The 72089-nt window shown below is 32.2% G+C and overlaps 1 protein-coding gene and 1 long non-coding RNA gene across 3 annotated transcripts in view; both read left to right on the top strand.

Annotated features, from left to right (window-relative positions):
- Positions 1–6887, top strand: part of LOC143062488 (uncharacterized) — an 8565-nt gene extending 1678 nt beyond the window's left edge. Inside the window, exon 3 of the long non-coding RNA XR_012974784.1 lies at positions 6755–6887. This is a non-coding gene — a long non-coding RNA (uncharacterized LOC143062488). The remainder of the gene's footprint in view (positions 1–6754) is intronic.
- A 24137-nt stretch (positions 6888–31024) lies between these two features.
- Positions 31025–59623, top strand: LOC143065248 (solute carrier family 28 member 3-like). Of its 2 annotated transcripts, none has more exons than XM_076238700.1 (13): positions 31025–31123; positions 34330–34451; positions 34904–35037; positions 36358–36596; positions 37737–37878; positions 39765–39956; positions 41329–41490; positions 52916–53041; positions 53722–53852; positions 54818–54986; positions 57957–58133; positions 58339–58519; positions 59213–59623. In XM_076238700.1, the coding sequence occupies exons 2-13, from the start codon at positions 34343–34345 to the stop codon at positions 59377–59379; spliced, it is 1929 nt and encodes a 642-aa protein (XP_076094815.1). In that variant the 5' UTR covers positions 31025–31123; positions 34330–34342; the 3' UTR covers positions 59380–59623. The 2 variants fall into 2 exon arrangements, with proteins under 2 accessions (XP_076094815.1, XP_076094816.1); XM_076238701.1 differs by having other exon boundaries at positions 31114–31139.
- Positions 59624–72089: the final 12466 nt, after the last annotated feature.

Genomic DNA, 72089 nt, shown 5'->3' on the forward strand with positions numbered 1-72089 from the left:
TTCACATTACCTCTTTTCTCAACATTGAAGCATGGTAACAGAAGACTTCACTTGTACCAGTATATATAATATACCAAAACTTTATGTGTGAACCTGTCATATGTACAACAATCTGTTGACTGCAGGATAAATTCGAAATTCTTCTCGGAGTTTGGTATTTCAAAGTCAGACACTCATAAAACAGTTATGAGCACTGTCTAACCTTTGATAGAACCACCATCCCGTCAATAAAATCTTTTTTTTTCAATTTAATTTCCGGTATAAGCTAGCAAAGTACAATGTATGTAATTGTAGCATACATTTTGTATGAAAACCACCTTCAATCTGAAACTTAAAATAAAATTCTTTGAAAATCAAAGTCAATGAACTAAGTCCTCAATATCATTCAATCTGTACTATCAAAAAACGCTGCAGTTTCAATAATGAGCTATCTGAACATGTAAGGTTGAAAATTGTGTTTTAATTAAATCGTTTAAATATATATATATATATATATATATATATATATATATATATATATATATATATATATATATATATATATATATATATCAGTCTAAAAATTTTAATGTACATCATCCAAACGGCATCAATAAGAAATACTAACAGTTTTGTTTTTCACTCATTTTTATTGTCAATATACACAGTCACGTATATTGAATTATAGTGTTTTGTTTATATTATGATATTCAGGATTTTGGATTTTGGATTAAAATCAATAGACCAAAACTTACCTGTATTATTACTGATCTATTTTAACACCTTATACATTATGTATCAGTATTGTTAAAACTTGTGACACGGAGGAAGGCCATTTGTTGAGCCGAAATATTTGTCAACACGATTTAATAACAACATTTTCGTATAATAACATCTTATATCAGTACCGTTGTGCAAATTTTTAGACTGATATAATTTTTTCCTTATCTGCATAGTATCGCCTATTCTAGACGATCCGGTACATAGTAAATTTGCTGGTTGGTCCTTTTTATAGACTTTTATATACAAAAATTTGTCAGTATAAAATCTAACTCTAACACTGTTTGGTGTAATTTTCAGACTAAATAAAATTAAATTTCAAAATGCTCTTAAAGTCCTTTTATTCTCTACATTGTTCTCCAACCGGTTTCACATCTTTGTGATAATCATGGATGAATGTAACTAACGGTAACGTAACGTCACGATAATAAGTCTGTAACAATGCATTTAAGGACGTAACCCTTACAAAAGTAACGTCTTATCTGTTTAGGCTTGGTTTGTACTTTTGTATAAACATATTTTCTTTATTAATCCTCATTTCTTCGGTGAATTGGTCGTCACATTGGTAAAATGGGAAAACATTGTATTTGGGTGATTTGGTACTAGCGCATGAATATATATATAAAGGATAATTTAAATAGTACAAATATATGTTTTTAAAAATTCAAATGCCTGATGCTCATTTGAAGACATGATTTCAAACTAGAAACGTGCTGGTCTTCCTTTTTGCACCATGTTTTGATTAAACCAGTCCTTGAAAATTGAATTTAAACATTCTAAAATAATTCTTCCCCATTTCCATTCTCAATTTTATAAAATAATTCTAACTGTTTATTTGATGTAACAAGTAATAACTATGACTTTTGTTTCGGGGGAAACTATTTAAGTTTAAATCAAATCACATCGACATACCAAAATATGGACTTATGAGTTTCTGTTTTTCTTTTTTTTTTTTTGTTTCTTTTTTGTCAAAATTGGTTTGTTACCCTAAAGCTGTTTGTATGGCGTCAATATTATTAGATACTTGTTTGGATGTAACTATGCAAGTGTAGTATGCATGTTTTATATAGAGTACAATATTTAACGCATTTATAAAAACAATTAATGTATTTCAAATAGCATCCAGATCATGTCAGATTTTGGTTTAATTCGAATGTGATATAATACAACTTTGTTTTAATGGTTTTAAATTTCCCAGGATAATGATCATTCTCATGAATCGAGTTTAGTGATTTTTATACAGTCTTTGCTAAAGATAATTTATCATGAGAATCGGATTATTGTGATATAATTGAGGTATATCTGAATTGATATCTTCGAGTGACTTGGTGTATCTAACAAATCTCACTACGAGACATATAGATTGTAGTTTTCGCCGAGAATCAGACGAGAATTTCCGACAATGATATTTAAATGCATGGTAACTCAAAGTAGGAAAATTGGCCCTTTATATATAATGTTGTCTTGTTTTTGTACATTAAAAGGGCTTGACATGGCGAGATAATCTGCGTAACCCTAATTGTCGGGTCTTGAATGATTTTACTAAACTAGAATCTACAGCAAATCTCAAAATGCAGCTTAAAACTGTTTTTTTTTAAATAAAAAAAATTACGCGAGTTATGCCGTTATAGCTTGAAGCGTGGTTTTTATGGTTAGCTTATTAGTATTTCATTATTCAAACTATGAAGAACACCAAGTTGTATCGAGCACCTATTGTATATTTTTATTGTTTATATTCACCCCACATATACCAAGCTTTAGAATAGTTTTATTTACACACAAGAAATTTCTTGGTATTCCTAAACGGACGATTATATAGACAGAACAAGAAGTATACTTAACAACAAAATTATTTCATTTACCTGTGTATTATATGACATTTTTTTTTTTTTTTTCAAATTTGATGTTTTTCTAAAACTGTTTAACATTTCACAGCAGTTTTATACTTTTACTTTCAAATTAATAATTCATCCCTTATTTTCATTTATGTATTTATTTATTTACATTGTATCACAGATCAAATTTATTCGTTCATTGTGTATTTATCTGTGTCACTTTGTTTTTTGTGGAGTTCATTCCAATAGATATTTTATAGTTTGTCTTTCTATGTTATACTACTGTTTTTTATATAGATTAGACCGTCGGTTTTCCCGTTTGAATGGTTTTACACTTGTAATTTTGGGGCCCTTTATAGCTTGCTGTTCTGTAAGAGCCAAGGCTCCATGTTGAAGGCCGTACCTTGAACTATAATGTTTTACTTTTATAAATTGTGACTTTAATGGTCAGTTGTCTCATTCTCACTCATACCACATCTACCTATATCTATATATATCGTTTCAACTGTTTTATAATAGAAAATTTTCATTCAAATTGCATCCTTTATAAACCCGAAACCAAAAGTGCTTTGAAATATACTTGCTTGTCTGTAAAATATTAATCATGACCTCCACTTTTAACTATAATAACGTGATATAAAAATTATACTCTTAACGAAAAGATTAAAACTATAAGGTCTTTGTTACAAATAGGAATTAAACGATCAATAGGATAAAAAACACGTTTGCTACATTTATTTGCCAACACAGAAACGATGCTAAACACACCCTTTTCCTCTATGACAAATCATAAATATTCACAAGCAATATTTTTTACATATATTTTTTGATGCGACTGTCATACATGTGAGAGGTTTAGCTAGCTATTAAACCAGGTTCTAACAGGTTTCTACATCAGAAAATGTCTGTACCAAGTCATGAATATGACAGTTGTTATCCATTTATTTGATGTGTTTGAGCTTTTGATTTTGTCATTTGATAAGTGACTTTCCGATATGAATTTTCCTCGGAGCTCAGTACTTTTGTGATTTCAAATCGCAAATCACATAATATAATCTGTTTAATAAGGGAATGCGATGTTTTCAGTTCAACTGAAGGCCCTCATATACTTCAACAACACTAACTATAGAGAAAACCCTGTACAATCATATGTTACTATTATATTAAATTCCTCTACCATATACCCAAATTATGGAGGTATTCTTACCAATTACGTAATGTTGTTGTGATCGCACAGTGCTAACGGAACATTTTTCCAATTTAGCAACTGCGAATATAAATAAAGTCAACATTAATATACCACTATTCATCAATAGATTAAGCAAAATCCAATTCGGGTTCAGAACTAAAACCGAGGGAAACATGTCAACTATAAGAGGAAAACAATGGAACAACAGAAAAAAACGAACAACATCAAAAACATACACCAACATACATAGAAACGGACTATTTGATAACAAACAAATAAGATATGATACTAACATTTCAAAGGTATGTGTTAAAGTACGAACGACCTAAGTTCCTATAACCGAAAACATCATCCACCAAGTAGCATACATTGTATGAAACAAAACGATCTGATGAATGACATTGTCTTCGACATATGAGTTTGAATATCCCTTTAGAATCTTCCTTCTCTCTGTTACGACGACTCGGTCAATGTCAATGCCTTTGGATTATTTTATTCCAATACATTCCACAAAAAATAAAAAAAGGTATAAACTGATTATCACAGAACATCAATTCTTTCATTTTAAAAAGAAGGATGGCAATTACACTAATTATTGCTTTAGAGTGCACTATTGGTAACTCTTCTGTCTTAGAACTTTCTTCTGTCATTTTGCCTAATTCTTAGTTTTGTCGCTGTCAAGAAGAAAACACACAAGAGACAATTTCATTTAATTATCTTTTATCTAATACTATTAAATAACTTAGTGTTAGATATACAAGGCGTACAATTTATCTTCCGAAAAACCTACAGGATAATTTTACATTTCGTTTTTTTTTTTTAATTGATGGATAAGTGATGCCTTGCCTCAAACTTATTTGTGTTCTATGTTTAGAGTATAAATAAACTCATCATAGATACCAGGACTAAATTTAATATATACGCCGGACGCGCGTTTCGTCTACAAAAGACTCATCGGTGACGCTCGAATCCAAAAAAGTTAAAAAGGCCAAATAAAGTACGAAGTTGAAGAGCATTGAGAACCAAAATTCCTAAAAGTTTTGCCAAATACAGCTAAGGTAATCTATGCCTGAGGTAGAAAAGCTTTAGTATTTCAAAAAATTCAAAAATTTGTAAACAGTAAAATTATAAATATAACCATATCAATGACAATTCATGTCAGCACAAAAAGTGCTGACTACTGGGCTTGTGATACTCTCGGGGAAATAAATCGCCACCAGCAGTGGCATAAGGTTGATAAATATGTTCGGATTTCAAATTTTCCGGAAAATATCGTGATAGTGCATTTTGATAACGATATTGTCGTGCAATGATTGACAGTTTTTATAGGTTCTTTGTCAGTTTTTCGTATAATAGTGGATTGATAACTTCTAAATTTAGCAGGTATCGATAAATATTAAATAAAAAAGCATTTCAGTAGCACAACCAAAGTTGAATGTTAAAGGTTAAATGATATTCGGTCTTTTTCACTTTAGCATTTAAATAATAATGATAAAAAAATAAACTTGAAAGCCAGCAAGATCCTCGTTTGCATGTTTGAAAAGCAGGACACAGAAACAAATGAAAAAATAAGCTGCCAGATAAGTTATACATACAAAATTAATTCTTGATAATATATAACACACAAATGTTCAATTTCGTTAAAAACCTTGCCATATGAATTTCGAAGATGTCGGGTGATAAATACTACAATTCACCAAGAATCAATTTAGCATATCTAAATTATATTTATATCAATTTTCGTTGACTTATTGGAATAAAAAGATGATTAATAGAAATAAAAAATACGCATGTTTCACAGAGCTGATGTGTCCCAGTCCTACTCATAATTTTGGAGATTTTGCAATTTTAAAACGTGTTTTCCAATGATGTATTTAATCGATTTAAACACTATGCAAACACTATGCATAACATTGAACAAATCTTACCAAACACCATAGACTTGAGGAAAGACTGCAGATAAAAAGATAACTGAAGGGCTACCTCTTTTTATTCTTCTGGCATATTGGTTATTTTATTTGCCTTCTTGTATAGGTCAAATTAAAAAGTTAAGATTTGCATTTAGATAAAATGCAAGATTTGTCAGGGGTACAAAATTAAACCTCGTACAGAACAGAAGACCCGGTCAGCACAGAAAAATATCTCCTCTTACATACGTTTTTTTCTCGAATTTGCGGACGATTTCGAAAAACATTGATCTACCAAAAAAGATTTTGAAATATATTACAATAAAAGTAGAACGTGAATCATCGGTACCCTTTATATATATAATAGTATTCGATTATAAAAGTTTGTTTTAATCACCTGATAAATCTACCAGCTATTTATCAACGGTATCGATATTGTTATATACTTGCATATGTTGATGGGTGTATAATGAACTTAATGTCAGAAGATTAGCCGGAACAGTCATCTCTAGTTTATGCGCAACCTTGTCTCTGATATGTGTTACATCTATTGATTCATTTAAAACAATGTTGATCATGTTCAGTACAGAATTGACGATGAATATTTCTACAGTGTTTCAGTTCAGAAATCGACGTTATATATTTACCACAACCAAATGTTATGTTAAATGTCATACTAGATAGGTACAGCTACTTTTATTTTTTTTATAACTCAATTAGCAAATTAGGTTTTTCTATTCTCTTGTTTTAACATCCAATTGCGATAAACGTTATTATGCAAATGCTCAAAACTTGTATGCTGGACAGCATTGAAATGATGTGTACCTATAAAAAGCATGCAGAAAAATCAACTGAAAACAAGGACATAATCGGAACAAAATTTCGTTTTATGGCACCGATGACAAAAATTTGGTGACATGTGACTGTGCTCTTTAACCCCAAATGTTCACGGATGAATTAGCATTTTTGTTCTTGATTTACCTAACCGAACATATTTGACTGTTATTTGCTTTATAGGACTAAGTTATTAATAAAACAAATAAACAAATATTTTACTTTTGCAGATGGTTGCCTTGGCTCATATTATGCGGTTAGCGATGGCTTTACCAGACAATGGGATGTTTTTGGATAAACGGAATGCTGGTACTGTAGATACGTTATATAATCTTCCAGATTTGTTTACAGCAGGTCGATGAGGTAATATTTCTTTCTAAAATAAATTGAATTGTTAGTAAGGACACTGATTGTACATAAATATTTGAGGCATAATACAAATAATTTTTGTTGATGCCAACAAAGCAGTACGGCAAATAGGAAAAAATAGCATGTGTCCGCAAGCAAAAGATAAGCATTGCCTTGCAAAAGTACATAGTTTTATAATAATAGTTTTTCTAAAATTTGTCTAAAAATGTAATAAAAAATAATCATATCATTTTAAGTTAGATGTTGTCTCTCGCATAAGTGTGTTTTGGGATATTCGTCTGGTCATTGTATTGCCTTTCTGATGAATGATTTCTTTTGGTATAGTTTTGGATGGAGAAAAAGACATTTCGATATTCCTTTGGGTGTGGTACTTTCTCTGTCATTTTAGTGGGGTTTTTTTTTTTCATTTCTTAAACAGGTAATATGAGATTCGTTTCTGATTAAGGACAAAACATTTCTTTTTGTAATGGTGTTGCTTCTTGGAATGACGTGCTCACAATCCCTCTGTAAATGGTGTTGCTTCTTGGAATGACGTGCTCATCAGACAATCCCTCTGTAAATGGTGTTGTTTCTTGGAATGACGTGCTCACAATCCCTCTGTAAATGGTGTTGCTTCTTGGAATGACGTGCTCATAGGACAATCCCTCTGTAAATGGTGCTTCTTGGAATGACGTGCTCATAAGACAATCCCTCTGTAAATGGTGTTGTTTCTTGGAATGACGTGCTCACAATCCCTCTGTAAATGGTGTTGTTTCTTGGAATGACGTGCTCATCAGACAATCCCTCTGTAAATGGTGTTGTTTCTTGGAATGACGTGCTCACAATCCCTCTGTAAATGGTGTTGCTTCTTGGAATGACGTGCTCATAGGACAATCCCTCTGTAAATGGTGCTTCTTGGAATGACGTGCTCATCAGACAATCCCTCTGTAAATGGTGTTGTTTCTTGGAATGACGTGCTCATCAGACAATCCCTCTGTAAATGGTGTTGTTTCTTGGAATGACGTGCTCATCAGACAATCCCTCTGTAAATGGTGTTGTTTCTTGGAATGACGTGCTCACAATCCCTCTGTAAATGGTGTTGCTTCTTGGAATGACGTGCTCATAGGACAATCCCTCTGTAAATGGTGTTGTTTCTTGGAATGACGTGCTCATAGGACAATCCCTCTGTAAATGATGTTGTTTCTTGGAATGACGTGCTCATCAGACAATCCCTCTGTAAATGGTGTTGCTTCTTGGAATGACGTGCTCACAATCCCTCTGTAAATGGTGTTGTTTCTTGGAATGACGTGCTCATCAGACAATCCCTCTGTAAATGGTGTTGTTTCTTGGAATGACGTGCTTATCAGACAATCCCTCTGTAAATGGTGTTGTTTCTTGGAATGACGTGCTCATAAGACAATCCCTCTGTAAATGATGTAGTTTTTTGGAATGACGTGCTCATAGGACAATCCCTCTGTAAATTGTGTTGTTTCTTGAAATGACGTGCTCATAGGACAATCCTTTTGTAAATGGTGTTGTTTCTTAGAATGACGTGCTCATAAGACAATCCCTCTGTAAATAGTGTTGTTTCTTGGAATGATGTGTTCATAAGACAATCCCTCTGTAAATGGTGTTTCTTGGAATGAGTTGCTCATCAGACAATCCCTCTGTAAATGGTGTTGTTTCTTGGAATGACGTGCTCATAAGACAATCCCTCTGTAAATGGTGTTGTTTCTTGGAATGACGTGCTCATAAGACAATCCCTCTGTAAATGGTGTTGTTTCTTGGAATGACGTGCTCATAAGACAATCCCTCTGTAAATGGTGTTGTTTCTCTGATTAGAAGGGTGTTATGAGGATAATTATTTTGTAAATGACGTTTTCTCTCTTTTTAATTTTTTAAATGAGTCTTTTGTAGGCCAAACACGCGTACACAATGTTAATCAACTAGTGCTTTGGATATTTTATTGGTCACCGTTCTGTTTTTCTGATTAACAGGATCTAATGGTTTTTGTTTCATTTTTATCATAGCATTGCCTCTTTGGTTTACGGGTTCTTTTTGGTATTCTCTTGTATATGGCTTTGCGTATCATGATAAAGAGCTTTTATGACTTCAGTTGCACATGGTATTGTTTCTCTGATAAATTAATATTTCAGATGTTTTTTCGACAATGGAATTGTCTTACTTTTTCTCTATCATGGAATTGCTTCTCTGTTTCGCGATCTGTTAGAGTTTGGTTTTGATTTTGGTATCACCTCTATGTTTAAAGGGCTCCTTCAGTTTTCCTTTGGTCAAATTATTGCCTTATAGTTTTTATCTCTTATCATTTTCTTTTTGGGTTCTTAAATTTTTCTTTTGTTCAGTAATTGGCTCTCTAATAAAAGAATTCTTCAGAGTTTCCTTATGATCAAAGTATTACAATTCTGGTGTACAAATAATAAATTAGAAATAATATGAAATGTTTTACACTTTTGGCAGGCAAAATCCTCATATTTTAATAAACGTTATCACGTGGCTTATAAAACTGACATTCTATTGTAATGTTCATGATAAGTTTTGATCAGCAGGATTCATCTGATTGTTTTCTTTCATTTGTACGTAATAACATAAAATTATTTTGGGTTCTCTTGCAACCATGTGAGCTTTCCATCGCTTTATATGTGATTTTCTAACGGACAATCATTTGTCATTTTGCATCACAATACAATATCTTATCCATTTGTTCTTTGAAAATAATTTATATTATGATCTTAGTTTTATAATACTGTAACGCGCTATAAGCAATACCTATTGGAAATGGTATTTACAATAGATAGTATAGTCAACATGATGTGTGTATGATCAATGGATTGTTAGCTTAAATTGGAATTAACGTTTATCCGATCTTAATCAGCAGGTTATTGCTTTTCTCGGAGAATTCAACCTTTTCAACAGTACAAATAACAGTGCAGACAATTGAAAATTTACCGAGACAAATTCAGTTTTATGTCGAACGTGTTTATGTTTTGACAAATTATCTGTTATTTTATTTTGAAAGGAAAATTACTTTTGAAATATTGAACATCTATCTAAAGAATAGTGAGAAGTCATTACAGAATATTGTTTTGAATGACAAGGATACTAGTTTTCTATTATACTTTTCCGGTTTTATTTCATATTTCATCTATTAAGGAAGTGCAATTACAATTCACTCAAGGTTTTTTTTTGTACTTCAAATTATATCAAATAAATAGAATACTGATTATTGGTTTGTTCATTGGTAACGTTATTGACGTAATGAGAGAGGAACATAGTATGTTGTATTAACTACGTCTATTGATAGGGAACATGCTTGAATAAATAAAGGCAACAGTAGTATACCGCTGTTCAAAACTCATAAATCCATGGACAAAAAACAAAATCGGGGTAACAAACTAAAACTGAGGGAAATGCATTAAATATTAGAGGAGAACAACGACACAACATTAATTGAATAGTGTTATGGGCATATACCGTTACAAACGTACAGCATTTAACCTTTAACAGCAAAACAGCCGTTAATTTGTTTTCAAACGACAATCACTCGATGGCTAAATAAAAAGTACAAACAATAGTGTCCCTTTTCATATTGTTGTTTCTATAAAAAAGAAGATGTGGTATGATTGCCAATGAGACAACTAGCCACAAAAGACCAAAATGACACAGACATTAACAACTATAGGTCACCGTCTGGTTGTTTCATTTGTATTTCTGGAGGGTTTATGTACAACCATGAGCTGAAAATAATGGATAATATCAAAACAAAGGGAGTTAATTTCATACTTCAAATTAAACAGTTCAATCGATTTTATCCTTCGACTTGAATAGATATAGGAAGATGTAGTATGAGTGCCAATGAGACAACTCTCCATCCAAGTAACAATTTAACAAAGTAAACCATTATAGATCAAGGTACAGCCTTCAACATGGAGCATTGGCTCACACCGTACAACAAGCTATAAAGGGCCCCAGAAATTACAAGTGTAAAACCATTCAAACGGGAAAACCAACGATCTAATCTATATAGAAAACGAGAAACAAGGAACACGTATGAACTTGAATGAATAAATTATTATATGCTGTTGTCATATTAACCTAACGTTTAACACAAAATGAGATACAATATAACCCCAAAAAAGGAACAAAGAATCTATTTTTGTTTGATCGTTTTAAATATGTATTGCAATGCTTTCCAAGCTTTTACTATTTAAAATAATATGATCTGAGTGGATGTTGCCATACAATCGAAAATAATATATATCTGACACTTTTCAACTATTCGACATCATTTAAGTGTAACTGCTGAATTTCAGTATTACATCTTGCTGGAATAATTTTCCCCTGCCCTCAATAAAAAAAACTGTGAAGTATAATTGTTTTTTTGTTCACACATCCTTATCAATATAATGGAATTTGATGCAACTGTCATACAAATGAGAGGTTTGGCTAGCTTTAAAAGCTGGTTTAATCCAACATGCTCTACATACGAAAATGCCTGTACCAAGTCAGGATTATGATGGTTGTTATCCATTCGTCTGATGTGTTTTGAATTTGAATTTGACATTTGATTACGGACTTTTCATTTTGAATTTCCTCGTAGTATTATAGGTATTATTGTTATATTACTTTGTAAATCCTTTCAAAGTGAGACATTGACCAAATAACAACATTTTCATGAATTACTTCTTTTTTTAATGTTCGTATATAAAACATGAGTATCACAATTTCAGAAAATAAAGAAATATTCTTGTGTAGATCAATGGCCATGTTATGCCCTAGATTTAACGTTAGACGCATGTCATGAAGGAGTACTTGATATTTTTGTCGAGCTCATATGACTAAAATCTTTAGTTGAGAGATATTTTACTTATTTCGAAATCTTATCCACCTTTTCTTTTTTTAGAAATTTTGTTCAGTTTTGTCTATTGGTATGTGTTTACTAAACAGGGTTTCTAACAGAACAGAGGTTAATAACTATACATAACACCCCGAATAAGTTGTTATTTGTTATCTGAATTGAAACATTTTACATGATTTATTTATTAATGGAATGTAAAATCACCTGTACCATACAAATGTGTTTATGTCATTTTTTTTTTTATTTGCAGATTATGATGATGGCAGTTCAATAAAGAGCAAAGATTCATTGTTTTCTCTTTTTATAAGATGTTTACTACAAATGTTGGCTTTAGTTGCAGCTAATTTAATTTTCATATGTTTTAACAACAAAACTTTGGTTATCAAAACTAATTACGCAATAATCTTAAAAGACAGTATCCTGTTTATTATCAATATAAGCTTGTGTAGAAATATGGTAATATGATTTTGCTTTCGATAGAAGCCCAATCAAAAGTTACAATGTATTATGGAAATGCCATTATTTAAACGAAATAGATCAGTCAATACAATCCTTACAACGGGCTATATACAAATCCCTTCTTAAAGAACAACGTCTGATTTCTTTTATGAGTATAGATGTGGCATGATTGTTAATGTGATAAGCATTTACCAAAGATCAAAAACCTAAAGTGATAACAACAACACATTCCGACCTCAAGAGAAAAGATTCAAAACAGACAGCTATCTTGAGTATAAAAACATCAAACAATAAATAATTGAACAAAGCAGAACCAAGACAACAACTACCTTATTTGACTACAGGCTTTTCATTTGATACGAACACATTATGACATACTTAGGTTTTCATGAATATGTCAACAGTTGTTATCCTATTCGTTTGATGTGTTTAGGATTTTTATTTTTCCATTTGATTACGGACTTCAGAGTTCGGTATTTTTTGTTATTTTACTCTATTTTCAACCTTGGTCCATGGTGTGAAAAAAACCGTGACAAAAGTTAACTGTTTAACTTAATTTTAAAAAAAAGACTTTTTTTCTGCAGATTGATACTAATGTGAAAAGTAAAATCTCAAAAATATTAAACTCCGATGAAAATTCAAAACGGAAAGTTCCTAATCAAATGGCAAAATTAAATCTCAAACACTCCTAAAAAATGGACAACAACTGACATATTCCTGACTTGGTACAGGCATTTTAGAAATGTAGAAAATGGTGGATTAAACCTGGTTTTAAAGCTAGCTAACCCTCTCACTTGTATGTCAGTCGCATAAAATATCATTATATTGACAACGATGTGTGAACAAAACAAACAGACATATTATGTTAAAATGTGAAACATAAGGGTACAGCAGTCAACATTGTGTTATTATCTTAATCACTTTAAAAACAAACAAATATGTAAACAAACATATACCATGGCACAATAACGGGATGTTTAAGTACAGAACTACGTCATATGTTACAACGAAACACATAAAGTCAAATAGACAAATACACAAAGCATATTAGCAAAATATAAAGATAACAATACAAAAATTATCATAGGAAATTAACCCAATGACGAGATGAATAAGTGCAGAGCCACGTCATATTTAACAAGGAAACACTAAAAGGCATATTTATAAAACATATTAGCAAAACTGAAAGACAAGAATACAAAAATTTTCATAGAACAATAAGACAATGACGGGATGGATAAGTACAGAGCCACGTCAAATGGATTCCACCAAAAACAGACTAAAACAGTAAAAGTAATATTTAAAAAGACAATAAAAAGAATAATATAACAAGTTATTAAGATGATAAACATTACAAAGTGAATGAGTGATATGATTTTAATATCCACTTTCGTAAAGTATTTTTTATCATGAAGATCATGGTTTGATTAATAAAGTTTCTTTGTTGTATACATTTTATCATTATGATGTCATATTTTATTAGAGAAGCACGCTCCTCTGAGGAAACAGCACATGCATTGACTTCTATATCTTCCGATCAGAGACAATGTCGTAAGGACCCATTGCGTATTATCAATATACATTTGTTTACTCTAAATAAGACCCTTATTTAAAAAAAAAATCTTTTTACGGCCTCGTGGCCTTCAAATATCATCAAACAGCATAGGATGTGGTCGTTTACGCCAGATCCAACTTAGAAACATAATGCCAGGTCTAAACCTCAAACATGAAAATAAAACGCCCATATAAATATGTAGGACTCTAAAGTGCGATGGTACTCTAAAGTGCGATGGTCACGCTAAAGTGCGATGGTCTACGCTAAAGTACGATGGTGTATCACGCTAAAGTGCGATGGCTGTTCGTTCGCTAAAGTACGATGGTTTATCACGGTAAAGTGCGGTGGACTATAAGGGTAATGTTAAAGGGCTTAAAGTATTAAAGAACACGGATTTAAAAAATAGTCTTCTTGCGAAAGCTAGTACAAGGTTTTATGACACATTTGATAGGCTTTATAATTACCGGTAGTCTTAAGTGATCATTGTTTTAAATTAAGAAGAACGACCACGTAATAATTGCTAAAATGGTAATTTAGGTGTGACAAAAATCTATATATTCTGTATATGTTTTTTTTTTTTAAATTTAGGCCGGTATCACATATTTGGATAATTGGTGTAGCTTGCCGTTCACACCGTCTATCGCTAATGTGAACATCTCCTCTCAAAGTCGTCATTGTAAATTACAAATACAAAATTCGTTCTAATTTTTTAGCAGACAATTTATGATTTACTCATGGAAACATGACGTACCTTTATTTTACCGACTTTTACTTTTCAATAATTTAATTTTGGATGTAACACGTCTTCTGATTGGCTGACGTTATTTTGTTATGGGCCCATAGACATAATTTAGTCATGTGACCGTAACGTCATCAACGTTTTTTCATGGTTTTCTACGGTTTAAAACGGAATTTAGAATCAAATTATAAGAAATGACTGTAATATTTTTTCTGTCTATTCGAAATAACATAAAAAAATGTGGTGCACACTGTTAAATAACCCGCTACGCGCGTTATTCAGTGTGCACCAAATTTTTTATGTTATTACTTCATAGACAGAAAATATATTACAGTCATTCCTTAATTAAAATCAATATTTGAACGGGGACGGCAAAGTAAACTGCAACATAAACAATGATTTCAATGTATCCGTTAGCTTCAAATAGAAACAGGATAAAGGATATTTATGCGTATACTTTTGTATCTGTATAGTAAGATGGTCGACTGCAGAACAAAAGTTCCTCTTCTAGCACCGAAAAAAAAAACACATTTGCTTCAGCCGACTAAACACAGTTATCATGTTTAAATTGAGTAAGTCATGGACATTTGCTTTAAAGTTGTTAATCAAAAATTCTACATTTATCTTTCGGCATGTTCATTTTTTGTTTGTATAAAAGACTGTTCACGTCATAATCCATAGTACGTTTATTACGTCTATGCTTTCGCGGACCATCGCACTTTAGCGTGTGTAGGCATTGTACTTTAGCGTAGACCATCGTACTTCAGCGTGACCATCGTACTTTAGCGTCCCCATCGCACTTTAGAGTCCTACATCAATCAAAGCCCTACACATGTATATAGTACACGTGCACTTGTATAAGCTCGATTTCTATCCGACGCAGCTCAATTGTTTAAATACATCTAAACAGTACTATGAGCACGTAAGTATGATGTACTTGGATGGTAGTTGCATGCAAATTAGTCACTAATTGGTTATAAGTTAACAAAGTTCATATAATATGAACGTGTGAGTCAGATGCCAATTTTGAACATTAAGATAAAATATTCTTGTTACAAACGGCAGACATCTCGTCGGTTTTTATCATTTTTCATTTTCTTAAATTTCTTAAACATTGTTTGCCTCATATCCTCAAAATAATACCAGCAAGTAGATGCAAAACAAAGAAATCGACCTTATGCCAATGAATATCGATAAATCTATTAGCCTATTTATAATGAAAAAAAAAATAAGTGACTATTGAAAATTGGATTGATATAGAAATTCTATATAAAAAAATAATCTCCTTTTAAAGTATATAGTTGAGTGTTCATCAATCAATCAAAGCCCTACACATGTATATAGTACACGTGCACTTGTATAAGCTCGATTTCTATCCGACGCAGCTCAATTGTTTAAATACATCTAAACAGTACTATGAGCACGTAAGTATGATGTACTTGGATGGTAGTTGCATGCAAATTAGTCACTAATTGGTTATAAGTTAACAAAGTATGATTAGTGTATTAAGCTGTCGTAGTATTATCTATGTACAATTTGTCTTACAAAGCAAGTTTAAGACGAATCCCATTCTATAATAGTTTGTCCAAAATATAAGGAACATAGAGAGAAATACGTAAAAACCTATTTTCGGTGTAGACTGGGTGTTTAAAGAATTTAATGAACTTTTGAATATCAATAAGTGAACTTATTTAGGAAAATGTGTTTTTTCTGCATTTAAAATCAGAGACAATGTTATCGCATTATCATTATCCGTCTGTTTTCGTGATTACTTTGAAATGTTATGTTCATACTGATAAAATGTACAGTGCAAGATAAGGCAGCATTTGAAATAGTTGATTGCATATTTGCACCAACTTCGCTTCTACGATATAAGTTTGTTGACGTAAAGAAATACCATTGATTGAAATATTTTTCATAGTTTTTAGGACTACGATTAGAAAATCAAAACCGTAAACGTTTTCACAATTATATTTACGTGTTGGCTGTTTTTACAAATTACTATGAAATTGGTATAATGCTTTATTTATTCGTTAAAGCTTCAAAAACAAGGATATGATAATAAAAAGTAAAATCACAAAAATACTGATCTCAGAGGAAAATCAATTCGGAAAGTCTATAATCACATGGCAAAATCAAATAACAAAACGCATCAAAAACGAATGGACAAGAACTGTCATATTCCTGACTTGGTACAGGCATTTTCAAATGTAGAAAATGGTGGATTGAACCTGGCTTTTTAGCTAGCTAAACCTCTCACTTGTATGACAGTCGCATCAAATTCCCTTTCGTTCATACTGCAGTATCACCTGCCCAGTAGTCGGCACTTCTGTGTTGACATGAGTTATCATTGATATGGTCATAATTATAAATTTATCTGTTTACAAACTTAAAATTTTTCAAATACTAAGACTTTTCTACCTCAGGTATAGATTACTGTAAGCTTTAGCAAAACGTTTAGGAATGTTTAGTTCTAAATGCTCTTCAACTTCGTACTTAATTTGGCTTCTTAAGCTTTTTGGGATTCGAACATCACTAGTGGGTCTTTTGTAGACGTTCATACTGCATCTTGCTATTAATGATGTTCCTTTCATTCTTACTGTAGCTTGCTATTAATGATTAATGATTGTGGCTTCTACAATAGGGTACAGAAAACCTACAGGGATGTTTTTATAAAACAAATATTTGTTCTTTAATTCAAATCATATTTTGTATTGATTTTCGTTATCATAAAAAAATTGACTAAATGTGCCGGATCTCAATATTGACGACTCTTGATTGCACCTGTGCTGGTTAACCGTTCTTATTTAATCCGGCTGGCAAAGTTATTACTGATAATCTAAACCTATAAAAAAAAAGATGTGGTATGATTGCCAATGAGACAACTCTCTACTAGGGACCAAATGACACAGTAATTAACAACTAAAGGTCACCGTACGGCCGTCAACAATGAGCAAAGCACATACCGCATTGTCAGATATAAAAGGCCTCGAAATGACAAATGTAAAACAATTCAAACGAGAAAACTAATCATTTATCTACAAAAAATGAAAACCAAATATGTAACACATCAGCAAACGACAACTACTGAATTACAGAATTCTGACTTGGAACAGGCACATATATACAGAATGTGGCGGGGTTAAATCCCAACCCTCACCCTAACCTAGGACAGTGGTGTGACAGTACAACATAACAACGAAATATGAAAATCAGCTGAAAAAGACTTAAGGATGTACTAAGGTGAGGTTTTGGAATTTGTGTCAAATGTTCTGACTCCTTGGTGTTTTTCCATACAACCTGTAAAATATTTTGCCCCATAACACCCATTTATTTTTTCATATAAGACTAAATAGCTCATGAAAAGTCATTTACCAAAATTTTAGAAGATTCTTGATTTTTTTTCTTTTGTTTTGAGACTCAAATAATACCAATGCAAATATAAGGTAAAAGTCCGAGTAAGCCTTTTCCCGCCATATTTTAAATCTCAAATATCTCGAAAAAGAGGTCCATGACCTATCAATATTTTTAGCTTATTTTCTATCCTTAACGAATGCTTTACCAGCTAATACTATCAATTTTAAATTCTTAATTTTATAATTTTTACCTAACCTCACCTAAGTACATCCTTAACTCATCAGATGGATACAAACATAAATACATCTAACAAAAACACAGAGTGGATAATAACACTTGGCAGCGAAATGTGTTTTGACGGGCACGAGATATCGTGATCCTTAAGCCATCAATTGGAAAAACAAGTTCAAAATACAGATGTTTTCCGTAGAGTATTATGCCAGGCAATTGGTTAAACGCGAAAAAGAAGACGAAGATATTGAGTTAAGCCGTTCCAATTGACATTTTATAGTGTGTCTTTTGATGTTGTGATGTTACTTATTCAGATAGGAGAGAAGGTTTGGTACCATTAAAACGTTTAAGCCCGCTGCAATTGTTTCCACTTGTCTTATGTCAAAAATCTGATGTTCAGTAGTTGTAGTTTGTTTATAAGTTTTTCTCGGTTTCTCATGTTTTGTATAGATTAGACCGTTGGTTTTCCCGTTTGAATTGTATTACACTGGTAATTTTTGGGGCCCTTTATAGCTTGCTGTTTGGTGTGAGCCAAGGATCCGTACGTTGACCTATAATGGTTTACTTTTATAGATAAATTGTATCTTGGATTGAGAGTTGTCTCATTGGCACTCATACCTTATACCTTCTCATATCTATGTTATGTGTTTAATACAAATCAGAATTATTGAATTCCTTAATTCGGTCTGTTAATAACATATTGCATCAATATTTAAAGACCAAAAATAGTCCACACCTGTCCTACCACCATGACAAATATGACGTTGTCCTCGCAGATAAAGCCCAAAGCAATATCGGTTTTACGTGATAGATATTTAAAGGCAACAGTAACATACCGCTGTTCAGGAGTTGAATTGATTAAGAGGAAATAAATCCGGGTTACAAATTAAAACCGATGGGAACACATCAACTAAAACAGAAAAAAACAACGGAACAACAAAAACACAAAACTGCAAAGAAAACAAACGCCACCATACATATATCAAAGAGCTGAAGAGCTCTGAGGGAAAAGACGGCCATTGTTTCAATTTTTAGGGGGGGGCTATATCTTTTGATAGTCTACATACAAAGAATGAGCAAAAGAACAGCTAGAACATATAGAAAGGCTGACAATAATGAAACTAATTGTTGTTTATTGTTATTTCATTTCCTTAGGCAAGAATTCATCATAGAGACAATTTGGACCAATGAGATCTGCACCTTCTAAATCAAAACATTTGATTAAAGTTGGGAGTTAATTCAATTGAATTTAACAACTACTACAATATATTTTAGAATTTTAATTATGTACAACTGAACGGCAGGCTAAGACCATTCTCAATTTTTTGTGACAGTATTCTCAAGAAAGTGAGGACTGAAAAATCTATTCAGTTTTAATTTTCCATTGATAATGTTCCCAGTTACAACTCTCATCACAGGGATACATGTACTTATAAAATCAAATATGATTGATATAAGCTGTGTGAAGTTTGTTTCCAGATCCCACATTTTGATATATCTGTAAAATTCATGAATAAATAGCTTTAAACTACAAAAAGCAATATTTAAAAAAAAAATTAAAAAAAATGACCACTACAATAATTATGTTGGTACGCAAAATTATTTTTTAATTGATGACTACTTATCATATATATACTTAATGTGACATTTTTAGTGTTCAGATACATTAACTTTCATTTTAGTGGGTAATTCTCATCAATTGAGGTGCTCCTTAATTGGAGAAAATTCTAAAAACATAACTTTAAAGAAAGAATGAAAACTGCAGTTGCTCTGTCCAATCTCAATAGGTATAAACTACAAAAAGCAACATTTTATTTTTTTTTATTTTATTTAACCATTTCAATAATTATGTTGGTACACAGAACTTTTTTTATATAGAAGACTACTTATCATATACTAAATGTCACATTTTAAGTGTTCAGAAACATTTACTTTGATTTTAGTGTATATAATTACTCATCAATTGAGGTGCTCCTGAATTGGAGGAAGATTCTAAAAACAGAACTTTACAGAAACAATGAAAACTGTCGTTTCTCTCCCCAATCTCATGTATCCCCATTGACATTGTTTACCGCGAAAGTTGACCTACAAATTATCTGATTATAGCCTCAGATTAAAGCATTGCATGTTGGTGTGTAAATCATCTACACTACAGCAAACATTATTAGGTTTACATTTAACAAATACGGATTTTGAATTAGAATACAAATACTGTGAATGATTTTTAAAATGAATAAAGGATATCCCTGTGTAGTATGGCATTCCAACAATGACGTCACTTGGTTAGATATATTTAGAATATTTCGTAATACTGATTTTTCCGGACTGTAAAAGAAACGTATATAGTGTAAGGGAAAGCTCAATATACGATAATTTCACGAGAAACAGAAGGGAAAAGTGTAAAAAATGTATTTAAAGTCAATCTGTTCTCCTTGTCATCAATTTCAGTATGACATTTTGAGGGGGTTTCCAAACTATCAAAACAAAATGATTGACGTGAGGGAATGATACTCTGGCCAACCCCATTAGGGAATTGACGGCTTGACGCCGTCTTTCCCCAAAAAGGACTATTTGAAACAGGACATTTTAAGAGAAAACGGTGCGTTGAAACTGGTTTTACTACTATCAAAACCTCCCCCTTATTTGACAATGTCAAAATATACCGCTATAATGACAACACTATGTGACAGGAATACAGTATAAACAAATGTAAGAAAACTCGGCACAGTGAAATACATAAATAATATTATAGTGCATTACAACAAATAAACCGCAGAATTACAACGGAGATATCCCATGAATGAACCCCATGTCAGCAGAGGACACCCCAGACTGTGAATCAAATGAATGAATCAACTCAACAAAAAGTGACGTGTTTTGTGCTTATATATCATCACAGGTAATCTTGAAATTCATACAATTATATGGAACGAGATAAAAAAAATCACTAATATTTTGACAATAACTATCATTGTTATGACGGTCTTGAAAGGCTATGATTTCAAATTAATGCCGTGAAGACGTCATAATTGTTTTGACTGACACAATACATTATTCGTGGACTATATATTACTCGACTATACTGAAAAATAAGACTTATGTGAAATGAAGCGAAAATACAGAATTCAAATCACAAACGATCAGACATAACACAATACCCAACCGTACTTACAAAAGAAACATCATAGCGCAATACATGAAATGGGGGGTTAGATGTTTAAATAACGATACGAACTGAATCTTCCTTCAGAGTTCGAAGTTAATGTTAAAACTACCTTTTTCTAGAGATGCCGTGATTCCGTTGTGGATAATAAGGAAAATTTCTGTACCAAGTCAGAAATATGACAGTTATTAATTATTCGTTTGATGTGTTTGAGCTATTGATTTTGCCATTTGATTAGGGACTTTCCGTTTTTAATTTTCCTGTTTTTTTTGTGATTTTACATTTTAGAGAATATAAAATATAAGACTCTTTCCTCTTGTAGTTGTATTTAAACATTTGACTTTTCTACACTTTACAAAAGCATCCCCAATTCCAAACAATAAGACACATCTTTGAAAGAGTAGATCGTGCTTTATAAAATAAAATAACCAGCGTAGATACAAGTATCTTATCTATGTGAAGGATAAATCGTACTTTGTAATAAAAAACACCACTCTAATTAAAAAAAAAATCTCTGAAACTGACATTAATAAGAAGCTTGTTTTCTAAATTGACAACAGATTGTTACATTGGGGGACGTGTTTTTAGCGAACAATCGGGATTGCTATAGTTCTTTTCTTTTCGACTTGTTCCTTTCTTCATATTAGGAACTTCTTTGGAAGAAAGAAAAACAGTTATCATTATCCTTTAACTTCACTAACCGCTCTATTGAGGATGTTCTCTAACTAAATAATTCAGATTTGGTGACATGTTGAACGCATCTCTCCCATTGAACCTGAGAAAAATAATACAACAGATACAGCTATGTATGCCTCATATCCTAGAAATATCTAGAAATTGTTTACGGAGTATATATCTCCCAGTTGATACTATATGCCAGGGCTTGTAGTTCCTAACAAGATTTGCTTGATAGAGGATTGCTGCTCACAAGGAAGCTATTACACAAAGAGTTCCCAGTGTTGGTCATTCCTTAGTAAATTTCCCGGACACATCTCTAGTTGGTTGGTCGTTATAGAATATATGTTCACTGATATAATTCTATAAAACTACAACCCCGTCCCCTTTTCCCCGAATGTGACTTACCTAGTTAGACTTATCACAAAGTGTGTACTTACATGAGCAAGACAACTGGTGTTACATGTGGAGCAGGATCTGGTCACCCTTCCAGAGCACCTGGGGTCACCCCTGGTTTTTTGTGGTGTTCGATTTGCTCAGTCTTTTGTTTTCTTTTGTGTATTGTAGTTTGTCTGTTTAATTGTTCTGTTGATTTTTTCAGCCATCTTTTTCGTGTTTTACCTTGACATTGTACGTTAATTTTTGACTTATGAGTTTGAATATCCGGCTTTGATATCTCTTTCAGATGAGCGGACATCTTAAAAAAAAATGAGTTGTATCCCACTAGGGATGAGAATAAGTTTGGAAGAAAATCAAATTGATTGATTGAACAGGATGCAGCCTGGAACGTTATAATTGGTCATTGCAACTTTAAGTTTTAATTAAAACAATTCCTTTATGTTTATGTATATATCTATAATACTAAAATAACGAGGCCCAATTTATCAGCCGTCATCACGTAAAAACGACGAATCAAAGAATTCAACTTTATATTTAACTAATATAGTACAAAGGTGTAGATTAAAAATTACACCACTCCAGGCCCTTTTTTTCCACGTAATTAATATTGCCAATAATTAAGAAGTTCCGGGTCGAGTCCGATACCGATACCAATAGTATATTCACCTGTTACCTATTACCTTATCTGTACGTTCCGCATCTGACAGGCGCACCACCCAACGGTGTTTTCAGGATTAATATGCTATATACACTGGTCATAATCACAGGGTTGACACTACTAAATTGTCAAATTGTTACCTATTGTAGTATTTTAATCAGTAAGACTTTCTAAGATTACAATAGGAATACTAAAAATATGTGACTAAAAATAAGGCATATAGGTACAGTTTTCAATTTGTTAGCGGGTATGACGTAAAACAGCGAATCAAAGAATTCAACTTTATTTATAACTAATATATGACAATGCTGTTGATTAAAAAATACTCCATTCCAGGACCTTTTGTTTTTCAAATAATTAATATTACCAATAATTGATAAGTTCCAGTTCGACGGGTTCAAACAGAAAGATTTGAAAGCAGAGAAAACTGTGTATCTTATAATCGGCATGACTTTATCAGATGACAATACTAATACTAAAATAAGGCTTGCGCATAGTTATATACTTTAATTCAGTCACGGATCCGCGATATCACGGGTGTGTTCTAGTATATATATATATTAAAACTGAATTAATACAAAATTAAAACAAAATGTGCGTCCGAATTACTGACGTAATAGAAACATTACATTTCCAGTCTCTTCGTGACTCTCAAATTATAAAATCGTGTGAGTTTCAACTAAATATATTGATTCGATTAATAAACACGCTTATGTTACAATATATTTACTGGGTTCTTACGTGTAATTAATATTTCACACTCAAATATGATTATAGTTTTATTTTTTAAATCCCACTTAATCCACAAATTTGTGATAAATCCGTGTAAATGTCAAAGGTTGACGCACGTCTTCGATTATATATAAATTGTATACAAATTACGTCGTGTGATATGATTGACAACGAGGGCACTACCCTAAAACCCTTTTCCACTATATTGACACCGATGGACGACTTCAAACTCTAATTTATGACAAATGTAATGATTTCAACCGACATGTTTGTCAACTTCATATTTCTCGGCATTAACATATTTTCTGTCTCGTACGACGTTTACATAGTTACACTTATACATGTGTGCACTATACGTATTTCATTAAAGGGTAATGCTACATACAAAACAAAATTCATTATAGTTCTGAGGAGGAACGACTGAAATCGTCACTACATAAGTGGTATGCATACTAACCATAACGAATGTGTAGCCCATTACGATATGGCTGTGTCTCAACTCACAGGCGACAGGATTTCGCAGTCTTATGTATTCAGATTCCCAATTATACTAGTCAACAAAAGAAACGATCAAAGACAATGTATAATGACATTCGATACACTTTACCAAGCTAAATAATTGACCAATTGATCTAATATTTGCAGAGTGTTATTTTCTTATCACAATTTTCTTTTTATTTCAAAAGTCTTTTGTTTCACCAAAATATAAAAAAAATCGATATCAGAATTTAAAAATTTAAACTTAAATTGCTTAACATTTTAAATGCCTTTGAAGAATTTTGAATACTTAATTCTCATCTTCGAAATTAATTGCCGACTTTTGTAATATTTTCCGAAAAAGATAAATTTGCCCCTGTGTTCAATAACACGATATTTTCTCAATTTCAAATTTGGTCAGATTCTTTTAATCACATGCATTTGCGCAAATGAATGTTTTCATTGGATAATCTAACTTTTCCTGCATGTCTTTTATATTTCATTAAGAATTTAAGCATGGATGCAATTTGGTTATTCCTCGTTGCTGGTTAATCTAATAAACTGTCGAAATTCGTTATATAATTCAACATCATACAAGTAAATGTGATTTTCGGCAGGAATATTCTATTACAGATAATATTGTGTCGGTGTGTTTTGCATTGTCGTTTATTTATTTTTTTTTTTTTTTGGTTTACTTCGGTGTTTCTGTTGTTTTGTTGTCGAAATGTACTTTATTCCTGTCATGTTAATTATGGTGTCATTTTAGTGTTATATCCAACATTGACATAAAAGTGCGAAGTTTGGCTAACCACAAAACCAGGTTTAACCCACCATTTTTTTCTTAAAAAGTAAAATCACAAAAATACTGAACACAGAGGAAAATCATATCGGAAAGTCCCTTATCATGGCAAAATTCAAATGACAAAACACATTAAAATGTCCTGTACCAAGTCAGGAAAATGGCCATTGTTATATCATAGTTCGTTTCTGTGTGTGTTACATTTTAATGTTGTGTTTCTGTTGTGTCGTTCCTTTCTTATATTTGATGTGTTTCCCTCAGTTTTAGTTTGTAACCAGGATTTGTTGGGGTTTTTTTCTCAATCGATTTATGAATTTTGAACAGTGGTATACTGCTGTTGCCTTTATTTACCTTTAAAAAATTTGAATATCGAAATCTTAGAAACAGAAATTTTATTGTGCCTTCAATTGTAGATTTTGAAAAGGTATTTAACACTCTATGCCAAGATGGTGTTATCAGATTATTACATGGCATTTTTCATATCGCATGTATTATCAGCCCTCGGTCAATATCAGCCCAAGAGCCGCATGAAAATGACATGTTATGATCTTTTTATCATATGCTTCAACAGTAGAGAAAAATAACAGATTCATATATTGATCCTTTTACGTGGTTCCCGAAAAGAAGTTGAAAGAGTAAAAAGTTCACGGACGTCGGACCCAAAATTTGATACATTCAATATGAAATCTTTCTATAATATGCCTCAACAGAGAAAAAAAAAACCACATTATAATATGGACGAATCTACAAAAAAATAATTCAACAATATACATAATGAACATTGTTTGGAAAAGTCAACTTTTTTAAAGTAACTTTCTAAATTATGTTTCAGAAAAACTTAAAAAATGCATTTATTTAATTTTTTTTTTTTTTTTTTTTTTTTTATTTTATTTAATTATTTTACTCAATATACTTTCCAGTATTCAAATAATTGTTTTGTACACTACTTTGTAATGTTCTTCACTGAAAACGTAGCATTGAGGTGTATTTTCCGGAATTTGCCGAGTTTCACCGGAATGCCATGTGATAACGTTACGGAAAGGCATGTGATAACAATCGAAGCATGTGATAAACTTTTCATATCAGCCCGCTAAGCACCAATTCGAAAAATATGGAAAATACTTTAATTTAATGCTATTATCATACGGTAAAAATCATTTGTTATTTAGTCTAAGTATATGATAAGTATAGATTATAACATGGCATTTTTCATATCAAACCCTTTATCGGCCCAAGGTTGTGATATCAGCCCAAGAGCCGCAGGCTCGAGGGCTGATATCATGAACGAGGGCCGATAAAGGGTCTGATATGAAAAATGACATGTAATTATCTTTTTATCATATACTTCAGCAGAAGATATACAGACAAGAACTATTAGAATTCAATTTTGTTTGTCTTTGCACTTTCAGAAAATATTTACAGACAACCAAAACAAATTCTTTACTTTAATTGTTTTATTGATATAGCAAGCATTTTATTTGTTTTGTCACAACAATTATCATGTTCTTCAATAATATTGTCACCTCATTTATGTCTTTCAAAACATGTCAAACTTAATTCATTTTTGCTCCTCAACTATTTCGGGAAAAATCTTATCACTTGCCGTTTTCCGCGTTCTGTTGTCGTTTCAAATTTCCGGAAATGCACGAAGTTGCGTGTGATAAACGTCACGGAAATTAACGGAAAGGCATGTGATAACATTCCAGAAGCAGTCAATAAAGGTACCTTTATCAGCCCGCTATGGAAATTCTTAAGAATCTGGTCAATAAACCTAGTAATCCTTTCATAGCCTTTTGATATTTTCAAATGTTATTGAACTGTAAAATTTTAGTAATATTTTATACAAGTATATGATAAATTGTTTTATTATTGATTGTTTCGGCTATCATAAGAGTGAATTTGCTTTTGTTCTCGTTTAAATGAAACTTATGCAACTGATTACCGTATCTAAAAGATTAAATTATTATGCACAAATACTGCCACAAGTTTAAATATTCGTAGCAAATAACCAACAAGTGACCGTCTGCGAAACTACTTTAAAAGTTACAAGGCGCAAAAGGTGGTATAATTTTTATCAATATTACAACACTCGGTTATAACATACTAGAATTTGACGCTCGAGAAAAGAATTTAAGGCAGTTCTCGGAGTTCAGTTTTTTGTGATTTTCCTTTTTTCATGTACACAACTAAATTAATTGCCAAAGTAAAATATTCAATAATATGATAAGGAAGGATTTGTATAGTAATATATACAAATCCTTGATATAAGTTTATACAAAATGTATTGTTAAGCCATGATTATTTTTATTCATACCATGGATTGTATAAATTCACAAGGGGTGTTGCATGTTTTTATGTACTTAAAAATTCTTACAGAAGCTGTGAATGGAAAACGTTAAATAAATAAATGCTACAGATTAAAAGTTGAACGTGAACAGACCAGGAGGAAGGAAGAAAATCAGAGCCGTCTACATTATACTGATTAGATCGAAAACTGTAAAAAGAAAAATCGTAGTATGTTTCAGATTTTGCTTTTTGTCGTGACAAATAATGGATTATTTATGTTCATACTAGACTATCATTTAATGACAGTATACTGCAAGGTAGTAAAATGTTACTTTAAAGTTTTTAATAAAATTCCAATATGATCCACTATAAAAACAATTTGATATCAAGTGAGAGAACATGAAAATAGAGAAGCCGTATACCAAACCAAGTCAATATTCAGGGTATGATGCGAGTAGAACATAGTAACAACAATGAAGGATAACAAAAAATATTTAAGCTTTATAGGCCTAACTAACATAAAACCAGAAATTGTGTCTGGTGCTGCTCCGATCGATAGGTTTTACATCATGTTCCTAATGCAGCACCTATACATTGAACCAAAGCAGTGCCGAAATAATGTTTGATAGTACTACGTTTGCCCATCTTTTTTTCCAACAATGGGCAAACGTTTGAATTGCATTTATAACGTTAAACGTTGGGCCAATTTGAACATTCATGTTGGGTCACTGTTCTACCAAAGAACTGATGTCTTCCTGGGGCCAGTATCTTTTGAATAGCTATTTTTTATGTCTAGACATATGCATGTTTCATTTAACCGTCAAATTAAACGATATGCCCGGGCTTGTATTCCCTATCATGATTTAATTGAAAGAGGATTGCTACTCACAAGTAAGCTATTAAACCAAGGTGAAGTTGAAATCATCCCTTCGTAAAGTGTACGAACGCCATCACGAGTTGGTTAACCGTTATGGAATAACCGTTTCACAGAATATCCAATTTCGGTTCGCTGTAAGAATACGGTATATTTGTGTCTGAGCTTTTGGATTTTTGATTAGGGACTTCATTTCCGTTTTGAATTTTTCTCGGTGTTCAGTAATTTTGTGATTCTATTTTTTATAGTACCATGATCTACCATGAGTTATTTGACTGGTCCGACAATGTTAGCCGCATTTATCATTCATTATGGGAGCTGTTCACTGCCGGACTGAGATCAGATGGACACTGCTCAACACCTATGACCGAGTACCAAGACAATTATGTGTGTTTCACGAGTCTAAATATAATAATAATAAACCCCCCTTTTTTTGACGATCAATGCATTTGAATGGGGACATGCAGTTGGAAACCCCCTCCCCCTTTTTTGTCCTGGGTTAGAGGAATCCCCTTTTTTAAATGGCTGAAGACGCCCCGGACTTTTACCAAATATCAAAATGTTAAACTTTTTAAATTTAATAATCATAAAAATTTATGAATATTAATGAGGATAATTAAGAAAGGAAAAGAATTTTATTAATGTAATCATGAACCTAGAAAGGGCATCCTTTTGCAACAATATTATGAACATAAAATAAAAAACAAGAATGTGTCCAAAGTACACGGATGTCCCACTCGCACTATCCTTTGCCATGTTCCATGGACCGTGAAATTGGGTAATAATCTAATTTGGCATTAAAATTAGAAAGATTATACTATAGGGAACATATGTACTAAGTTTCAAGTTGATTGGACTTCAATTTTATCAAAAACTACCTTGGCCCAGAGGCGGATTTAGGGGGGGGCAGGGGGCCCGGGCCCCCCTTTTTGGGAAAAAATTTGGTTGCTTATATAGGGAATCATTGAAGCGTGACTGGAGCGGGCCCCCTCTTAGGTCAGTCAGTGGGCCCCCACTTATGTAAATTTCTGGATCCGCAACTGCCTTGGCCAAAAACTTTAACCTGAAACTCCCACTTTCATTTTATATGTTTAGTGGACCGTGAAATTGGGGGTCAAAAGTCTAATTTGGCTTTAAAATTAAAAATATTATATCATAAGCAACAAGTTTACTAAGTTTCAAGTTGATTGGACTTCAGCTTCATCAAAAACTGCCTTGACCAAAAACTTTAACCTGAAACTCCCACTTTCATTTTCTATGTTCAGTGGACGGTGAAATTGGGGTCAAAAGTCTAATTTGGCTTAAAATTAGAAAGATCATATCATAAGCAACAAGTGTACTAAGTTTCAAGTTGATTGGACTTCAGCTTCATCAAAAACTACCTTGACCAAAAACTTTAACCTGAAACTTCCACTTTCATTTTCTATGTTCAGTGGACCGTGAAATTGGGGTCAAAAGTCTAATTTGGCTTAAAATTAGAAAGATCATATCATAAGCAACAAGTATACTAAGTTTCAAGTTGATTGGACTTCACCTTCATCAAAAACTACCTTGACCAAAAACTTTAACCTGAAACTCCCACTTTCATTTTCTATGTTCAGTGGACGGTGAAAATGGGGTCAAAAGTCTAATTTGGCTTAAAATTAAAAAGATCATATCATAAGCAACAAGTGTACTAAGTTTCAAGTTGATTGGACTTCAGCTTCATCAAAAACTACCTTGACCAAAAACTTTAACCTGAAACTCCCACTTTCATTTTCTATGTTCAGTGGACCGGGAAATTGGGGTCAAAAGTCTAATTTGGCTTTAAAATTAAAAAGATCATATCATAAGCAACAAGTGTACTAAGTTTCAAGTTGATTGGACTTCAGCTTCATCAAAAACTACCTTGACCAAAAACTTTAACCTGAAACTCCCACTTTCATTTTCTATGTTCAGTGGACCGGGAAATTGGGATCAAAAGTCTAATTTGGCTTTAAAATTCAAAAGATCATATCATAAGCAACAAGTGTTTTAAGTTTCAAGTTGATTGGACTTCAGCTTCATCAAAAACTACCTTGACCAAAAACTTTAACCTGAAACTCCCACTTTCATTTTCTCTGTTCAGTGGACGGTGAAATTGAGGTCAAAAGTCTAATTTGGCTTAAAATTAGAAAGATCATATCATAAGCAACAAGTGTACTAAGTTTCAAGTTGATTGGACTTCACCTTCATCAAAAACTACCTTGACCAAAAACTTTAACCTGAAACTCCCACTTTCATTTTCTATGTTCAGTGGACCGGGAAATTGGGATCAAAAGTCTAATTTGGCTTTAAAATTAAAAAGATCATATCATAAGCAACAAGTGTTTTAAGTTCCAAGTTGATTGGACTTCAGCTTCATCAAAAACTACCTTGACCAAAAACTTTAACCTGAAACTCCCACTTTCATTTTCTCTGTTCAGTGGACGGTGAAATTGAGGTCAAAAGTCTAATTTGGCTTAAAATTAGAAAGATCATATCATAAGCAACAAGTGTACTAAGTTTCAAGTTGATTGGACTTCACCTTCATCAAAAACTACCTTGACCAAAAACTTTAACCTGAACGGACGGACAAACGGAAGCACAGACGGACGGACAAACGGAGCCACAGACCAGAAAACATAATGCCCCTCTACTATCGTAGGTGGGGCATAAAAAACATTTCGTATAGCACCTATGTTCTTGTATCATGTGTATGTCATAAGTGAATAAACTATCCGCAAAGGAGTGCCAAGGTACTAGATGACGCAACCACGTTGCACACATGGCTCTGTTTATTCGCGGAAACGAAAATAGATAGTGTTTCATTGGCTTGGAACAAAAGTTCAAGACTTCGTGTTAACTCGGCTATTTCCGCTCCTCTTTCTGAATGGAAGAAACCCGAGGACTGCCGATAGATTATTCTAAAGATTAAAAAAAAGCGGTAGATACACGGACGTAAAGCGACAAGGTGAGAGCTACAAAATGTATATTATTTGTTATACATGTTATACATACGTATCAAATATCTATACGATAAAATAGTTAAGAAAATAAGTGCAAAGGATTTGAAATGTTCAAAACATTGTTATATTTTTATTTATTTTTTAATTGTATTGTTTTCCTTCATGCTTGCGTGTTTTTTTCCCTCTCTATAATTTTCTTCAGCAATTTTTTATAAATTTCATCAGAGACATATGATACATTTGGGCGCTGTGCAATTTTTAGTAATAAAACATTATATTCTATTCATATCTGGCACTCTATGCTTCAGGTAAACATGTACATGTGCAAGTATCGATTATCAGGTTTAGGGGGAAAGACTTCAGAGTTCGCGAAATCTTTTTTTCCTTGGTGGTCCTTGAAGAAAATCTGCTGGTCCTCACTATTAATTCTATTGAAAAATACTAAAATTGTGTCAGTCCAATGCAAAATTTTGGTGGTAAAATCCTGAGGACTGCCACTTTCCACGAACTCTGTGAAAGACCACAGGTATGTGAGGCATGGACCCCCTTTTTTGGTACTGTAAAAAAAAGATTTTTCCATATTTACTTTATTTTATTTTCTAGAATGTATAAATATAACAAGTCTCAATAATCCATTCCTAGATGATTACAATACTTCATTTTTCACTTGGGGTTTGTGGTTATAGTAAAAAAGGTATACACCTTATCGCTATTTGTCTGCCATTACTGGATATCAAACAGGTTCCCATAAAATTTTGACGTCATAAAACAAAATATCTGACGCCACAGTGGAAAAGTGATTGTTGTTTGCGTCAAAAGTTCAAGCGGCCGGGTCAGTTTGAATTAGGGATAAGGTGTAATGGGTTGTTGAGACTTCTGGGTGGGTCTTTACACCTCAGAACACAGCCAAATACCCCAAAAGCTACCAACCACTAAGAAAAACTGATATACAATAAAACAATAAAACAAATTAAATTACGTATAATTTAATCAATTCCTAGATTTTTATGGGCATCATTTTTATGTTAAAATCGATAATCAATATAAGGAAAAACGTCTCCAGATTCATAATCATTCATCACTTTCTGCATAAAATTGTGTGTGTTATTAAAATAATAAAATTCAAATATATTCATAATTAGTAATCAGTTCAAGTATCCTCGATCTCTTTTCTCGGTTAGATTTTGATATTTTTCTCTTCTCTTGTACAACTATTCTAAAGAAGGAAAAAAATATATTTGAGATGTCCATGGGGGTCTGCGGAGTTCTAAAAGTGGGATGTTATAGACTCTCCCTTTCTGTTTTCTGTAGATATTTGGACTCTTAATCTTCTGATTTGTTGAATTAATAACTTGAATATTTATTTAAGTCACATTTATAATGATAAAAGACAAAATAATAAACTTTTGGGGTGTTCGGTGGTGAAAGAACCTACTGGAGACTTCTTACAAAATGTATGTGTCTATACATGGTAGAAAATTGTAAATATGGAAAAAAAACATTAAGACTTATATTAAAGGGGGGTCCATGCTCCAAATACCTGTGGACTGGACAGTGGTGTCCCTGGTTCTCACTTCTCTACCTACATGTACAAAAACCACTGACCTCCATTACGCCAAATTCCCCCAACTTATACTCACACTTCCCTGTCACTTTGATTTTACTCCAGATGAAGTAGAATATCGGTTTCATGTAGCTTTTGAGGTGAATACTGACATTTTTGTGCTTTGTAAAGAATATTACCATAAAAGATTAGATGTGAAATACCTGAACGCATAAGATAACTGCATGTTGAGTAATATTTACGAATGATTTCCTTTTACTGATGATAAAATTAAGTAAATGACTAGTTTCGGATATCGATAACCCTGGTGTGATAATTTTTCAGTAATACATAAATTTCTCCTGCTAAAATCTTATATGTTGTTACATACACGAGCGAATCATACAAGTTGAGATATATAAACACCATGAGATGGTGACAAGAGAACATCACCATCTAAAAATGGATAATTAACGATAGGAAATATATCACCTAACATGCCTAAGTTGTCAAAGCCTCTTGGTTAAGACAGTGGACTACAGATCCCAAAATTGTAGATAAGAATCCCAATAAGGTTCATGTTTACATGTATGTACAAACATGTATATAATTGTGTAATAATTCTAATGAAATGTACTGAAAGGGGTCATCCATAATTGTCAACCATTTTCCAAAGTGTACAAAACATACACTTTTTCACACCCCCCACCCTCCCTCAAAAAGTGTAAATCAACCATTTTCAGATTTCAAGACAAGAAGCAATCATTTTTAATAAAAAAAAACATCCTGTCTATCATACATGTAGTTTAGTTTAATATAGAAATTTGCATTGAAAAAAAACTGAAATATATCTGACTGTTTTATATACATGTAGTGATAAAAAAAAAGTGTACGGTAAAAATGTTGATTTTTTAACCACCTCCCCCAAAGTGTACGTTTTGTACACTTTGGAAAATGGTTGACAATTATGGATGACCCCTAAATGATCTGATAGATATAATTGATGCATGTGATAAGAAGTTGAAAGTGAAATCCATTTGACACCCACATCACTTCTTAAAATAAATAGGTGGCCCGTGCCAAAAGAAAAAGAAATTCTTTAACATATTTTTCCCCCAATTATTTTTTTTAACCCCCCAAATATGACCAAATACAATGTGCATCATGTCTTCCTCACATAACCCTACATATAAGATATCTGAAGTATATGTAAGTTAAATAAACAAACATTTAGGCATAGGATTTTAAATGTTCATAAGACCAAGTATCATGTTAGCCAATTCTTCTTAAACTTTTGCTTTGGACATGTTGGAAAATTTAAGAAACAAAACTTATTCCAATAGAACATGGTAGAGGTATAATAAGGGAAGGGACCTGGGTCTACCTTATGTTGCTATATGTATACTAATGCATAGACTTGATTCAATTCTCATTCTTCACTTTCTTTACCTCAGTTCCCTTTTTAAAAATCCTGGATCCACACCATCAATGGCACCAGTGCCCTCTTGCAGGTACAAAATGTGGGTAAAATTAAAACCTATAACATGTATATAAAGTAAATGATTATTATATAAAATACATGTATCAACCAGTAGGCATCCAATGGATTTAGTGTTTAGACCTTATAAACAAGCTTACAAAAACATGACTATGTGCTCATTTTTCCAGTTATTTTTGAAAGATGTCAACTGTTAAAGGAGACTCAGCAGTACCACTACCAGACACAGATCTACCACCGAGATATGAAGATTATGAGGAAAAAACTTCTTTGACCATAAATTTTGACAATGGTGAGAACTAATATATATGCTGTTTATACTAGTACAATGTACATACAGTCTTGAGAATGGATTATTTATGATAAGGCTGAATTAAATGTTATGTGTTGTTGGGTTTTCCTGATCAACTGACTCACTCGATATTGCAACAATGTGGTTAGACTCTTTTAAGGGCAACTACATGTAACTCCCTTTTCATGGCTGGAAAAATAATAATGAAACTTTGCATAGTTGTAGAACACCACCTTAGGTTGTGAATAATGGAATACAGTTCTTGTCTTCTGCTTGGTAAATGGGAGATAAATGAACGTGTTTACTTTAATTTAGCTGCATGTGGTTAAAAGAGAGATAATCATATTTGCACATTTGGATGTATCATTTTGAAAATATACTCACAGTTCCAACTCTTTTCTTTGTAAATGAATTTGTAATTTATATTTTTTATGCTCATCTTATAATTTCAGAAACTATTATGACTGGTATTGACAGTGATCAATCAGATGATTCTGACAGAAGTTCTGCTTTGTTTGCCAGTTTCATCAAAGTCCATGACAATGTAACACAATTCTACACAACTAACTACAAACCAATATGGAAGGTAGAAAACACTAAATATATTTTTTAATGATTGTAAAAAATTAAAGTGAAATATGACTTCTTTTTTTAAATTTCAAACTAGCATGAGCCTGATTTAAAATGTATCAAACATAAGTTAATATTAATATTATAGAATAGAATAGAATATTTTAATATTAAAGTGCAACCTGAATTATAACAAACAATTACATTCATATATACAAGTAATTTTCAGCCAGCCAAATAGGCTTATGATGCACTGTACATTGTGTATCATAATTGAAAATAAAATAAATAAATAAATATAGTTCAAATTTACTCACAAATTATAGCAAGGCAGGTTATCAGTTAATCACAGATTGTGTGATGGTAAAACAGTTCAAAATAAAGTTAGAAACAAGCTTGCTGTAATTACAAAATAAATGTTTTAATTTGATGTTTGCTGGTAGTGTAGTTAAGTCTATGTTGTACTCAATCTCGGATATCATTAAATAATGTTGTTCGTAATTGTTCATAGCGTTCACAAAACAGCAAGAGATGGGATTCGTCCTCTATTGATTAAGACTTGCACATTTAACAAAGGCTTTGGTCAAGTGGTATATTACGAAATCTGCACTTTTCGATCTCTAAATGTAAAGTTCCGCTTCGCATCGGGGCTATCACTGATCGTTGTTGTCTTGATAAACACTTTTTCAAGTATGGCTCTACATTGTAGTCCGTTTTAATGTTTTTATATGTTTGTAATTTAGGCATATCTTCCGATGCATTTAGCCATTCCTGATGATGCAGTTCTACGAGTTTATTCTTAACACAAGATACCATATATGAGCCGTTGGTCGTTGTTCTTAGTTTTGATTGAAACACTCATCTTGTTAAAAAATTGCGACACAGCCTATATTCAGAAATTTCACACAATTTACGCCATAGTTTTATCATGTTACATTGAGTTTTCATGTGTATAGGAGTCCAGCCTGTATCTCCTGTGATAGCCGGGAGAGGAGCGTGCTTGCCAACTCCAAAATATGTCTGAATGGCTCTGTACTTTAATCTCTCTAGTGTATTGTACTTCTTAAATCCCCATATGCAGATGTGTATTCAAGTATCGGCGACACTGTACTGTCATAGATTTTGATGTAAGTATCATAGTCCATGTTTCCCATATTATAGTATTTTGAAGTTAATGATCCTAGAGCTCTGCTGCCTGCGGTAAGTAATTCATGCGTTATTATACATGAATAATTATACCATACTTATAATTTGAGCATTACGTTTGTGACCAAAGCTTGTTTGTGTAATGTTATGTTTTGTTATTTAATTGGTTATTTTATCTATTTCTTTTCAGATACTGTATGTTTCCTTGTTTATTGGTTACCTTGCTTACTTTATTACTGCTATGGTGAAGTGTTCAGTAGATAAAGTAAGAGATCCAACACCTCTCCTCGTGCTGACCATTGTTGTACTGGCTTTCTTTGTCATATGGTTTATCAGAAAGAGATTTGAAGACGACCTCTACAAGGCCTTTGTACAGCCTGTCATTGATTGTTTTACATCCAAGCAAAAGCTTCAGACATTTGTCAAAATGTAAGAAACAAATGAAATAAATATCCCACTTTCATCATAATTGTCCGTTTAGTTTAGGCGTAGTTGTTGCTTTGTTGATAAAAGGGAACATGAAACTTAAAATACTACATTTGTAATGTTCAAAAAGTTCTAATATTGAAGATATATACTCATGTTTAGGAATTTTTCCCCTCCTAACATCCCTTATTATTATATTGTTTTTACTGCTAACATCAACCCATACATTCAATGTTTGTGTTGGGATTTAGTTCACTAAGATATGTTTGTTGTATATAATCTTAATTTACTATCAAATTAACATTTCATATGTAATACATATGCATCCATTTCTATGCTTTTTTTACATTATTCATGTATTTATCAAAACGACATTTTTCAAAGGTACATTTTAATATAACATGTTATAAAATACATAAGTATGTCAGGTACATTGTATGTGGCATTGTACAAAACAAACCAGGAATCATAATCCTTTTCTGGAAAATGTTAGGGCAACCTTTAGTCAAGTAGGGTAATTTAATTGTTGAGCTAATTGCTAGATTTTACACAGAGGGTAGCCAGGATTTTTCATATTTAGCTTGTCTTTTGAATAATTTCCATGGGTTCTCCAAAGGTATGGCAAGAATACAAAGAAGATGAAGTATGATTGCCAATGAGACAACACTCCACAAGAGACCAAACTAAATAATACAGAAATTAACAACAATAGGTAACCATATGGCCTTCAACAATGAGCAAAGTTCATTCTGCATAGTCCACTATAAAGGGTCCCAAGACGAGACACATGTCAAATGGAGAAAACTAATGGCCTAATTTATGAATTATTTTTTTCTTAAATGAGTAAAAAAAGGCTGGTTCTATTATACTTTTATTTCCATTTTGTATAATAGATTGGCATAATTGTCATTTGAAATATTTTGAAACTGCTAAAAGTGCTTCTCTGCTAAGCATGTATCAGTAAAGACTGGTTGGCTCAGAGTTCTAATGATGTGTCCTGGGAGGGTGATATATATGTCTTTCTTCAGGCAACTACCTTGTGAACTAGCATGTTTTAAATCTGGCTTAGTTGGTCTAGTACAAAGCAGGGTTCATATTCATACCACATTAGCATGTCCATTATCATCATCATCATCATTTCAGATTGTTTATGATAGCAGTTATAGTTGGTATGATAACATTGATTGTGACATCAGTTTGGAACCGTCCACAGAACTTAATCTCACTAGCAGGAATGGCTGTGTTCCTGATCATCCTATTGATATGTTCTGCTCATCCAACTAAGGTGGGATCACTAATGCATCTACAGTTCTTTAAATCTTTTCTTTTTTTGTATCATATTAACTTACACTGATAAAATAAACCATTTTACCATTAAATCTGTAGCTGAAAAGTTTATGACAACTGAATTGACTTAAAATTTTTAAAGTTTATTTTTATCACTCTTAATTAATTACAAGATTTACAAAGGAGTAGGTCCGGTAAGGACCGATTTTGGCCTCAAATTTCAGGTTCATCTTACGAAAGATTTTGACCACTTTTCAAACACTTAAGTGTCTATTTCATTTGAATCAATTAATTTATGTGAAAGATTTTAACTGATTTAGTCATTACAAACAACCCGATTCAAGCTCAAATATGAAAAATCTACCAAATATGCCGAAAAATGTCACTTTTCAGATGATTTTTGTCAAAAATGAAAGTGGCCACAACCGTGTTCATCCTCAACCTTTATATATGTTATGTATTATCATAAAATACAACTTACATTTCAATATTAAGGATGAACACGAATGCGGCCACTTTCGTTTCACACGAAAACTGTCTAAAATTTAACTAAAATGCTAGAATTGTGAGATTTCAGTAATTTAGCATGACTTAATGGTGCTAGTACCCAATATATGTGCATTGTATTGTCAAAAATAGCCCATATTTATGTAGCAGAAGCATTCTTCTGTCCAATAAATAACTAAAAGTTTACATTTTAACAATATTGTAAAACTGCTATATTTTGGGGCCAAAAAGGGGTCTTACTGGACCTATTCCTGTCATAGGAAACTGAACATATATTTTAGTAAGAATTTGCAATATTCTGATTTTATTCATGTTCTGGGTTTTTTTTTTGTTGAGCCTGCGACTTTTAGAAAGCTTGACATAGGGATAGTGATCGCGTTAGCTAACTTCTTAAAAGCTTAATATTTTAGAAGGTGGAAGACCTGGATGCTTCACATGTTCATTGTCCTTGACCTCATTTTCATGGTTCAGTGACTACTTGAAAAATAAGTTGTAATTTTTTGTAATGTCAAAAAGGGGGATAATCATATTTTGCACAGGTAGATGTAGATTTTTGGTCTGTTTTTTCTTAAACTATAAGCAATAGGTCAACTATATGTGTTGTATGGAAGAATTTTAAGCTGAACATGTTTGCCTTGCATGGTTCATCTGACCTTGACCTTATTTTCATGGTTCATTGGTCAATGTTTAGTTTTCTTGGTTTATAAGTCTGTTTCTTAGAAACTTAAATCAATAGGTCAACTATATTTAGTGTATTGAATGATTGTAAGATGTACATGTATTTCTTGTTTGGTTTATATGACCTTGACCCCATTTTCTTGGATCATGTTAATTTTATGTGATAGTTGTTATAAAGCTTTATATTTAGGACTATCAACATAATATCAATGATAAGAAAAGAAGGCAAGACATTTCAGTGTGTGCACTTGTTTTAAGTCATGGCTAGTGTTGTTATTTTTTTAAATGAAAATGAAGAAACAATTCTTACATGCCATGCTCTATGCTGTTTTAACATGGAACATATATTATATTTGTAAATATCATTAGCAAGTCACAAAGATTTCTACCCATGTAAAACTGAGCCAATTCTAACAGTAAATTTTAGAACTTGCCACTTTGAAGCGAACCTACATCATGTACATGTATAAGACAATTGGAAGACTGCCATTATGATTTGATTAAGCCAAATCATTATGGAAAATCATGATTTCACAATTTAAAAATGATATTAAGATAATACATGTAAATCAATTTTTCGTTTTTCTTCAATTTAATTTCACATCAAGTAACACCAAGCAAAGTGTCCATTTTTATCTAAGCTGTTAAAAATAAAGCCAGTTGCAATTTTAATTTTGACATTTTTGCTTTATTTTAAAGGTTAATTGGCGACCTGTCATTGGAGGTTTTACCCTACAGTTTTTCTTTGCTGCAATTATATTGAAATGGAGTGTTGGTTTCCAAATATTTGAATTTCTTGGAAAACAAGTACAGACTTTCCTGAAGTTTACAGATAAAGGGACAGAATTTGTTTTTGGAGAAAAGTATACAGAACATTTGTTTGCCATGAAGGTATACACACTAAATTTACTGGTTGTACATTTGTTTGCCATGACGGTATACACACTTTATTTACTGGTTGTACTTACATTTGTTTGACATGAAGGTATACACACTAAATATCTTGGGACAACATTCCTTATGGTGTGGGACAGGTTGTACCATATCTACACATTCTTACATGTGTCAGATAACATGGTTTTACACTGTTTTTTTCAAACACATAATTACAAGCACACTTATATGGAATATTGTTTTAGTTAGATAATATTGTATAAGCAGATTTGTAAAAACTTGATATTTTGTAAATTATCTAAAACTGCTCCAGCTTGCAGAAGAACATCTCAATAATATAACAAAAATAAAACTGTCACCATTAAAAGTCTTCATCTTTTACAAAAAATTAGTGTAAATATTTAGCAATCTTCAGCTTTAAAAGTACTGTAGATTTCACAGGTAAAGGTGAACCATAAATTTAAATTTCAACACATTTTCTATAGACTTTGGATTCACCACAAAATCAAAGATTAATGAAAATACAATTTCCATCAATCAAAAAAAAAAAAAATCCTGAAAAAATAAATGAACTTGCTTCAGTTGAATACAATTACTAAAATAAACATGGCTTTTTTGCAGGTTTTTGAAAATTCCTTATTAAAATCTATTTCCTATTGTTTTGAAAACATAGAAAAATAGGTGTAAAGTAAAAGCAGTTCAAGATCGATCAAGTGATAAATAGACACGATAGAAAGTAATTAGATAGTCTGTAAAGTATTATCATTTATCAATATTAAAATGGAATAGAACTCATGAACAGCTTTTTAGCTGTCCTTAAATATGAAGTAAGTTTTATGTTATTTTAAACCAAAGAGCATGGGGCCACCTTTATCTTGTCTTTTTCAAAGTCATAGGGTTATTTTCACATGTTTTTTTAGTTGTGCTACATTTGTAAATCAGTGTGATTTTATGTTAGAGCTATGCAAATTGTTATCATTGTTAAACCATTTATATTTCAGATTTTACCAGTGGTAGTATTTTTATATCCCACCTACAATAGTAGAGGTGCATTATGTTTTCTGGTCTGTGCATCCATCCGTTCGTCCCGCTTCAGGTTAAAGTTTTTGGTCAATGTAGTTTTTGATGAAGTTGGAGTCCAATCAACTTGACGCTTAATACACATGTTCCTTATGATATGATCTTTCTAATTTTTATGCCAAATTAGAGTTTTTACCCCAATTTCACGGTCCACTGAACATAGAATATGATAGTGCGAGTTGAGCAATTGTGTACTGGGGAAACATTCTTGTTAAGTTGTGCAGTAGCTGTGTAAAATTATGTTGGTGCTATGCAGATTGTTATCAGTGTTAAATCATTTATATTTCAGATTTTACCAGTGGTAGTATTTTTTAGTTGTGCCATATCAGTGCTATATTATGTTGGGGCTATGCAGATTGTGATTGGTAAGATAGCGTGGATAATGAGAGTGACACTAGGAACTACAGCTGCAGAGTCACTATGTGCTGCCGGAAATATATTCGTGGGTCAAGTAAGTTCAGTAGACATCTTGTAAACCATATTCCTTCCTTTTATACTTGAAGAACACACCCAAAAATATGCGCCGCTTAGACTATTGACGTCATACAGCAATCATTATCAATTGTGGCGTCAGATAGTCAGTATTATGACATAAAAATTTTACGGGAACCTCTGTGATGTCCAATAACATGAATATTGGCAGACAACTCACATTTTGTAATATTTTAACTGAATTAAGCATGTCTTTTCTCAAAATCGTAAAAATTAAAATCCCATTTAAGTTTAAAATGACAAAATCGCAATAATAAATGCACGCAATAATTTCTGAATTTACAGTACATTTGATAGTAAAAATCCTAAAACAATTGATTGATCTTGATTGATTCTACAACATAATTCAATTGAATTTGATTGACTTCACAAGAGTCTAAAAATCACATCAATTGTTGAATACTGTACCTGTGTCTTTTTCTGCTTTTTAGTTTTATCCATTCAAGATATTGCTCTACATCATATCGAATTATGGTAAATATTTGTGATTTTAAACATGGAAAAAGCTTCATTACTAAATAACTTGTGTTTTTGCTTAGACTTATTGAAGTAAATTTAAACTTTTTAAATACAGAGCTCCAGATAAGCTGCGTATATGTGGACAATTATGGTAAATATTTGTGATTTTAAACATGGAAAAAGCTTCATTACTAAATAACTTGTGTTTTTGCTTGGACTTATTGAAGTAAATTTAAACTTTTTAAATACAGAGCTCCAGATAAGCTGCGTATTTGCGTGATGACGCAATAGAAATAATTAAAAACCCAATGCAATTGCCCATTGCATGGTTCAATAACCCAATTAATTCAAACGAAAACCCAATTATATGCCTAAACTATGAGTTCTCAACGTTTTTACTCGCTATCCTTGGCGTTATTTACCCTTATCTGATTACAGTCGTAGCGTAAATCTATTTTATAATATTTATGATTGGAAATGTCCTATCGTTTTAAAAAATAGAGCCTTGCATGAAGTAGCTAAAATGGGTCCCTGTTGGAATTTTCCGTTGCTCAACAGGTACACGTGATTATGAAAACATTTCGATCTTCTCAACGTTTATCCAATTAGCGTGTGTTGTTTTGTCATATTTTTTCGAATTGCTCGTGACTTATCATAACATACAATGATTTAAAACGAATGTAAATGTCCTCATGTTTTCATCTTCTTTCTTTTTATACGACCGCAAAAATTGAAAAAATTTTGGTTGTATATTGGTATCGTCTTCCGAATACTTTTGGTTTTCGCACTATAACTTTAGTTTAAGTAAATAGAAATAAATGAAATTTAAACACAAGGTTTATGACCATAAAAGGAAGGTTGGGGTTGATTTTGGAAGTTTTGGTCCAACAGTTTAGGAATTAGGGGCCAAAAAGGGCCCAAATAAGCATTTTCTAGGTTTTCGCACTATAAATTTCTTTTAAGTAAATAGAAATCAATGATATTTTGACACAAGGTTTATGACCACAAAAGGAAGGTTGGGATTGATTTGGGGTGTTTTGGTTTCAACAGTTTAGGAATTAGGGGCCAAAAAAGGGCCCAAATAAGCATTATTCTTGGTTTTTGCACAATAACTTTAGTATAAGTAAATAGAAATCATTGAAATTTAAACACAAGGTTAATGAACACAAAAGGAAGGTTGGGATTGATTTTGGGAGTTGAGATCCCAACAGTTTAGAAATAAGGGACAAAAAAGGGGCCCAAATACGCATTGTTCTTGGTTTTCGCCCCATAACTTTAGTATAAGTAAATAGAAATCTATGAAATTTAAACACAAGGTTTATGACCATAAAAGGAAGGTTGGGATTGATTTTGGGAGTTTTGGTCCCAACAGTTTAGGAATAAGGGGCCCAAAGGGTCCAAAATTAAACTTTGTTTGATTTCATCAAAAATTTAATAATTGGGGTTCTTTGATATGACTAATTTAACTGTAGATTCTTAATTTTTGGTCCAGTTTTCAAATTGGTCTACATTAAGGTCCAAAGGGTCCAAAATTAAACTAAGTTTGATTTTAACAAAAATTGAATCCTTGGGGTTCTTTGATATGCTGAATCTAAAAATGTACTTAGATTTTTGTCGAGCCTGCAACTTTTGTTGCAGAAAGCTCGACATAGGGATAGTGATCCGGCGGCGGCGTTAGCTCACTTCTTAAAAGCTTTATATTTTAGAAGGTGGAAGACCTGGATGCTTCATACTTTGTATATAGATGCTTCATGTTACGAAGTTTCCGTCAGTCACATGTCCAATGTCCTTGACCTCATTTTCATGGTTCAGTGACCACTTGAAAAAAAAGTTCAAATTTTTTGTAATGTTGAATTCTCTCTTATTATAAGTAATAGGATAACTATATTTGATGTGTGCGTACCTTGCAAGGTCCTCATGCCCGTCAGACAGTTTTCACTTGACCTCAACCTCATTTCATGGATCAGTGAACAAGGTTAAGTTTTGGTGGTCAAGTCCATATCTCAGATACTATAAGCAATAGGGCTAGTATATTCGGTGTATGGAAGGACTGTAAGGTGTACATGTCCAACTGGCAGGTGTCATCTGACCTTGACCTCATTTTCATGGTTCAGTGGTTATAGTTAAATTTTTGTGTTTTGGTCTGTTTTTCTCATACCATATGCAAAAGGTCTACTATATTTGTTGTATGGAATGATTGTTAAGTGTACATGTCTAGCGGGCAGATGTCATGTGACCTTGACCTCATTTTCATGGTTCATTGGTCAAAGTTAAGTTTTTGAGTTTTGGTCTTTTTATCTGTTATATGCCATAGGTCAACTATATTTGGTGTATGGAAATATTTTATGATCTTTATGTCAGTCGAGCAGGTTTTATTTAACCGTGACCTCATTTTCACGGTTCATTGCACAGTGTTAAGTTTTTGTGTTTTGGTCTATTTTTCTTAAACTATAAGTAATGTGTCAACTATATATGTTGTATAGAAGCATTGTTAGCTGTACCTGTCTGCCTGGCATGGTTCATCTGAACTGGACCTCTTTTTCAAGGTTCATTGGTCTTTGTTTAGTTATCTTGGTTAATGTAAAGTTTATGTGACAGTTGTAATAAAGCTTAGCTTTATACTTAAGACTATCAACATAATATCAATGATTAGTATAGAAGGCGAGACATTTCAGCGTGTGCACTCTTGTTAATTATTGGCCCAGTTTTCAAGTTGGTCCAAATCGGGGTCCAAAATTAAACTTTATTTGATTTCATCAAAAATTGAATAATTGGGGTTCTTTGATAATGCCAAATCTAACTGTGTATGTAGATTCTTAATTTTTGTTCCGGTTTTCAAATTGGTCAACATTAAAGTCCAAAGGGTCCAATATTAAACTAAGTTTGATTTTAACAAAAATTAAATTCTTGGGCTTCTTTGATATGCTGAATCTAAACACGTACTTAGATTTTTGATTATGGGCCCAGTTTTCAAGTTGGTCCAAATCAGGATCCAAAATTATTATATTAAGTATTGTGCAATAGCAAGAAATTTTCAATTGCACAGTATTCAGCAATAGCAAGAAATCTTCAATTGCACAGTATTGTGCAATAGCAAGAAATATCTTAATTGCACAATATTGCACAATAGCAAGAAATTTTCAATTGGAGTTATCTTTCTTTGTCCAGAATAGTAGTTGAATCATTGTTTTACACAATATACAATGTATATTCACTTTTACTACCAACTGATAAATTAAAACAATCTTTACCATTCAGTGATAACAAGCACTTTTTTTACATTTTAATATTTTATGATGTATTTATTTGAGTAGTTATTGTTGCAAACTCCATTAGAAATTTGAATTGAGATCAGTTTTGGAATAAGGGAAAGGGGGATGTGGAAAAAAAAATTGGGGGGGGGGGGGGGTTTCAATTTTTCTCATTTCAGATTTCATAAATAAAAAGAAAATTTCTTCAAACATTTTTTTGAGAGGATTATTATTCAACAGCATAATGAATTGCTCAAAGGCAAAAAAAAAAATTTAAGTTCATTAGAACACATTCATTCTGTGTCAGAAACCTATGCTGTGTCAACTATTTAATCACAATCCAAATTTAGAGCTGAATCCAGCTTGAATGATGTGTCCATACTTGCCCCAACCGTTCAGGGTTCAACCTCTGCTGTCATATAAAGCTGCTTCCTGTGGAGCATCTGGTTGATAACTTAGGGAAAGTTATGATAATAACAAAACTCAGCTAGTGTTTTAATGAAGCATCCATCCTTCGAAAATAGTGGAATAAATTACTTTTGGAGTGTCAAGAACTCGTTGGAAGTACTTGATAAATTGCATGCTTATATTGGTGATTTTGAATCTGTTCAAAGTTTTGATTTTTCTACCCTGTATACCACATTGCCTCACATTCTCATTAAGAAAAAATTCACACACCTAATTAAATGGGCATTCAAAAAATCAGAATGTGAATATATATGTTCAAACTCTTTTAGGTCATTTTTTAGTAGCAATAAACAAAAAAACTATGTTAATTGGACATGCTTTGATACTATATATGCCCTTGAATTTTTACTAGATAACATTTTTGTTCGCTTTGGGGATTCCGTATATCGTCAGATTATCGGAATTCCAATGGGGACTAACTGTGCACCACTTATTGCGGACCTCTTTTTGTATTGTTACGAGTTACAATTTATGACAAAAATAAGCAAAGACCCATCAAAACAACATCTGATAAACAAATTTAATAATACTTTTAGATATTTGGATGATATTTTGGCTCTCAATAATGACGACTTCAGTATGTATATTAATGAAATTTATCCTGGTGAACTTACTTTAAATAAAGCTAATACTAACAATGACCACTGCCCTTTCCTCGATCTTGATATCTATATCACTAACGGAAAGCTGAATACTAAAATTTATGATAAAAGGGATGATTTTTCATTTCCTATCGTTAATTATCCGTTTTTAGATGGTGACGTTCCATTGTCACCTTCTTACGGTGTTTATATATCTCAACTTGTACGATTCGCTCGTGTATGTAACAATGTTTTAGATTTTAACGAGAGAAATTTATGTATTACTGAAAAATTATTACACCAGGGTTTTCGATATCACAAACTAGTCAAAACATTTACTAAATTTTATCATCGGTATAAAGACATCATTCGTAAATATAGCTCAACATGCAGACTTTTTATACGTTCAGGTATTTCACATCCAATTTTTTATGGAAATATTCTTTATAAAGCACAAAGGTGTCAGTATTCACTTCATAAACTTACAAAACCTTTGAATAGACTTATTAAGAAGGGATATAATTACGATACTGTTGTCAAGTCATTAAAGATTGCATATTTTGGCGTTAATATTGAGTCACTGATAAGGTCTTTGCGTCGGAACTAAACACATTTATTCTAAAAACAGTTGTTGGCATGCCACGGGTTATGTTCTTCTCATATATGTTATGATGGTATGATACTAAACCCCTTACTTCTCTTGAACTGAATTTTAATGTGCGTATTGTTATGCTTTTACTTTCCTACACTGGTTAGAGGTATAGGGGGAGGGTTGAGATCTCACAAACATGTTTAACCCCGCCGCATTTTTTGCGCCTGTCCCAAGTCAGGAGCCTCTGGCCTTTGTTAGTCTTGTATTATTTAAATTTTAGTTTCTTGTGTACAATTTGGAAATTAGTATGGCGTTCATTATCACTGAACTAGTATATATTTGTTTAGGGGCCAGCTGAAGGACGCCTCCAGGTGCGGGAATTTCTCGCTACATTGAAGACCTGTTGGTGACCTTCTGCTGTTGTGTTTTTTTTATTTTGGTCGGGTTGTTGTCTCTTTGACACATTCCCCATTTCCATTCTCAATTTTATCAAAGGCACGTGCGTGTTTGCATACCTTAAGGAGAACATTGCTAGAAAGATAAACGTGGGGTTACGTCAAAAACAAAATCAGTTGGAAAACGTGAAAGGTATATCTCAAATCTGGGAACTACTTATTATTTTTTTTTTAAAAAGTAGGTCTGGAAAATAGGTGAAAGTACTGGCAAAACTTTCTTACAGCACCTTAATTTCACATAAAAATCTAAACACTCAGTCGCCCCACGCCTACCCGAACTAAACTGTAGGGTGATCATATGGGATCTAGAAAGGTAATTAGTTACTGTCCAACTAGTGACACCAGCTGCAGTTTTTATACGACCGCAAAATTTGAAAAATTTTTCGTCGTATATTGCTATCACGTTGGCGTCGTTGTTGGCGTCGTCGTCGTCCGAATACTTTTAGTTTTCACACTCTAACTTTAGTAAAACTGAATAGAAATCTATGAAATTTTAACACAAGGTTAATGACCACAAAAGGAAGGTTGGGATTGATTTTGGGAGTTTTGGTCCCAACATTTTAGGAATTAGGGGCCAAAAAGGGCCCAAATAAGCATTTTCTTGGTTTTCGCACTATAACTTTAGTTTAAGTTAATAGAAATCTATGAAATTTTGACACAAAGTTTATGACCACAAAAGGAAGGTTGGTATTGATTTTGGGAGTTGAGGTCCCAACAGTTTAGGAATTAGGGGCCAAAAAGGGACCCAAATAAGCATTTTTCTTGGTTTTCGCACCAAAACTTTAGTATAAGTAAATAGAAATGTATGAAATTTAAACACAAGGTTTATGACCATAAAAGGAAGGTTGGTATTGATTTTGGGAGTTTTGGTCCCAACAGTTTAGGAATAAAGGGCCCAAAGGGTCCAAAATTAAACTTTGTTTGATTTCATCAAAAATTGAATAATTGGGGTTCTTTGATATGCCAAATCTAACTGTGTATGTAGATTCTTAATTTTTGGTCCCGTTTTCAAATTGGTCTACATTAAGGTCCAAAGGGTCCAAAATTAAACTTAGTTTGATTTTAACAAAAATTGATTCCTTGGGGTTCTTTGATATGCTGAATCTAAAAATGTACTTAGATTTTTGATTATTGGCCCAGTTTTCAAGTTGGTCCAAATCGGGGTCCAAAATTAAACTTTGTTTGATTTCATCAAAAATTGAATAATTGGGGTTCTTTGATATGCCAAATCTAACTGTGTATGTAGATTCTTAATTGTTGGTCCCGTTTTAAAATTGGTCTACATTAAAGTCCGAAGGGTCCAAAATTAAACTAAGTTTGATTTTAACAAAAATTGAATTCTTGGGCCTCTTTGATATGCTGAATCTAAACATGTACTTAGATTTTTGATTATGGGCCCAGTTTTCAAGTTGGTCCAAATCAGGATCCAAAATTATTATATTAAGTATTGTGCAATAGCAAGAAATTTTCAATTGCACAGTATTCAGCAATAGCAAGAAATCTTCAATTGCACAGTATTGTGCAATAGCAAGAAATCTTCAATTGCACAGTATTGTGCAATAGCAAATATTTTCAATTGCACAGTATTGCACAATAGCAAGAAATATCTAATTGCACAATATTGTGCAATAGCAAGAAATTCCAATTGGATTTCAATTGGAGTTATCTTTCTTTGTCCAGAATAGTAGTTGAATCAACTTAAATCATTGTTTTATACAATATACAATGTATATTCACTTTTACTACCAACTGATAGATTAAAACAATCGGATTCCATATCAAGTATTGTGCAATAGCAAGAAATTTTCAATTGCACAGTATTGCACAATAGCAAGAAATATCTTAATTGCACAATATTGTGCAACAGCAATTAATTTTCAATTGGAGTTATCTTTCTTTGTATAGAATAGTAGTTTATTATATATGTTTGAAATTTGTCAGACATGACTATGATGTCATTTTCTATTTTTATTTGCCAATAACTTTATGTAAATAACTTCATTGGAAATTTGCCAATATAAAATGTTGCTGATGAAGTTTTTATTATTGTTTTATACAATAAACAATGTATATTCACTTTTACTACCAACCAATCTTTACCATTCAGTGATAACAAGCACTTTATTTTACATTTTAATATTTTGTGATGTATTTAAAAGAGTAGTTATTGTTGCAAACTCCATTAGAAATTTGAATTGATATCAGTTTTGGAAAAAGGGAAACGGGGATGTGAAAAAAAAGGGGGGGGGTTGAATTTTTCTCATTTCAGATTTCATAAATAAAAAGAAAATTTCTTCAAACATTTTTTTGAGAGGATTAATATTCAACAGCATAGTGAATTGCTCAAAGGCAAAAAAAAACTTTTAAGTTCATTAGACCACATTCATTCTGTGTCAGAAACCTATGCTGTGTCAACTATTTAATTTTAGATTTAAAAAGTTTGAAGAAGAAATCTTTAATTGATTTGTAAAATCTTGACATTTGTTTTGTGTAAAAAAAAAACATGTAATGTCAAATATTTGATCACAATCCAAATTCAGAGCTGTATCACGCTTGAATGTTTTGTCCATACTTGCCCCAACTGTTCAGGGTTCGACCTCTGCGGTCGTATAAAGCTGCGCCCTGCGGAGCACCTGGTTATAAGTTGTGAGAAAATAAAAAAACTGGAAGAACATTTAAAACGGCACATAAATAAAAATGTACAATTGCTCGTCAGTGAATAAACTAAATAAAACAGCTAGCACATATTTAAGATGGAAAAACATCTGAGGTTGATATAATGTGATTATAACATGCCTGAATATTCAATATTGTGTTGATAAAAAACCCAATACATAAAGGAGCTTAGTGGTTGCTTGAGAGGTGACATTTTAATCTGATTAATTGCTGTTGATTTTACAGCTGATAATTTTTATTTCTATAATCCTTTTGTGTATACTAATTTAACAAAATGATTGTGTGCAGTGATTTTAAATTCTAAATAAACTGTCTAAGACGGAATTTTTCGCACATGTTTTGGTTTTTGTTTAACAAGGTGATTAATTACTGTAATCTATTTAGTTAAAGATCTTTCTTAAAAACTGAACAACACTTATATATGATTCTGACATTTTAAGCTCACCTGGCCCGAAGGGCCAAGTGAGCTTTTCTCGTCACTTGGCATCCGTCGTCTGTTGTCCCTTGTCGTTAACTTTTACAAAAATCTTCTCCTCTGAAACTACTGGGCCAAATTAAACCAAACTTGGCCACAATCATCATTAGGGTATCTAGTTAAAAAAAAATTGTCCGATGACCCGGCCAACCAACCAAGATGGCCGGCATGGCTAAAAATAGAACATAGGGGTAAAATGCAGTTTTTGACTTATAACTCAAAAACCAAAGCATTTAGAGCAAATCTGACATGGGGGTAAAATTGTTTATCAGGTCAAGATCTATCTTCCCTGAAATTTTCAGATGAATCGGACAACCCGTATTTGGGTTGCTGCCCCTGAATTGGTAATTTTAAGGAAATTTTGCTGTTTTTTGGTTATCTTGAATATTATTATAGATAGAGATAAACTGTAAACAGCAATTATGTTTAGCAAAGTAAGATTTACAAATAAGTCAACATGACTGAAATGGTCAGTTGACCCCTTTAGGAGTTATTGCCCTTTATAGTCAATTTTTATCCATTTTTTGTAAATCTTAGTAATCTTTTACAAAAATCTTCTCCTCTTAAACTACACGGCTAAATTAATCCAATCTTGGCCACAATCATCTTTGGGGTATGTAGTTTATAAAATGTGTCTGGTGACCCCCACATCCAACCAAGATGGCCGCCGCGGCTAAAAATAGAACATAGGGGTAAAATGCAGTTTTTGGCTTAAAATCAAAGCATTTAGAGCAAATCTGACGGAGTTTAATTGTTTATCAGGTCAAGATCTATCTGCCCTGAAATTTTCAGATGGATCCGACAACCGTTTGTTGGGTTGCTGCCCCTAAATTGGTGATTTTAAGGAAATTTTGCCGTTTTTTGTTATCATCTTGAATATTATTATAGATAGAGATAAACTGTAAACAGCAATAATGTACAGCAAAGTAAGACCTAAAAATAAGTCAGCATGACCAAAATGGTCAATTGACCCCCTGAAGAGTTATTGTCCTTTATAGTCAATTTTTCACAATTTTCATAAAATTTGTAAATTTTTACTAACATTTTCCACTGAAACTACTTGGCCAAGATCATTATAGATAGAGATAATTGTAAGCAGCAAGAATGTTCAGTAAAGTAAGATGTACAAACACTTCACCATCGCCAAAACACAATTTTGTTATGAATCCATCTGCTTCCTTTGTTTAATATTCACATATACCAAGGTGAGCAACACAGGCTCTTTGGAGCCTCTAGTTTTAAAAATTATAAGACTATTTAGAAAAAATTCTGTAGGTCAAATAAATAATAAATAAAACTTCAGAATAACTTACATACTTCATATATTAAAAAAGTATGTGATATCAATATTTGAAAAAATAAATATAATTTCACAATTTATATTATTTAACATAAATTCTGATCATTGACACCTTAAAAGTACATGTAATTGAAATGTAATTCAAAATTAATTGAGCATTACATACTTTTTTCATTGTAATTAATTAAATTACCATTGCATGTAATTAAAAAAATGCTCAATTACACATTACATAAAATGCATTACACTTAATTACCATTACATTTTCAATTACCCCATCCATGTCATATAACCAATTCTAAGTTCTTTGACTACAGTTATTCTGTGTCAGAAACCATTTATGTGACAAATGTTTGATTACAATCCAAATTCAGACCTGTATCTAGTGCCAATAATGTGTCCATTTTTTCTCACAACTGGGTAGGGATAGACCTCTGCTGTCGTATTCAGATGCGCTCAGCTAAACAACTTACTTTGGTCATGCTTGAAGATATTGATTTAATCATTGGTATTTAGTTTTTATCATGATAAGTTACAGATGAAGTTTAACTTCTGTTCTGTTCTGATTATTTGGTGCAGAGTTATGGTCCTTGGACCTTGAAAATTCGCTCAACTAATCAGTTTTCCCACACCTATTTTCGTCATGCTTGACTATATTGACTGGATATTTGTTATATAGTTTACACCATGACAAGTTATAGATCAAGTTAGAATTTTGTTCCATTATAAATGATTTTTAACCAATAAGTTAATTATGATTACCAAGCTAAAATAATATTTATATCTGATGCAACACAATTGAATAATAAGGATAGAACAAAACTCAAACAATTTGAAAGACTTTTACATGGGTCATTGAAATACAAACACTTCACTGTCAACTTGATTGAATACTTTGCTGTCATTTAAATGACCTGCTATCATGACAATTTATGGTCTCACATACAGATACACTCACATTTAAAAGTTACAAATCTTTATTACCCAATCAAACCTTTACTTCATATTTAATAATTGATATTTAAGAATGATAATCCTTTAACGGATTTAACCCATTGGGATATGCAGGGTATGACTATTCTTACATTAAGAAGGGAATACTATGATACTTTCATCTTTAATTTCAGACAGAGGCTCCAATCCTGATTGGTCCATTTCTAGGGTTGATGACGAAGTCAGAACTTAATGCTGTTATGACAGGAGGATTTGCTACCATAGCTGGTGGTGTTTTAGCTGCTTATATTTCTTTTGGGGTAAGTCAAACTGGTTGGGGTCTATAAAATATCTGCTATCAAGAGGGAACTATTAGTGTTATGATATCCCTGATATAGTCATCCTCCTATTAATAATGGAAAAGAATCCAAAATTAATTTATAACTGATAAAAACTTACTAAACTGTATAAGTAAAATGTTAAAGATAGTCTTTTCTTTATCTAATTTTAAATGACAAATCATTAGAAGTTATTTTTTCCCAGTAAACAAATGAGTACATTTTACAGAATATTTTTTTTTTTTTTTTCAGTAAATAAAATTCAATATTCTAAAGAACAAACATCTATAGTTTAGCCTTTTTTATTACACTTTTGATTTGATCTGTTACAAATATTTAGGGTAATAATATAGGGTTATTGCATGAATATTGGGGAATATTGTCCCGAGTAGAATTTTATATTGCACGAGCTTGCGTGTGCAATATATGTTCTACGAGGGACAATATTGCCCAATATTCATGCAATAACCCTTTTATTGTATAGCAATATAATATTTGAAAGTGAAAATTGGTTTAAACTAAGATTTTGTCGTTGATGACGTCATGAATTTTGAAGATTTATTGCACTAGTGCAATATTGGAATTTATTGCACGCTAACTTTTGGTTACTTTCTGTGGGAAATATTATATTGCTATACAATAATATTGTTTATTGTTTATAGGTACCAGCAGAACATTTATTGTGTGCGTCTGTGATGAATGCTCCCTGTGCCTTGGCAGTATCTAAACTTCTGTATCCTGAGACAGAGGAGAGCAAGCTTAAAACTACAGCTGATTTACAACAAGAGGAAAAGTAAAAATTATATGATATAAAAACAAAAAAGATGAACTTAATATCAGTTTTTAAATTGTGCTTGATGACATATAACCGCTATCAAACATTACTGCCTTTTATGTTGAAAAAATAGATTTATAATCTGAAAAAGGACAAGTATCCACAAAATTTTCAAAGAATAATGCATTACCAAATTTGATTAATAGCTTAAAGTAGTTGCTACCTCAGTTATTTTTATACATAGACAAACATTTCTTTTAAAAAATCATGGAAAAACAAAGTTTAGAACATCATAATTTCTTGGAATTTTCTAAATTTAGCAACAAATGGAATTGTTTGATTACCAATTACCATCAAACATGGCTTGATTATTTATACCCTCTCTCTCTAGGAATGAACCCTATACAGCATTCACCTTGTCAAACAAATATTTCTGTCACACTTTAAAAATGGTACTACTTTTACAGCTGCGCTTACCTTGATAATAGTGTTTTTACTAAGAATGTAACAATTCTGAGAGTGTTAAATACAAAGAAATGCCTTACTATCTTCTTACTTTCCTGAGGTCAACAATTATTGAAATGGTTTTATGGACATTGTGGTTCTCTTTCATAATAGGTTTGATGTCAGCTCCATAATTATTACTGTGGACTATTTTTTTAACAGCAAATCACTATTAACTTTTGAAGAAATTAAATTGACAGCCAAATAAAAAACGAAGTGAAAATAGGCAATCAAAAATTTGGGCTTTTCATTTTAAAGCTACAAAGCAGTTCTTTTATAACGTATTATGTGTTCTGTCAATTAAGGAGGACATTATGATTAAGAAGTAGTGCTTCATATTTTGGTTCTCCTTGTCCTGGCCAAAACATTTTTATTTTTTTGACAGTTAGTAGTTATATTATCATAAAATGTCTTCAGTATTTTAATATAAAACATAATATTTTCGATTTCAATTGATATTATTTTTTCTGATTTTTCAGAAAAGAAAGAAATATTTTAGAGGCAGCAGCAGCTGGAGCCTCAGCATCCATTAAACTAGTGGCCAACATTGCAGCCAATCTTATAGCCTTTATAGCCATGTTAGAGTTTGTTAATGCTGTCTTATCATGGTTTGGTAGCTTTGTTGGAGTTCCAACACTTTCATTTCAGGTAAAATTGTTTAAACCTACTAATAATTTTAGGCTATGTATATTACAAACACTGAATTCATGTTAAAGAATAAACATAGGAGTGACCCCCAGAGTTCGGCAACACAATTTTGCAAAGGACCTACACAAATTTGTTATTTTGCAATTGAAGTAATAGTGAGGACCAGCAGATTATCTTCAAGGACAACCAATGAAAAATCAGATTTTGAGAACTCTTTGAGTAATACAAAAAAGAACCAAGTCAAAAATACAACTCTGTTATCATATGAAGAAGACAAATAACTATCACAAAATGTTTTACAGAAAAATATTGATGAGCAACACTAGTTTAATGAATAGCTTACAATATTTGTGCTACCTTTGTATATATATACAATATGTAACAATCCTAGAGATATTTTGTTTTAGCTCATCTTTGCTTAAATGACATTTGAGCTTTTGTCATCACTTGACATCTGTCATTGTTGTCCTGGATCCATCTTCGTAAACTATTTTATTAAATATTCATCTCAGAAACTACTGGGCTAAATGATCCTTAGAGAATCAGGTTCAAAACTTGTATTTGAGGATTTGAATCATCAGTAAACATGACTGCTGTTGCTAAAAACAGATCATAGAGGTTAAATGCAGTTTTGGACTTTTTCTCTTATACTAAAGTAGTTAGGGAAAATCTGATGCAGGTCTAGATTTTTTCAGGAAAAACCAGCTACCTATTTTAAAATAATTGCCCCTGAAAAGTAAATATTTTAGAAATTTTTTGGCCTATAACTAAAATCTTGAACGATGCTTAACTGGAGAAGTTAAAAAAGATATTCAGCAAGTCAACCCTGTCTTCTATTCAGAATTGTCAAATTTTTGAATATATATTTGAAAGCTTTTGTTTATTATCTTGAAAACTAAACTATAAGGTAGAGAGAAATTTTGAACATTTTAACCCGAAATTGCACATTTTTAACTGGTGCATGATTCTGGCTCTTGTTAGCCTCTTGCCATTCATGAAGTATGTTGCATGAAAGTGTTCAACACATCAAACCAGCACATTACTAGTTATTGCTTGCAGAATGTCACAATATAATTCTGTCCAGTAAGATTAACTGAAGATAAAATCCAGCATCTTAATAGAATCATAACTTTTAATATGAGGCAGGCATTACCTGTGAATGGGGACGAAGTTTGTTTAAATTATTTTTTTTGTATTTTAAATATTTGTTAAAAAAAAGATACGGAAATACCGTAACATTTCCGATTTTGGTTCTGTTGTTAGGGATTTTACTTGTGATGTTATTTAAGTTATGACGTCATGTTCAATGTAAACAAAGAAACGCAATGCATCAGGTAGGCCTAATGTTTATTCATACCAAAGACAAAGAATGATTAAAAATGAAATATTGGTATTGTTGTCGAGCCTGCAACTTTTGTTGCAGAAAGCTCGACATAGGGATAGTGATCCGGCGGCGGCGGCGGCGGTGTTAGCTCACTTCTTAAAAGCTTTATATTTCAGAAGGTGGAAGACCTGGATGCTTCATACTTTGTATATAGATGCTTCATGTTACGAAGTTTCCGTCAGTCACATGTCCAATGTCCTTGACCTCATTTTTATGGTTCAGTGACCACTTGAAAAAAAAGTTCAAATTTTTTATAATGTTGAATTCTCTCTTATTATAAGTAATAGGATAACTATATTTGGTATGTGCGTACCTTGCAAGGTCCTCATGTCTGTCAGACAGTTTTCACTTGACCTCGACCTCATTTCATGGATCAGTGATCAAGGTTAAGTTTTGGTGGTCAAGTCCATATCTCAGATACTATAAGCAATAGGGCTAGTATATTCGGTGTATGGAAGGACTGTAAGGTGTACATGTCCAACTGGCAGGTGTCATCTGACCTTGACCTCATTTTCATGGTTCAGTGGTTATAGTTAAATTTTTGTGTTTTGGTCTGTTTTTCTCATACTATATGCAATAGGTCTACTATATTTGTTGTATGGAATGATGGTAAGGTGTACATGTCTAGCGGGCAAATGTCATGTGACCTTGACCTCATTTTTATGGTTCAGTGGTCAAAGTTAAGTTTTTGAGTTTTGGGCTTTTTATCTAATACTATATGCCATAGGTCAACTATATTTGGTGTATGGATATATTTTATGATCTTTATGTCAGTTGCTTTATTTGACCGTGACCTCATTTTCACAGTTCATTGCATAGTGTGAAGTTTTTGTGTTTTGGTCTATTTTTCTTAAACTATAAGTAATGGGTCAACTATATATGTTGTATAGAAGCATTGTAAGCTGTACATGTCTGCCTGGCATGTTTCATCTGACCTTGACCTCATTTTCAAGGTTTATTGGTCTTTGTTTAGTTATCTTGGTTAATGTTAAGTTTATGTGACAGTTGTAATAAAGCTTAGCTATATACCTAGGACTATCAACATAATATCAATGATTAGTATAGAAGGCGAGACATTTCAGCGTGTGCACTCTTGTGTTCCTTGAGTTCCTATATTTTACTAGACTAATCAAAGTCTCACGACAACAAGACCGGAAGAAGGAAGTAGAGTTATGTGTTCTGCGCAGATCCGGAAATTAAAAAACATGACAAAAAAAAAATTGAACGATTTTGAGTTCATTAGTACAATGAAAAATTCGGGAAATTTTCCCGATTTTTTTTTTTTATTGAATTTTCTACTGTAATAGGGGACTTCGTCCCCATATTAAGCAATGTTTAAGACAAAAGTTTTGAAACTCCAAACTGTCTGAACAGTATGAGATGTATGAATACAAGAGGCATTTAGTATGTGACATTTTGACCAAGTGTAATAACACACATTATTAATGAAAAACAAAAATTCAGAGAGCTGCATGGACAGTGTCTTAAATTAAATCAAGCTTGAATTGCCTGGTAATCCTATGTATTGATTCAATTAGCCTATTTGATGAGATTAGACTGGTCATTACATGTGTTGTTTATTGTAGGTAATCTGCTCCTATGTATTGATGCCACTAGCCTATTTGATGGGAGTAGACTGGAAGGATGCGGGTCTGGTCGGAGAACTGATAGGAATGAAGACATTTCTTAATGAATTCCTGGCCTATAAAGAGTTAGCTGGCTACATGTCCAACAGAATGGACTGCTCTGGGCCTCACTTATCTGTAAGTTTACTTGTCTGTTAACAAAACTTAGTTCAATAAGGCCATCACTTTGTGTTTGTGGTTTGTACACTTTTTCAATTATTTATAATGTACAACTAAACACCAATGATAGTGGCCAGCATTAATGTAAATCAACCTAATGTTTTGGGAAAAAAAACAATTTCATTAAAATCATGTTACCATTTTCCTTTTTCTTTTTGTTTAGGTAAGGTCAGAGACTATTGCTACATACGCCTTGTGTGGATTTGCCAATTTTAGTTCCCTAGGAATGCAGCTTGGAGCTCTGGGTCCAATGGCCCCTTCAAGGAAAGGAGATTTAGCTCAGATTGTAATGAGATCTTTACTAGGAGGAATTATAGCCTGTCTCATAACAGCTTCTGTAGCAGGTGAGGGATTTATTGTTTAACATCTGAGGGCAGAAGTTAACAGATAAATATCAGATGATATATCAATTTGTTTATATAAAAAGAATGCAGTTTAGATATTAGCTAAACTTAAGTTGGACATCCTTAGAGTAATGTGTTAAGGATAATGTACATTTGAGTTTTATTTTCTTCGTTAAAATTTGTAGAAAAATAAATCATTTTATGATACCATTTCAACTCAATTTTTGGAACATCATAAGAAAGGCATTTTGATTATCTAAAATTATTCCAAATATAAAGGAAGCTTATCTTCATAGATGCAAAAACTGTGAAAAATGTATTGTAAAATATCGATGAAAACTTGCATGAGTTTTTTGAAGATGTGCTCATGCTAACAAAGGTTAATATATCAGAATAAAAGGACTTCAGTTGTTGAGTTTACAACATCTCAGTGCTTGTCTCTTGATATCTCATATCATTTAACTTTACTGGATCTTTTTAAAGTTTTAACCAGATATAAGTTAACTTTCTATTTAGAGAAATTTTTACATTCTTCACTCCAGAATAAAAGGCATTTAACTGTGTTTTAGGACCACTTTGAGGTTCTGCAGTGTTTAATAGTTATGAAACTTAAGTGATCAAAACAAAGTGGTTAGGAATCGTGCACTCATGAATAAACTTTTTATTTTCAATTATTTTACTTTTTTTTTTCAGGACTTTTGGTGAATGACGATCCATCAATGGTATACTGTACCTTCATGTCTAACTCTTCAGCCATCCTGAATTCTACAGTGACTGGTGTTAGCTATAACATCACAACCATCCTGAATTCTACAGTGACTGGTGGTAGCTTCATGTATAATGTCTCAGCAGCTTTATGATGACAGTTTATTTTAGTCTGTACATATTTTTAATGATTTATTTTTTTTAGTCTATGACTGTGTCTTATTCTCTATATACAACTGTAAGATTGCTTTTTTATTTCTTTATTTACATTAACTATATGTTGAAAAATACTTCATATATTCTGACACACTATTTATAAGGTAAGCAGCACAACATTAGCTAGTAGTTTTGAATGTTACCTTTATAGTTGACAGAAAACTATGAAAAAAAGCAAGTTATTTTGCTGGCCAAGAAAACAGCATCACCGGTGACCAAATGAATGCATGTACAATGCATAATAATACACTCCAAATTTATTATTTGCTAACACTTCCATTTTTATTAGCATTTGTTATAGAGTTAGTATTAACATGTATATCATCTATTTTTTTAAGGAATTTGGTAATGTTTCCCCATTTTACAGGGATAATTTTAATGTGGTTTATGATCATACTTCTCATTTATGTGTTCATAGTATTTTTCTTGATATACCTGTATTTTGTTTGCAGTGTTTTTTATTTTATTTATAATGTCTTTAAGACAGTTTATTTTTTTGTCTCAATATTTATAACAATATTATTAAATGAAATGTATACTTGTGAAAATTCAACATTACCTTAAAGCCTGACACTATTGGGCAGTATTAATTTTAAGGATGATTTATAAAAGTTATGTAGAATTCAAAGATTCACTTTATTTGTTGAATAAATCTCATGGACGGAGGTAAAGAATAACTGATGGTTTTATAGGACTGAGTTATGCTCTAAAACTGGAAAGACTTATTTTGATTAAAATGACCATTGATATACCCTGATACATGAAAGAAGGTAACTTTAACTGATGGTGTTAGGGTCATATCTTTCCTGAAGGTTACCAATGAAACTTGGTGCCTCAAATTAACATCACAGTAAAAGAATAAAGCATATTATTTCAATATTTTGATGATTTAATTTTTGCCAAAAACAATATCTCTTTATGTTTCTAAATGGTAGTTAAAAGCAGTGAGTCTTTTGCTTTATTTGTTCAACCTGATTATTTTCCACAAATTTTCCAATATATTCTGTTTTACATATCTGTTTGTAAGAAATGTAGCATTAACTTATTTTGTCTTCAACAAACATTATCTATAAATATCATATCACTAGAAATCACTGGTTTGCCAAAAAATGATTTGCAAGTAAACGTTATATATATAAATCATTTAGATGATGTTAACTTTTTAATAATTATTTAAAATTATATTTTGACGAATTTAAATTGCAATTATTTTTAGTTAGGAACTTCATCTTCTCAGTATTGCAGTCCACAAATTTAAACCTGTGGTCTTTGCCTCATTTGTTCCATTAGTGGAGCAGACTTCTCATCAAAATGTTTACTTACCCTGACCAACAAAACAGGAGCCACATGTGGAGCAAGGTCTGCTTAGCCTGACAAGATCACCTGAGATTATCCTCTGTTTGTGGAGTTTTTTTTGGTGCCCTGTCTTTAGTGTCCAATGAAGTGATACACTGTTATTTGTTGAGTTCTGCTGTGGTATTTTTTTCCCTTTGCAATCTTTAACTTATTTTTCAATTAATGTACATTTATTAATATGAATCTCATACCTGATTTATATTCCATTATGGCATTTTGAACAAAATATTAGAATTTCAAAATTTCTTTTGGCTTTCTCACAATAACATATGTAGTCATAGTAAACAGTACATTTTGTTCCAACATAGACCTGTGATCTATCATTTCTGTCTTTCTTGTTATTTTTTAAAGTTGTTTTATATGTTTGTGTATGCTGTTTTGAATCCATTTACATATATCCGTTTCAGTTGATATTTTATTTTTGCTTGCAAGGACAATTATGCTTTCCCTATACAGACTGCAGCATGGATCTTAAATGAGTCATATCTGCTGATAATGTCTGTCATATTAACATAATGACAAACGTAACATGTTAATGATTGATAGTGTCATGAATAAAATGAGTGAGTTAGTGTGTAAATCAAGGATTTATTAAAATCAAAACAGAATAATACTCTCTGTAGATGTTATTTTCATCAGGATTAACCTCATGGTTGAACTAATTTTACTTAACCAAAAAATCAATCTTAGAAAAATAACCTAAATCATGTGAATGAAAATTTTCCTCCTTTTAAGGAAAAGACGGGGTTTTTTTTCTATTCACATGAAACATTTTAGCTGATCACCTATTTTTTTCATATTTGATGTCCTTTGTTGTAACTTTGAGATCTGTAAGGGATATGTTTTAAAAGGGCACTAGCTGTCAAATTCATGGTCACCGATTTGACTCAGATTCTCATATTTGATTTATAACAATGTTAAACATTTATCCAAACTATCAAAAGTCTAAAATAAACAGTTTACAGAGCATGGGGTAGATAATATATAGGTTCGTTTCGTGTGTATTTTAGTACAGACGCCATCTAATTAAACTATCGATTTGACCTCAGATGACCATATAAGCGATGTAAACATAAATAAAGATATGAATAGATTAAACCAACACGTGCAATTGGATTTTTATAGGTCTGTTTGATTTTATTTTATAGATTAAAAATAGATGTTTCTCATTGCTTTTAACCATATAAGAATGATTTTATGTGCATCGAATTAGTAATCAAATGATTTACGGTATTTTCACTTTCATTGTTGACATTCTTTTTCTTAAAATAACCAATACACAAACAATACATGAGTTGTCAATCTCAAGCTAGGGGTTAAATTGAAGTTCGCATAAATACGGATTTAAAGAGGTCGACTCATTCACTTGCAAGTGAATAACTAATTATCAATGTTTCTTAGCGTAATTTGACAAAATTGAACCTTTTTGGCTGCAAAAAGCGAATTGTTATTTCACTATTTCACTTTCATTATCGATTTAACAAAAAAAATCAAACTTTAGATTTTTTATATATCTGGTAGCTAGTGCCCCTTTAATCAATTACGAACTTTAATTGAAATGTATTAGATGAGATCAACTTTCTTTTCATCTCATGAATATTTAAATGAAAAGTAAACAAATAGAGAAATCAAACATTTTTGTGTTCTATACTGAATAAAGTAGTGATATTAGCACCATGATAATACTTTTTATGAATACTTAAAAATCTAAGATTACATCAGTGTAATACACTCTTTGCTCAAAATGATCTAATCTACAAGAGATAAATGTTTGAATGTATATAAAATTCTGTGAGATCACACAGTAAAATTGGGTAACATATTTGTAATACATTGCAAGTGGTAGTATATTTACTATGTGATATATTAAAAGATTGCAACAAAACAAACTGATTTTATTATACCTTTGCCATAAAAACTTTTTTCATTTAGTTAGATATAAAGAAGAAGGGGAGAGATCTGTTTGCGCCACAACCTTTTTTTCTCCAATGCTACGTTTGCGCCACCTGTTTTAAAATTACATGGTATCATTTGCGCCAAAAATAAAACATACGATTGTGCCAATTAGAAGAAAAATTACTACCCTCCTCCTTTATTCGGACTTGGAACCAGCAGTTTACACGGAAAATGTTTCCTTTTCTGAAACATACTTTCTTCTTACTGCTTCTGCATGGGTACTTCCTAATTTAATGTATGTGGTAACTTGTAACTTCACTTTATTGTCCAAAAAGACAAACATTGAAGGATGAAATGCATAAAACAGTTCATAATAATTCCCCGTGGAATGCTTCTGCTCCATTACTAATACGTCTTGAGGTGTTGAGGAGTTTCAGTCCATACGGATGGTAGGAGCATAGCACTGTGTCATCAACGTTTGTGGCTAAAACATAATCAGCAAATGCTTATATTTTCTTCTCTTTTGGCATATCTTATATTAAATATTCAGCAAAACAATAAGTTTTCTCCTCTCTCTGTACATGGACTGTTTACTGCATTTCAAGTCTTTTCTCTCCAGATGCTCATCTTCATGGTGAAATATCTCCAATCTGTCATATGATACTTTAATATTTATGATAGATATGTGCACAGGTAAATTGGCGCAAATGATACCCCTGAAAAACAGTAATTGGCGCAAAAGGACTGCTGCCAGAAGAAGATAGAAATAAAGGAGATATTGGATATTCTTTATTCTATTTATAAACACAATAAGGTCATACAAATTTTAATTTGACAATGTCTGGTATCAATTCCATGGTTGTGCCTGTGGTCAGATCAATGACAACAACATATGACAGTCAACATTTACAAGATACAAATAACAAAACTGTATTTTGAAAAGAGAATCCACTGCCTATTTTTAATTTAACAGCCCCAAATATCCCTTTTACAAATTTGCATTTGTGACCATCAAATCCCCAATTGATGGTGGCATCTCACCAAAAACAATACTGTTATTCCTTAAATGAAAAGTGACCTAAAATATCTCAAACAATGAGAAAACTAACTGCCTGGTTTATATAAAAGACAATAAACAAAAACATATATGATAAAAAGCAGCATGACAACCACTGAATTAAAGGCACCTGACAGAATGTGGCAGGGTTAAACGTATTTGAGTGTACAGTGGTTTTATAACTGCACCACATAAGAACAAACTAAGTTAACATAATAGCTTTTTATGATGAAACGGAGAGAAAGTCAGGTGTACTAAAAAAGTTTTACCATTACAAACAAGAATAAATATGGTTTTAGGTTCGATGTAACCATCAATGGTATGCGACAACATTCCGAAGCAATATGTACACCTATTTGGAAAAACAAAAGTGGACTTCAAAGGATTTAAAAAGAAAGTAACATGTTCCTGTTAGAAATGTAAACAAACAATGAATTTGATTATCAAAGTTGACAACCCAATGAGACACCATGACAAAAAAAATGCAAGTAAAATATCATACCAAACACTTGATAGTAACAGTAACTAACAGAATTCTTAACTGTACTTAATCTGCTAATGTTACATCATGCCTTCTTTCACAAGATATTCTTCAAGATTATAATGAAGATGTAAAAACAAACAATTTGAATGCTTATATTTGCTAACGCTAAGTTTTGGTAAGCTTTTTTTTGTCGAAAAAGTGAGACATGGTGATCCTACATTCTGTCGTAAGTGTCGTCCACAAATATTCACTCTGTGGTTAAAAGTTTTAAATTGGGCATAAAAATCCATTTTTCTGTATCTTACTTATAAATGCATTAAGTTTTCCCCCCACTTAACATTACATTCACTCTGTGGCTTAAGTTTTAAAAATTCTAATAACTTTCTTAAACTATCCTGGATTTGTATCAAACTTGGACAGAAATTTGTTTATGTTCAAAAGCTAGTATCTAGAAGTTTATCACATATATTAGTTATAAATGGACTTACTTTTTCCTCCAGTTAACATAACATATATAAAGTTTTAAAGATTTTAATAACGAAGCTCAAAATGATAGTGCGGATGGGGCATCCGTGTACTTGGGACACATTCTTGTTCTCTATAACTTATAAACTGGTTTTCAAGACATAAAGAGTTTTACCCTAAAATGAAGGTTGGAAGATCTAAGAGCTTATGAAGTAAACCTATAAGTTTTTTTCCATGTAAGAAACCAGATTTTTTGGGGTATTTTACTAATGAGTGAACTACTTCTTATTTTTGTACATACGTTTTTTGCGATCAATAATTCCGATGTTTAGAGGATGTCTATCTTAACGGGATGTGCCAATTAGACATATATCTATCAGAAACAGTCGATCTTGTTTTTTTTTTTTTTTTTTTTTTTTTTTTTTTTTTTTAGATATTTAGGAAATGGAAATTATAGCAATGTTTCTCTTTTTTCGTGTTTTGAATTGCCACGTGAGCTTGCTACACCTACACTGTGTGTGCTGTAACAGTCATTATTGTATCTATGGAACACTTTAAAAGTATAAACATACAATACAGTATCAGTCAGTAGATTATACGAAATACATTAGTTATGTCGTAGTTTTCAAGTATCTACACTTGTTATTACATTTGTTTGACCAGTATACTTAAGATTCCTATAAACACGACATCCCCTAGATATTTTATACGGAAGGCAGTGTTTCATGAGCTAACAAAAAGTGAGTTTTTTATTTGTAATTTGTCTTTTAAAAAAATATAAGAAAATTAGCCATAAATAGTTCAGAATAATGTAGATTAAAAAATAGCATTTGCAAAATACAATAATCACTTTTTTTCTTTATTAATGGAACAGTTAACAAAACAATGCTAATCTTAATCTTATATTTGTCAAATGCAAACCAAAGAGGAACAAATACGAATAATAACCATGATTAAAACTGAAAACGTCTGCTTAAAATTCATTCATCGAATGCGTTATTAACCAACAACAACAACAAAAAATGATTGATAACTATATGATTTAAAACAAAAATTACAGCCTTCTGTTTAATTTGCAGTGATGACCATAACGAGTTTTGCCATCATTCTGTGTTTTGGATTAGCGTTTGTACAATGCAGTGTTGACCAAGAGTGTTTTAGCATCGGTAAAGTGTTGTCATGTGGTACGATTAAACATTTCCCGACGTCAATTTCGTCTGATATTGAAACGATAACTATTTACGAAATGGAGGCTGAATCTATTCCTTCAGACTTATCACATAGAATTCCGCATCTACGTTTATTACAAGTTTACTTTGGAAAAATCGACAGAATTTCTGCAAGTGCATTCGCAAATTTGCATCAAGTCGTCGAAATCAGCTTTTTCCAGTCAAAAATCCGTCTCATTGAAACTAATGCTTTCAGAAATATATCGACATTATCTGTATCATTCCATAATACAACCATCGAGGAAATGCAAGGCAACAGCTTTTCCCAAATTCAACGTATGGACAACTTTGGAATGACGCTTTGTAATGTATCGATTGTCCGTCAAAACGCAATTAATTCCATTGCCTATGTAAACAGATTCCAAATTCAAAATTCGAACTTTGGACTTATCGAGAAGCAAGCTCTTAATAACTTTGGCAAATTGATTTTCTTTCAAATTCATGATAATACTTTTAAGCTGTTTAAGTGTATGTCTTTAGAACCACTTTTAGCTGCTGCTAATAATAGCGCCTTCTACCAGAATGTATTTTCATGTTCGTGTGACCTACAGTGGATCGTCAGGGACCAAATAACCAGCACTTACTTATTTTCAAACATGTGTGAGGAAAAAGATTCTAATGAAAGAGTCGTGCTAGACAAGTTTGACTTTCAAGCAGCCGAATGTACTGACGTGAACGATACTTGTAAAGAGAACTTTAGGATCACCACAGCTTCACGAGCAGTTCCATCTACACAGATAACTGTTCCTGTGACAACAACAAAACGGAATGTACTTCATTCCACAAGTGATATCAGAACAGTTTTTGCTAAAACCGAAATAACAACCATTCCCGCGACAAAAGAAAAAATTCTAAGCACAAGTAACCTGAAGCCAAGTACAGTCAAAGAAGTAAATATCAAAACAAAATCTACAATATCGGCTACTACTTTCAATTTATCAAATGGAACGTCTTCGTCGGAAGAAACTACTCAACGACGTACACGTTTATATTCTGAGTCAGTAACATCTACCAGGGTCACTGACCTACATACCACGAAATTACGACAAACTGTACCAAGTTCAAGGGGTCAAAATATAAACAATTCGGAAAATCTTAAATTGCATCATAGTTTGATAATGTTGATGGTAGCAATGGTCATTTTAATCTTGTTATAGAGCTGTGTTGGTGTCTTTTGAATACGTTTGGTTTTATATACATATCTGACAGTGTTAGGTATAGTAATATCTTGTGAATAAGGATGAAGTATTAGAATAGTGCTATCTTACGTTTGTAAATTATCGAGGGAAGAAAGGAAATTTTCTCCGAAGATTCAGATTGTAGGAATTTCATGTGGACTGCAGAAAAAAAAATCAAACGACATATTTTTTGAATTGATGAGTCAAACTTGGGACTGATAAAGAGAAATATTGATATAAATAAATATGCATTACAATTCGAATTAGAATTCACGTTCGCGTTCGATTCGAATTCAATCCCAATTAAATATACATGTAAACGAGGCAATAGATAGCGTCTAGTCCAAAATACGTACAAAGTGTTGATGCATTATACTTGCAGTCATTGTTAATTGTTTTGTTTTTCTTACTTTTTGTAATTTTGTGCCTCGTTCACACGTACATTTAATTCGAATTGAATTCGCTAATCACGTTCACACACTCTTCCTTTTTATTGATTCGAATTGGCTAATTCGCATTAACCAATTCGCATTCGAAATGCGTTTTTGTTGATACGAATTAAAAGTTAACGTCGTTCGGACAGTAAAGCATTTGACGCGCATTGCAATTCGTATTATAATTGATGTTATGACGTTAAACAGTGGCGGATCCAGGGGGGGGGGGGTTCCGGGGGTGCTCACCCCCCCTTTATTTTTGCCGATAAATGCATTTGTATCGGGACATATGTTTTGCACCCCCCTTTGCCCTGGGTTCCCTGGGTTAGCACCCCCCCTTTCGAAAATTCCTGCATCCGCCCCTGTTAAACGTTTCAAATGCGAAATAAACTAATTCGAATTAATTAGTTAATGCGAATCGAATTCCAATAACGTGTGAATATTGATATTTGTCTCTGTTTGTTGTAACTAAAATATGATAATTCAGGCAAATCGGTGAACAAGAATATGATAGTTAATGCAACTCTATGGAAAAGGGATAAAGCCTTCGGTTGACGATATGAGATAATGTCTGTAAATACGAAATAAACAAAAATTGAACATGAAAAAATATAGTATTAACATGATTATCAAAGTAAAAGGTTTATTAATTTTCATCGTTCAACTTCTTTACTTTATAAGGATATAAGTTTTCTGACTAGAAGAAATATATTAATATAAAAAGTTTTCAAAACGAAATGGGTAGGAGATGCAAAACAGAATATGATAAGTTAGTTGTGAAAGACCGACAATTTGACCACATTTCTACCCATTACCATAATTATAATATCAACAAATAGATTTATAAATGATTGTAAACTATAATACATATTTCATTTGATTTTCAAGGTGTTTGTTTTCATAAACGTTGTTCATATCACGCAGCCTTTTATATGCTGTTTATATTTCTATCTAGTGCCATGTAACGTTTCACTTTTTCCTTTAATTCCTTTGTTTATAATGATATGAATCCTAACGACGTAGTTGACCATGTTAGAAATGTTTATCTGCTAATTGCTATATTAGTATGCTTGTTTGGATGTGTGGATGTAAACTGAGAGATAAGCAGGAGCTTTGTTTGACTCTGTATATATGCCAAACCCATTTTCTATACAAATTATTTCTTTAAGTGTGAGATTTTCTTGATGATCAAAATGTTTATTAATAGAGAGAAATGTGTATGATTTTTTTTATTGTGTCCTTTTTACATTGGCATTGTACGTTGACTGATTTGACATTTGAATTTAATATTGAAATTCAATTTTTCACAAATGTACTGATAAATAAATAAAATGAATACATAGTTAGTCTTTATTTCAAGAGGAGATTCCCATTAGTTATAACTAATCTTCCTCAATAAACTCATCATCGATACCATGATTAAAATTGTGTACACTAGACGCGCGTTTCGACTACAAATAAAACTCATCTATGACGGTGCTCGAATTAAAAAAAGAGTAAAAAAGAGAAAATTAAAAAGCAAACAAAATATTACTAGTATGTTACATACATATACACCTCTATTGTTGTTGTTACCAATTATGTAAATCAATTGTATCTGATTTTATGCCCTTTATGGGCCCTGTAATTTGGGAAATAAAAATATTCTATTCTATTCTATACACATTCATGGATCTACAATCTGTCGATACCTGTATCTTGGCATTGCACAAGGTCATGTTTTTCTCTAACTGTTTATGACGACTTTACACTAAATCCATTGGACGTTGGATGTGTACGGATTGAAAAATATTCTTAGATGCATGATTTTTTTATTAGTTGTTAGTGGCTTTGAACTAGCTATCAGTTAACTGCGAGTACTCTCAGATCTGTACCTGGTGTCTTTTTGTTGTTGGGGTGTACAAGTACCCGGCAACGTCCACTTGTATTTTTGTCCATCTGATGAGTTAAGATTTTTTCAACTGATTTTTATAGTTCGTTCTTATGTTGTACTGCTATAGTATAGCATTACAACATAAGAACGAACTATACCACTGTCCAAGGTTAAGGGGAGGTTTGAGATCCCGCTAACACGTTTAACTCCGCCACATTCTGTATGCATGTGCCTGTCCCAAGTTTTTTTTCGTTCATTTTTTTTTTAACATAAATAAGGCCGTTAGTTTTCTCGTTTGAATTGTTGTAGATTGTCATTTTGGGCCTTTAATAGCTGACTATGTGATATGGGCTTTGTTCATTGTTTAAGGTCGTACGGTGACCTATAGCTGTTAATTTCTGTGACATTTTCGTCTCTGGCGGAGAGTTGTCTCATTGGCAATCATACCACATCTTCTTCTTTTTTCATATGAGCTGAAGAGCATGGAGTACCCAAAACTCCTGAATGATATGTCTAAGTTGATGTCTCTCTAATGTTCGTTGAAAGTAAATGAATAAAAATGGCTGATATCATATGTTTTATTTTAACATTTCAAATAATAAACCAAGAAGATAAACAATTTAAAACGATCAATTAATTTTATAGAAATATTTTCTATCCGATTAGAAACCCCGAAAATGAAGAATATCCATAGCCGTAAATTGCTTGCTGTGTTGTTCCATACGCATCATTATGGCGAACATAAACTATATCGCCTTTCTGTGCCATCACAACCACGTCCATTGTACCAGACGATCTGTGTTCATTTCCAAAGTTACGACCAATTTCAACAGAGTTCTTCATGATTTGAGTATGAATCTGATTGTTGGCGCTAGTCATTTGCAGCATGGTGGTCGAAAAATGGTAAAGCCCGGTAACGGGAGCAGTAAATATACCAGATATGCCATTATATGCTCCTCCAATGTTGGTGCTGACTTTATCAAATTCTACTGTTTGTTGTTGTCCTAGTGTTGTATGTGCTGTTAGGGTTGCGTAGAAGGCAATATGTTGGTTGTTCTCATTCACTGAAATAAACATATGAAGTTTTATTTGAAAAATGAAACGTGACAGATTGGGGAAATATAAAAACTTAAGCAAAATTCATCAATGACGAAGATGTTAAAATCCTCAGTCGAAGAAAACTGTCTTGTCATACTATAGAATAAACAAAGAAATGTGACAATATCATGACCAAAAGAAATTAAGAAACAACAACATATATACGCTGAAACCTGCAGATTAAGACAACTTTTGAATTAAGATAAAATTAAAAACAGTCTAGATATTTGTATTTATGAGAGACCGACTATATGGCAATTTGGGTAGGTCATACTCGCAGACAGGTTCCTTTGTCTTGTGTATCGTAAAATGTATATTTTTTCGAACACTGTATGCGCTTTTTAATAGAAAAGAAACAGAATTAGCATAAAAGACTTATTGAGTATGGAAATTCGATTGCTAATGAATTGAATATTATGTCAAGCCATTCGTTATAATTATAGATTATCGTTGATCATCTCAACGAGATTGATATTCTCGCTTGAGCCGGGACGGCGAAAGCGAGAAAGTCAATCGAGTTGAGATGATCAATGATAATCTGTTTATCGCTATTTTACCTATGACAACGTTGTCAATTTCATGTCAATTTCGTTAGCAACGCCACGTGCCTGCTTAGTTTCTAGCAATAATTGTCCATCTCAAACGAGGAGCATGATATAAAAATTGTCACAAAAAAAGATCAAAGGAAAAATGCACAAAACAGCGATAATCAGTAAATAATATTATTTTACGGAGATATGAATACCTTTCTCCTGTAACAAGTGTACAGTTTGTGTTAAGTTCTGTAATTGTATTTCCATTTGTTGTAACCTATCATCAGAGGTACCAAGTAGTAATCTCTTCAGTTGTCCTTTAGATGAAACATGGTGAAGGGAAGATAAGCACAATACCACAATGAACATTACTTTAGACGCCATTCTTACGTCGTTTATAAATATGATAAGGCTTTTGATAAGAATACATAGTGCAAGTCTACATGTATGTCTTTTTACCGACCAATGTACTTATACGTACACATAGTATGCTATGATTTACTAAAGTCGTCCTGGGAGCTGTGCGTTTTTTAATCAATTTATACCATTCCGTCTCTAACACCCATCACTTTATAATGAATGTGGTTTGTATATTATTGTATGGGGTTTTATAACAACTGGGTCGATGTGCCTCTGTTCGTTAAAGTCATGTGCACGAGGGTTTCATCAGCCCAGGAGAAAGTGTGCTGACAGTTGGTTTCACTGAAAATATCGTGGTCTGTTAATTAACTGTATAAAATGTTGAAATTATTTGAAACACGTTCCCCTGTATATAGGCATTAGTAGCCTCAAAAATGTAAAGCAACATTTGGGAATTCTGAATTAGTTTTCAAATGATCTACAACTTTATTATTGATTTGATCTTCAAACCATTTCGAATCGATTCGAGCATCACTGATTTGTTTTACATACATTTTATGATTTTCGTCTTGCGAATGAAATGACAAGCCAAATATCGCAAGCCCAGTAGATATTGTGATTGTGCTGAATGTTTCACCATTGGTCCAATACAATTTGTGTCTGTTAACTTACCGTTTATAACATGT

This window comes from Mytilus galloprovincialis, chromosome 2 (assembly GCF_965363235.1).
Source record: "Mytilus galloprovincialis chromosome 2, xbMytGall1.hap1.1, whole genome shotgun sequence".
In the NCBI taxonomy this organism is placed as follows: Eukaryota; Metazoa; Mollusca; class Bivalvia; order Mytilida; family Mytilidae; genus Mytilus; species Mytilus galloprovincialis.

Excerpts from the sequence above, each read along its gene's own strand:
- LOC143065248 (XM_076238700.1), top strand. The coding sequence starts at position 34,343 with ATGTCAACTGTTAAAGGAGACTCAGCAGTACCACTACCAGACACAGAT. Across the intron at positions 53,042-53,721 it reads CTGCTTATATTTCTTTTGGG|GTACCAGCAGAACATTTATT; the intron begins GTAAGTCAAACT and ends TATTGTTTATAG. Across the intron at positions 58,520-59,212 it reads CATAACAGCTTCTGTAGCAG|GACTTTTGGTGAATGACGAT; the intron begins GTGAGGGATTTA and ends TTTTTTTTTCAG.